Source organism: Arachis ipaensis, chromosome B5 (genome assembly GCF_059453495.1).
Source record: "Arachis ipaensis isolate K30076 ecotype BB chromosome B5, ASM5945349v1, whole genome shotgun sequence".
NCBI classification, from domain to species: Eukaryota; Viridiplantae; Streptophyta; class Magnoliopsida; order Fabales; family Fabaceae; genus Arachis; species Arachis ipaensis.
In genome coordinates, this window is record NC_142440.1 from 137537684 (window position 1) to 137608926 (window position 71243).

General features: G+C 33.9%; 6 protein-coding genes, 2 long non-coding RNA genes and 1 other non-coding gene across 9 annotated transcripts; 4 read left to right on the forward strand and 5 right to left on the reverse strand.

Moving 5' to 3' along the window:
* The first annotated feature begins 12068 nt into the window (after nucleotides 1-12068).
* Nucleotides 12069-12176, forward strand: LOC148565906 (small nucleolar RNA R71). The gene has a single exon (XR_015884127.1). It is a non-coding gene; the product is annotated as a small nucleolar RNA R71 (small nucleolar RNA).
* Nucleotides 12177-19461: 7285 nt separating this feature from the next.
* Nucleotides 19462-19939, reverse strand: LOC148565907 (uncharacterized). The gene is made up of 3 exons (XR_015883455.1): nucleotides 19830-19939; nucleotides 19673-19725; nucleotides 19462-19495 (listed from the first exon to the last, which is right to left on the reverse strand). It is a non-coding gene; the product is annotated as an uncharacterized LOC148565907 (long non-coding RNA).
* Nucleotides 19940-20257: 318 nt separating this feature from the next.
* Nucleotides 20258-21877, reverse strand: LOC107644079 (uncharacterized). Its single transcript, XM_021124486.2, has 5 exons — nucleotides 21587-21877; nucleotides 21362-21497; nucleotides 21117-21177; nucleotides 20937-21013; nucleotides 20258-20311 (listed from the first exon to the last, which is right to left on the reverse strand). Exons 1-5 carry the CDS (start codon nucleotides 21673-21675, stop codon nucleotides 20258-20260), a joined length of 417 nt encoding a protein of 138 aa, XP_020980145.1. The 5' UTR covers nucleotides 21676-21877.
* Nucleotides 21878-22460: 583 nt separating this feature from the next.
* On the reverse strand, nucleotides 22461-24920 carry LOC107642063 (methylecgonone reductase). Its single transcript, XM_016345385.3, has 4 exons — nucleotides 24474-24920; nucleotides 23356-23602; nucleotides 22897-23076; nucleotides 22461-22793 (listed from the first exon to the last, which is right to left on the reverse strand). Exons 1-4 carry the CDS (start codon nucleotides 24791-24793, stop codon nucleotides 22569-22571), a joined length of 972 nt encoding a protein of 323 aa, XP_016200871.1. The 5' UTR covers nucleotides 24794-24920; the 3' UTR covers nucleotides 22461-22568.
* Nucleotides 24921-33712: 8792 nt separating this feature from the next.
* Nucleotides 33713-34081, forward strand: LOC107642064 (uncharacterized). Its single transcript, XR_001620598.3, has 3 exons — nucleotides 33713-33788; nucleotides 33884-33948; nucleotides 34062-34081. It is a non-coding gene; the product is annotated as an uncharacterized LOC107642064 (long non-coding RNA).
* Nucleotides 34082-36208: 2127 nt separating this feature from the next.
* On the forward strand, nucleotides 36209-37118 carry LOC148565908 (uncharacterized). Its single transcript, XM_088489019.1, has 2 exons — nucleotides 36209-36920; nucleotides 37003-37118. The coding sequence occupies exons 1-2, from the start codon at nucleotides 36209-36211 to the stop codon at nucleotides 37116-37118; spliced, it is 828 nt and encodes a 275-aa protein (XP_088345145.1).
* A 3883-nt stretch (nucleotides 37119-41001) lies between these two features.
* Nucleotides 41002-41911, forward strand: LOC148565909 (uncharacterized). Its single transcript, XM_088489020.1, has 2 exons — nucleotides 41002-41713; nucleotides 41796-41911. Exons 1-2 carry the CDS (start codon nucleotides 41002-41004, stop codon nucleotides 41909-41911), a joined length of 828 nt encoding a protein of 275 aa, XP_088345146.1.
* Nucleotides 41912-54003: 12092 nt separating this feature from the next.
* Nucleotides 54004-61719, reverse strand: LOC107644080 (methylecgonone reductase-like). The gene is made up of 4 exons (XM_088489018.1): nucleotides 61344-61719; nucleotides 60199-60442; nucleotides 55590-55769; nucleotides 54004-54592 (listed from the first exon to the last, which is right to left on the reverse strand). Exons 1-4 carry the CDS (start codon nucleotides 61658-61660, stop codon nucleotides 54368-54370), a joined length of 966 nt encoding a protein of 321 aa, XP_088345144.1. The 5' UTR covers nucleotides 61661-61719; the 3' UTR covers nucleotides 54004-54367.
* A 1861-nt stretch (nucleotides 61720-63580) lies between these two features.
* Nucleotides 63581-67733, reverse strand: LOC107644081 (protein REDOX 2). The gene is made up of 4 exons (XM_016347873.3): nucleotides 67038-67733; nucleotides 66238-66484; nucleotides 64805-64984; nucleotides 63581-64088 (listed from the first exon to the last, which is right to left on the reverse strand). The coding sequence occupies exons 1-4, from the start codon at nucleotides 67352-67354 to the stop codon at nucleotides 63864-63866; spliced, it is 969 nt and encodes a 322-aa protein (XP_016203359.1). The 5' UTR covers nucleotides 67355-67733; the 3' UTR covers nucleotides 63581-63863.
* Nucleotides 67734-71243: the final 3510 nt, after the last annotated feature.

Sequence of the window (71243 nt, forward strand, 5' to 3'; positions counted from 1 at the left end):
AACCAACTAACTAGACACAGAAATAAAACTAACTAATCTATGGTAGGTAAAATGAAATAAATAACAGAAAAGCCTCCAACTAACTCAAGTTAAAGTGTTAAACACATAAGAGTGTTCTCATTAATTAATGAGGTGGAGTGGTGGACCTTCTAAGTTCTGATGAGCGTAGTGACATGCATATCTCTAAGACCAAATTAAAATTTTAAGAAATGAAAAGTCGGCATTGATGTGCAACGAACCTGGTTAATTAATTTTAATTTGTTTGATTCCTTTCGTCTCATCCTTGGAGGATTCTATCAGAGTGATGTTCGCTCTTAAATCTATTATATATTAATGACAACTAAAATGTTATATCAGATAATGTTAATTGCAATTAATTAGGATAAAATTGTTTCGTTAAAATTAGTGACTTTTCCTTTTTTTTCTTTTTCCTTAATTTATTTTAACTCTTTTATATATTATTAATTTAACTATTAAAATATTTAATATAATATTATTGTAATTAAAATAAAATATTTTTTAAAAGATTAAAGCGTTTTCTTTTTTCCTCTTTTCTTTTCTATCTGTATCCATTCTTTCACCTCTTTTATCTCTTTTTTTTATATTATCAATAAAAAAATTTAATTTGTCTTTTATATATTAATACAAAAAAAATATTTTTAAAAAGAAGGTAAAAATATTTTTTATTATTTTATCTTTCTTCTTATTTTATATATTATCAAATAAAAAGACAATCAATTTGGATTGATTTATTAGTGGTTAATTTGCTCACCAGTTCATTTAAATAAGTATTTAAAATTTAAATTTTATCTTGTGTATACAGCAATTTATTAGTCATAAAAAAATAAAAAAAATAAAAAAATAACTAATTTTTTTTCATATTTAAATACAAAAAAAAAGAATTTTAAAAAGTGATAATACTACATGATTAAGTTATTTTAGTAATTTAACTAAGTTAGTCCAATAATTTAAAGATTAGATAAATACCCATCTAATAATAAACGTGGTGGGGTAGAGTAAGAGATATTTGCTTAGTGGATACCTGCATAATATCTTTGAATGTGAAATTACTTAAATATCTCTAGCTATATATATGTTAGTTATGAAATTCTAAATTATTCAAAGGTCAGTATCTAAGTCTGACTGCCTCTTTGTCTCTCAACTCTCTGCCATTAGACCTCAAAACCTCACTCTCTACCTCTCTCAGCATTGTTAGTGTTGACGTCACTGTAAGAAAAATGTTGAATATTGTCGAATTTAATGTTATACATTAGCATCGGTTTTATTGACGGATTTATTAACAGTTTTGATGTGAAATTCGTCAGGTCAAATCATTATCAGTAGATTTTTGTTTTCAACAGTAAATTCGCCAGTAATAATTAGAGAGAAAACGGAAAAATATAGGCGTGAAATATAGCGTGGGACTTATCGGCGAATTTTTTTGCTGATAAACCCAATTAGTAGAACGCTATGTTTTGGTGACCCACAATGCATTACCATTGGATTATCCGCCGGTAAATCCGATGGTAACGAGCCCTAAAATTTGAAGCGCGAACCCTCTCCCCCTTCATTTTGAAATCCCCTGTCTCTCTAACCTCTCTTCTCCGACTCTCTCTAACCCTCTCTTCTCACTTCATTATGTTAATCTATATGAATTCATAGGAATTATGAAACTATTATAAATAATATATTATGAAGCGTTATTGCAAAATAAACCTCATAATGATTGGATGAACATGTATAACAATTATTTACTAAAATTTCTGGGCATAATTGAAATAAAAATGTTGCATTTTTAATGTATAAACAAGTTAATATATTATGTTAGAAATGTTGTGAATTTAATTGATTTTTGACTAATATTGTGAATTGAGGTTGGTTGGATTTGTGAAAATTATAAAGGTAGATATATGTCCAATTTTAGGAGAGGTTATATCAACTTTTTTTTGAAATAATATAATGTTGAAGGATTTGTGTTGTATATATGCTGATTGGTGTTAATAATATATTCTCTTTGCAGATATGACGACAGGTAGCAGAGGTAGAACTAGTGAGTCTTGTGGTTGTAGTAGAGGGAGGGTTTCTACCGGATCCTCAGGGACTGCTTAGTCATCACTCTCTATCCTGATACACTCTACCCGAACTACGTGACTCCTTCTGCTACGCCCTCCCTCAGCCCCCTACAGCTCTAGCGACAGTGCCCATGGTAGGTGATTCCTCTAATGCGTCCTAGCCAGATGCCCCTCCACCACCATCCGCCATACGGATAAGGATTTGGTCTGATGGCATGAAGGCGTGAGTACATATTATTTTAATATCTTTTATCTGCAATCTATTTTAAATTTGTTAAGTTTTATATGTTTTTATGTGTTTGCTAATCTTAAGTTTTTCATCGATAGACTTGCACCAAACAACAATGCATGTGCACAGGAGATCTCCAATGTGATTAAGTCCATGTACGACAACTCATGGCCGAGTTACACGAAAATTTCTGCTGAGATCAGAGAGCGATGGTTTCATCAGTGGGCGGTAAGAATCTAATGTTGTTGAATTAACTATATTTTATTTTGACTAACTAATATTGTTGAATTACTTTGTGCATGAGAAATTGATATGGGATTAGGAACATGATATCTTGATCAGAAAGATCTACGACCACCGGATAGCTAGGCGACTTCACCAGATGATGCAGAACATTTGTTAGGGGCACGACCACCTCACGGTTTGGCTCCGTTCAGATCTTAAGAAGGAACTAGACCTTCATTTTAGTACTAATGAGGTGTGGGGTTCAAGCGTCGGCGTCTGATGAACAGAACTAACAGGGCTTCACTGAGGTCGTCGAAGTATACCGGTGGGTCGACGACTTTTATAAATACGAAGAGCGAGCTGGTATATAGTTTATTTACTAACCTTTGTTAATTATTACTTGCATGAATTGTTACTTGATTTATTTTATTAGTTGGTTTCAATATGTGTAGTCTAAGTTAATGGATCGTGAGGCGACATTGGTGGAGACATTTAGATATACCCATACGTTAAAGGATAATAAGGAGAGATTTGCTGATGAGTGGTCTATGGATTATTATTGAGTTTCAATTAATTCTAACTTTGAAATTTATTCGGTTTAAAGTCAATTAACGGTCATCCTAATCACAACGTGTGTTACACACAAAAACTACACGTAGAGATTGGAGGCCGCAACTTAGCAATCTCAGCCGCCTAGTGGGACGACCCTGGCTCCGATGCCTTAATGATAGATCCTAATAGGGTTTGGTGCGAGACCGCCTCTAAGCCCTACAAGAATCGCGTCTTCGGGTTGGGGTTGTTCTTTGCCAGCAGCCTCCGCACCTCCACATTGGCGGCTTCATTTGCCTCTGCCTCTGGCACCAGCCCTGCCGATCCCGAGGAAGTTGTCGACTTGAGGGAGGAGGTGCAGAAGCACGTACAAGAGCTTCACTAACAAACTCAGTAGTCTGAACATAGGTACAACAGGCTTCTTGTTGTGTGGGAGACACAGTTGCCATCAGCTCAGAGCTGACAGAGAAGCTAGAGCAGCTAGCTAGAGCGTTTGTGATAGCAGATGAAGGTGCATAATGAGCAGATGCTTGCTAGAAGTAGTAGCGCTGCTGGTACCAGCGGCAACGCAGCTGGTGGGCACCGATAAGCACCTACTCTGCCGCTTCAGCAAAGGGAAGACGACGACGATTAACAGGATCCGTAGGGTTTAGGGATTTAATTTATTTTATGCCTATTTCATTGTATTCTACTTCTTTAACTTTTTATTATATTCAAACCATTGATATTTATTAAAATCATTAGTTGAGTTCTGGTAATTTTAAATTTGTGCTCTAATTTTGTAAACAAAAATTTTAATTCAACTATTAATTGTGCGTTAATTGTGCTAAAAAAAACTATCGTAGAATTTACCGACAGAATAATCCAACGGTACTTAGGCGCTACAAAACATAATATGGCACCAAATTTACCATCAGAAAAAGGGTATTCAACCGCTTATTTTCGTCATATTAATTGAAAAATTCAACGCGAAATTTGCCAGAAATTAGCATCGGAAGAAATAATCTGCTGATAAAAAATTTTCGGCACTGTTTATATCATTAAATTCAATCTGCCAGTAATTTCAACAGTACTCAATATTTTTTCTTATAGTGCGTCAGTATCTCCTCCACCCATTTAGGTCGTCTTTACCCTTCCTCTACTCCCGTCAACAGTTCGCCTTTGCCCTTTAATTTTGCCTCCTAGATCTTTTAATAGACTCAGTCCATTGCCTCAAGTGTCATCGCTGCCTCACGCCACTGTCACTAGCTTTGTCGTCACCTCTAACTTCACCAATGTCTCTCCTCTACCATCTGTCTCGTAGCCATTGAACTTCTCTTTGTCACCGTGCTTTTTTTTTCTTTCTTATGTTTTAATAATTTCATGGTTAACAAGAAGAAGATTTACATAATCTATATATAATCTATTGATTTTTATATACTTTTAAGTTTTAACACTATTTTATGCATATAATTTATATTTTTAGTTAATTTTTTTATATAATCTGTTGATTTATATATTTAACATTTTTATGTATTTTTTTAAGATTAATTTTATGGTGTTTATTATTTAATTTTTTATCTAACTTATTTTTTATAACATTATTTAAATATTTAAAAATGATTTATTATATATTTTTTAAATTAAATATTAATTTCTAATTTTTTTTATAAGTTAGGCACCACCTTTTATAAACACCATAACAATCACTTTTTTTTAACACTGTTTTGTTGATTTGTGAATATTTTTATATTTTTAACATTATTCTATATATTTTTATGTCTTTGTGCAATTAGGTTTAATTTTATTGTTATTTATTAGGATCAATTTTATGTTTTATTAGACTATTCAATACGATGGGGCTATGTTTTAGGGTTGAGAAAATGTTAAGCAATGGAACATATTTTTAAAAAACATAATTTTTAGTCTATTTCTGTTTTAAAATTAGCTTTTAATTTAGTGATGGATTTACTTGACCTACTTCTATCACACGAATATTGATCTTAAGTTAATAACCAACTGATAGCATGTGGATCAATCACCATCCTATCTCGAATGTCAATGGATTATCCTATGATCGACGCTGACTATCTGACAGACCGATTAACCACTAATTAACCTCTTACTTGTTTAACTGCCAATTAACTTCAACTAATACAATTAAATCGGATGATAAATTCGATGATAAAAGAGTATCTTTCTTGTAGTGTGATCGGCTATTTTATTATACCGATGGAACGATCCCAACCTATTGCTAGAGTGCATGACAAAACAGGTAGCCCACCCTACCTTATCAAGGTCTAACTAAAAATAAAATGGGACGGTCTAACCTGTCAACTTAAACCAGACTTAAAATACTAATCAATCCCAATTTATGATGGATTGGCAGGACTAAGCCTAGTTTGTGTTACTTTTATTTTTTTACATTAGTAAAATTAATTATAATTAGTCTAATAAAAAATAATAAAATAAAAATTAGCCAAATTAGAACATAATTTTTTCACAATCTTCTTTTAAATTCTCAACGTTAATAGAATTGTGCATTTCATAATATTTGTTCTCGAATTACTGCAATGAATAATAATAAAAAAGTTTTAGCTTAGTTTTCAAATAACAATCAATTTTAAAACAATAACAATATTTATAATAAAACAAAATAACTATTCTTATTTTAAGAAACATGTTAAGTCGCATAACTTGGAGCATATATATAAAATTGTAAAATAAATAAATAAATAAAATAAAATAAATAAAAAGAATCGAAAGAAGTGTGTTTTGAAAATTATAATTTTTAATTTTTTGGTTTCGTATAATTTTTAATTTATGTATATTCTTATAGTACTTAATGCTCTTTTGTAAAAGAAAGAAAAAACATTCGGCCCTACAAGCTGGCCCGTTCTGCTCTACCGAAACCTACAGGATTTGGTGGAATTTTTTGGTTTGGCGGCCTTTTTCTTGTGAAAGTCATTGTCTTCTAGTACACGTTTCATTTGAGCTTGAGATTTTCTTGTTCAGCACCTATATAACTACTCTTATTATTACCTCAGGTAAAGAAGGAAAAACACGAGTATTAGATAGCGTTTGTTTGCGAAATAGAGACAGAAAAATTAAGAGTGAAAGACAGATACTGAAAGATAGAAATAAAAATAAATATCAGTATTGTGTTTGGTGTAGAGGTGCACATGACTGAATTATGTTTCAATATCCTGTTTGGTTAGAGACAAAAAAAGTTAAAATAACAAAAATACACTTAATTTTAAAATACAATCCTAACCCTCATATTCAATTTGATTTTTTTTAGAATGCAACTCTAACCCCCTTTCTCCTCTCCTCTATCCTTTCTCCTCTCCTTTTCTGTGAAGGAATCCTCTGGTCTTATCCGTCGTCGGTAGTACCTCCAAGCATCCCAAACGACGACGGCGCGTCTCCAATTCTCCATCAGAGAAAGCGGAGAAGGCATGGAAGTATTGGCATCCCTCTGGTCAAAGAAAACCTCCACAGTTCCCGCAAATTTCACTTCTTGTTCTTGTTGTTCTCCCTGATTAGGAGCGTTTTTTCTGTAGAATCCAAGGAGTGTGGCCATGTGAGGCATGAGGGTTCTCCTCTCCATAAGGTACTGGTGCACGAAATTGTGATCCCTGGTAATGGCTCCAAAAAATTTGGTGCTCTAATCTTAATTCATAAATTGTCACAACTTCGATACAACTAACCAGCAAGTGCACTGAGTCGTCCAAGTAATAAAACCTTACGTGAGTAAGGGTCGATCTCACGGAGATTGTTGGTATGAAGCAAGCTATGGTCATCTTGCAAATCTCAGTCAGGCGGATATCAAATGGTTATAGAGTTTTCGAATAATAATAATAATAAACAGAAAATAAAGATAGAAATACTTATGTAAATCATTGGTGAGAATTTCAGATAAGCGTATAGAGATGCGTTCGTTCTTCTGAACTTCTGCTTTCCTGCTATCTTCATCCAATCAATCCTACTCCTTTCCATGGCTAGCCTTATGTAAGGGCATCACCGTTGTCAATGGCTACATCCCATCCTCTCTGTGAAAATGGTCCAATGCGCTGTCACTGCATGGCTAATCATCTGGAGGTTCCTGATCATACTGGAATAGGATTTACTATCCTTTTGCGTCTGTCACTACGCCCAGCACTCGCGAGTTTGAAGCTCGTCACAGTCATTCAATTCCTGAATCCTACTCGGAATACCACAGACAAGGTTTAGACTTTCCGGACTCTCATGAATGCCGCCATCAATCTAGCTTATACCACGAAGATTCTGATTAAGAGATCCAAGAGATACTCATTCAATCTAAGGTGGAACGGAAGTGGTTGTCAGGCACGCGTTCGTGGGGGAATGATGATGATTGTCACGTTCATCACATTCATATTGAAGTACGAATGAATATCTTAGAAGCGGAATAAGTTGAATTGAATAGAAAAATAGTAGTACTTTGCATTAATTCATGAGGAACAGCAGAGTTCCACACCTTAATCTATGGTGTGTCGAAACTCTACCGTTGAAAATACATAAGTGATAATGGAGTTCATTGGTCTCGGCCCCAGAGGGAAACCGGAGTAACCAAGACTGCGAATACAATGATAAAAAGTTCTATATATACTAGACTAGCTACTAGGGTTTACAGAAGTAAGTAATTGATGCATAAATTCACTTCCGGGGCCCACTTGGTGTGTGCTTGGGCTGAGCTTGAAGTTTACACGTGCAGAGACTTCTTCTGGAGTTGAACGCCAAGTTGTAACGTGTTTTTGGCGTTCAACTCTGGTTCGTGACGTGTTTCTGGCGTTTAACTCCAGACTGCAGCGTAGAACTGGCGTTCAATGCCCTTTTGCGTCGTCTAAAATCGAAAAAAGTATGAACTATTATATATTTCTGGAAAGCCCTGGATGTCTACTTTCCAACGCAATTAGAAGCGCGCCAATTTGAGTTCTGTAGCTCCAGAAAATCCACTTTGAGTGCAGAGAGGTCAGAATCCAACAACATCAGCAGTCCTTCTTCAACCTCTGAATCTGATTTTTGCTCAAGTCCCTCAATTTCAGCCAGAAAATACCTGAAATCACAGAAAAATACACAAACTTATAGTAAAGTCCAGAAATGTGAATTTAACATAAAAACTAATAAAAACATCCCTAAAAGTAACTAGATCCTACTAAAAACATACTAAAAACAATGCCAAAAAGCGTATAAATTATCCGCTCATCACAACACCAAACTTAAATTATTGCTTGTCCCCAAGCAACTGAAAATCAAATAGGATAAAAAGAAGAGAATATACTATAAATTCCAAACTATCAATGAAACATAGCTCTAATCAGATGAGCGGGACTTGTAGCTTTTTGCCTCTTGAATAGTTTTGGCATCTCACTTTATCCATTGAAGTTCAGAATGATTGGCATCTATAGGAACTCAGAGTTCAGATAGTGTTATTGATTCTCCTAGTTCAGTATGTTGATTCTTGAACACAGCTACTTTATGAGTCTTGGCCGTGGCCCTAAGAACTTTGTTTTCCAGTATTACCACTGGATACATAAATGCCACAGATACATAATTGGGTGAACCTTTTCAGATTGTGACTTAGCTTTGCTAAAGTCCCCAATTAAAGGTGTCCAGGGTTCTTAAGCACACTCTTCTTTTTTGCTTTGGACCTTGACTTTAACCGCTCAGTCTCAAGTTTTCACTTGACACCTTCACGCCACAAGCACATGGTTAGGGACAGCTTGGTTTAGCCGCTTAGGCCAGGATTTTATTCCTTTAGGCCCTCTTATCCACTGATGCTCAAAGCCTTGGGGTCCTTTTTATTTACCCTTGCCTTTTGGTTTTAAGGGTTATTGGATTTTTGCTCTTGCCTTTTGGTTTTAAGAGCTTTTGGCTTTTTCTGCTTGCTTTTTCTTTTTTTTCTTTTATTTTTGCCTATATTTTTTTTTCTGCAAGCTTTTGTATTCACTGCTTTTTCTTGCTTCAAGAATCAATTTTATGATTTTTCAGATTATCAAATAACATGTCTCCTTGTCATCATTCTTTCAAGAGCCAACATATTTAACATTCATGAACAACAACTTCAAAAGACATATGCACTGTTCAAGCATTCATTCAGAAAACAAAAAGTATTGTCACCACATCAATATAATTAAACTAAGTTCAAGGATAAATTCGAAACTCGTGTACTTCTTGTTCTTTTGAATTAAAACATGTTTCATTTAAGAGAGGTGATGGATTCATAGGACATTCATGACTTTAAGGCATAGTTACTAAATACTAATGATCATGTAATAAGACACAAACATAGATAAGCACTTAACATAAAGAAAACGAAAAACAGAGAAAGTGAGAACAAGGAATGAATCCACCTTAGTGATGGTGGCATTTCCTTCTTGAGGAACCAATGATGTCCTTGAGCTCTTCTATGTCTCTTCCTTGTTTTGGTTGCTCCTCCTTCATTGATTTTTGATCTTCTCTAATTTCATGGAGGATGATGGAGTGCTCTTGGTGCTCCTATCCTTAGTTGCTCCCAATAATTATGTGGAGGAAATTGTATCCCCTGAGGTATCTCAGGGATCTCTTGATCTGCAGTCAAATGTTCTACCATTGAGCTATAGACCCTTGATGGAAGCTTTTGTCTTCCCTTTCCTCTTTCTAGAGGTTTCTCTGGCCTTAGGTGCCATCAATGGTTATGGAAAAACAAAAAAAGAACTATGCTTTTACCACACCAAACTTAGAATGTTGCTCGCCCTCGAGCAAAAGAAGAAAGAATAGAAGAAGAAGAAGAAATGGATGTGAGTGGTGAAGGGGTGATGGGGAAGAGAGATATAGGATTATGAGGAGGAAAGGTGAGTGGAGGTATGTGGGGATCCTGTGGGGTCTACAGATCCTGAGGTGTCAAGGATTTACATCCCTGCACCAATTAGGCATGTAAAATGCCTTTGCATGCAACTCTGGCGTTTAAACGCCAGATTGATGCTTGTTCTGGGCGTTCAGCGCCCAGATGCAGCATGTTTCTGGCGTTGAACGCCAGTTTTATACTTGTTTCTGGCGTTCAGCGCCAGCTTTCCTCAGTGTGCATTTCTGGCGTCTAAACGCCAGGATGCTGCTTGTTTCTGGCGTTCAACGCCAGATCCATGCTCTGTTCTGGCGTTGAACGCCAGCCAGATGCTCCTTACTGGCGTTTAAACGCCAGTAAGTCCTTCCTCCAGGGTGTGATTTTTCTTCTGCTGTTTTTGATTCTGTTTTTAATTTTTATATTTATTTTGTGACTCCACATGATCATGAACCTAAGAAAACATGAAAAAAAACAATAAGAATGAAAATAAATTAGATAAATAAAAATTGGGTTGCCTCCCAATAAGCGCTTCTTTAATGTTAATAGCTTGACAGTGGGCTCTCATGGAGCCTCACATATGTTCAGAGCATTGTTGAGACTCCCCAACACCAAACTTAGAGTTTGACTGTGGGGGCTCTGGTTGACTCTGCTGTGAGAGAAGCTTACTGTGCCTCTTTTCCATGTTTACAGAAGGATGACCTTGAGTTTTAAACACAAGGGAGTCCTCATTCAATTGAAGGACTAGTTCACCTCTGTCAACATCAATCACAACTCTTGCTGTGGCTAGGAAGGGTCTTCCAAGGATGATGGATTCATCCTCATCCTTCCCAGTATCTAGGATTATGAAATCAGCAGGGATGTAAAGGCCTTCAACCTTTACTAACACGTCCTCTACTTGTCCATAAGCCTGTTTTCTTGAATTGTCTGCCATCTCTAATGAGATTTTAGCAGCTTGTACCTCAAAGATTCCCAGTTTCTCCATTACAGAGAATGGCATGAGGTTTATTCCTAACCCAAGGTCACATAGAGCCTTTTCAAAGGTTATGGTGCCTATGGTACAAGGTATTAGGAACTTTCCAAGATTCTGTTTCTTCTGAGGCAATCTCAGTTGATCCAATGCATTTAGTTCATTGGTGAACAGGGGAGGTTCATCTCCCCAAGTTTTATTACCAAAAAAATTGGCATTCAGCTTCATGATTGCACCAAGGAACTTGGCAACTTGCTCTTCAGTAACATCTTCATTCTCTTCAGAAGAAGAATACTCTTCAGAGCTCATGAATGGCATAAGGAGGTTCAATGGAATCTCTATGGTCTCTAGATGAGTCTCAGATTCCTTTGGTTCCTCAAAGGGAAACTCCTTATTGATCACTGGACGTCCCAGGAGGTCTTCCTCCTTGGATTCGGCCATGATGGTTATATAAATGGCCTTGCACTCTCTCTTTGGATTCTCTTCTGTATTGCTTGGGAGAGTACTAGGAGGAGTTTCAGTGATCTTCTTACTCAGCTGGCCCACTTGTGCCTCTAGATTTCTAATGGAGGACCTTGTTTCATTCATGAAACTCAGAGTGGCCTTAGATAGATCAGAGACTAAATTTGCTAAGCTAGATGGATTCTGCTCAGAATTTTCTGTCTTTTGCTGAGTGGATGATGGAAAAGGTTTGCTATTGCCAAATCTGTTTCTTTCACCATTATTAAAGCCTTGTTGAGGCTTTTGTTGATCCTTCCATGAGATATTTGGGTGATTTCTCCATGAGGGATTATAGGTATTTCCATAGAGTTCACCCATGTAATTCACCTCTGCTATTGCAGGGTTCTCAGGATCATAAGCTTCTTCCTCAGAAGATGCCTCTTGAGTACTGTTGGATGCAGCTTGCATTTCATTCAGACTCTGAGAAATCATATTGACTTGCTGAGTCAATATTTTATTCTGAGCCAATATGGCATTCAGAGTATCAATTTCAAGAACTCCCTTCCTTTGAGGCGTCCCATTACTTACAGGATTCCTCTCAGAAGTGTACATAAACTGGTTGTTAGCAACCATGTCAATGAGTTCTTGAGCTTCTGCAGGCATTTTCTTTAGGTGAATGGATCCACCTGCAGAAGTATCCAATGACATCTTAGTTAATTCAGACAGACCATCATAGAATATATCCAGGATGGTCCATTCTGAAAGCATGTCAGAAGGACACTTTTTGGTCAGTTGCTTGTATCTCTCCCAAGCTTCATAGAGGAATTCACCTTCCTTCTGTCTGAAGGTTTGAACATCCACTCTAAGCTTACTAAGCTTTTGAGGAGGAAAGAACTTGGCTAAGAAAGTCGTGACCAGCTTATCCCAAGAGTTCAGGCTATCTTTGGGTTGAGAGTCCAACCATACTCTAGCTCTGTCTCTTACAGCAAAAGGGAAAAGCATGAGCCTGTAGACTTCAGGATCTACTCCATTAGTCTTAACAGTATCACATATCTGCAAGAATTCAGTTAAGAACTGAAAAAGATCTTCAGATGGAAGTCCATGAAACTTGCAGTTCTGCTGCATCAGAGAAACTAATTGAGGTTTCAGCTCAAAGTTGTTTGCTCCAATGGTAGGGATGGAGATGCTTCTTCCATGTAAATTGGAATTAGGTACAGTAAAGTCACCAAGCATCCTCCTTGCATTATTATTTTCGGCTGCCATCTCCTCTTCTTGTTCGAAAATTCCTGTAAGGTTGTCTCTGGATTGTTGTATTTTAACTTCTCTTAGTTTCCTTTTCAGAGTCCTTTCAGGTTCAGGATCTGCTTCAACAAGAATGTTCTTGTCCTTGCTCCTGCTCATATGATAGAGAAGGGAACAGAAAAATAATAATAGGGATCCTTTTTACCACAGTATAGAGGTTCCCTTGTTGTGAGTAGAAGAAAAGAAGAGTAGAAGAGAAAAGAAAGGAGAATCCAAACAGAAGGGTGAGGTGTGCAGAGATATGAGATGAAGAGAAGTGTTAGTAGATGAATAAATAAATAGAAGAAGATGAGAGAGAGAAGTTTTCGAAAATAATTTTTGAAAAAGAGTTAGTGATTTTCGAAAATAGTTTTTGAAAAAGGTTAGTAATTTTCGAAAATTAGGAATGAAATAAAATTAAAATCAAAAATTAAAATAATTAGTTAATTAAAAAGAAATTTTGAAAAAGGGGGAAGGAATTTTCGAAAATTAAAGGTAAAAAATTAGTTGGGCAGTTTTACTAAAGATAAGAATCAAATAAAAAGTTGAGTGGTTAGTTGAAAAATATTTGAAATTCAATTTTTAAAAGATAAGGAGATAAGAAGTTAGAAAAGATATTTGAAAAAGATAAGATAAAAAGATATTTTTGAAAAGATATGATTGAAATTAGTTTTGAAAAAGATTTGATTTTTAAAATCACAATTAATGACTTGATTCACAAGAAATCACAAGATATGATTCTAGAACTTAAAGTTTGAATCTTTCTTAACAAGTAAGTAACAAACTTGAAATTTTTGAATCAAAACATTAATTGTTGATGATATTTTCGAAAATATGATGTAAAATTAAGAAAAATATTTTAAAAAAATATATTTTTTTTAAATTTTCGAAAATAAATAAGAAAAATGAAAAAGATTTTATTTTTGAAAAAGATTTTGAAAAAGATAAGATTTTTAAATTGAAAATTTGATTTGACTCATAAAAACAACTAGATTTAAAAATTTTTGAAAAAGTCAATCCAAATTTTTGAAATTTATGAGTGAAAAAGAGAAAGATATTTTTTGAATTTTGAATTTTTAATGATGAAAGAGAAAAACATGAAAATGATGCAATGCATGAAGATTTTGGATCTAAACATGTGATGCATGCAAGAACACCATGAATGTCAAGATGAACACCAAGAACACTTTGAATGTCAAGATGAACATCAAGAACTTATTTTTGAAAAATTTTCAAGAAAAGAAAATATGCAAGACACCAAACTTAGAAATTTTTCATGTATAGACACTATGAATGCAAGAATGCATATGAAAAACAAGAAAAGACACAAAACAAGAAAATATGAAGATCAAACAAGAAGACTGGCCAAGAACAACTTGAAGATCATGAAGAACACTATGAATGCATGAATTTTCGAAAAATGCATAAAAATTTTTAGAAAAAATACAATTGACACCAAACTTAAAAATTGACTCAAGACTCAAACAAGAAACACAAAATATTTTTTATTTTTATGATTTTATAAATTTTTTTTGGATTTTTTGAAAATTAATGTGAAAAAGAAAAATAAGGATTCCAAAATTTTTAATATGAATTCCAGGAATCTTGTGCTCTTTAGTCTAAATCTCCAATCTGAGGGTTAGACATGGCTTAATAGCCAGCCAAGCTTTAGTATGCTATTACATGCATTGAAGTGATTAGTTGAATCCTCAGTCCAAAGGAATTTAGACATGGCTTTACAGCCAGATAGGATTCAACATGTTACCATGAAACTCTAGAATTCATTCTTGAAAGTTTTGAAGCCATAGAATAATTAAAAAAAAAAATTTTTTTCGAAAATAAATTTTTTTGAAAAACGATAATAAAGAAAAATTTTTGAAAGAATTTTGAAAACTTTTTTTGAAAATAAAATAAGAAGAAAATTACCCAATCTGAGCAACACGATGAACCGTCAGTTGTCCAAACTCGAACAATCCCCGGCAACGGCGCCAAAAACTTGGTGCACGAAATTGTGATCCCTGGTAATGGCTCCAAAAAACTTGGTGCTCTAATCTTAATTCATAAATTGTCACAACTTCGATACAACTAACCAGCAAGTGCACTGGGTCGTCCAAGTAATAAAACCTTACATGAGTAAGGGTCGATCCCACGGAGATTGTTGGTATGAAGCAAGCTATGGTCATCTTGCAAATCTCAGTCAGTCGGATATCAAATGGTTATAGAGTTTTCGAATAATAATAATAAACAGAAAATAAAGATAGAAATACTTATGTAAATCATTGGTGAGAATTTCAGATAAGCGTATAGAGATGCGTTCGTTCCTCTGAACTTCTGCTTTCCTTCTATCTTCATCCAATCAATCCTACTCCTTTCCCATGGCTAGCCTTATATAAGGGCATCACCGTTGTCAATGGCTACATCCCATCCTCTCTGTGAAAATGGTCCAATGCGCTGTCACTGCATGGCTAATCATCTGGAGGTTCCCGATCATACTGGAATAGGATTTACTATCCTTTTGTGTCTGTCACTATGCCCAGCACTCGCGAGTTTGAAGCTCGTCACAGTCATTCAATCCCTGAATCCTACTCGGAATACCACAGACAAGGTTTAGACTTTTCGGACTCTCATGAATGCCGCCATCAATCTAGCTTATACCACGAAGATTCTGATTAAGAGATCCAAGAGATACTCATTCAATCTAAGGTGGAACGGAAGTGGTTGTCAGGCACGCGTTCGTGGGGGAATGATGATGATTGTCACGTTCATCACATTCATATTGAAGTACGAATGAATATCTTAGAAGCGGAATAAGTTGAATTGAATAGAAAAACAGTAGTACTTTGCATTAATTCATGAGGAACAGCAGAGCTCCACACCTTAATCTATGGTGTGTAGAAACTCTACCGTTGAAAATAAATAAGTGATAATGGAGTTCATTGGTCTCGGCCCCAGAGGGGAACCAGAGTAACCAAGACTGCGAATACAATGATAAAAAGTTCTATATATACTAGACTAGCTACTAGGGTTTACAGAAGTAAGTAATTGATGCATAAATCCACTTCCGGGGCCCACTTGGTGTGTGCTTGGGTTGAGCTTGAAGTTTACACATGCAGAGGCTTCTTCTGGAGTTGAACGCCAAGTTGTAATGTGTTTTTGGCGTTCAACTCTGGTTCGTGACGTGTTTCTGGCGTTTAACTCCAGACTGCAGCGTAGAACTGGCGTTCAACGCCCTTTTGCATCATCTAAACTCGAACAAAGTATGGACTATTATATATTTCTGGAAAGTCCTGAATGTCTACTTTCCAACGCAATTGAAAGCGTGCCATTTTGAGTTCTGTAGCTCCAGAAAATCTACTTTGAGTGCAGGGAGGTCAGAATCCAACAGCATCAGCAGTCCTTCTTCAACCTCTGAATATGATTTTTGCTCAAGTCCCTCAATTTCAGCCAGAAAATACCTGAAATCATAGAAAAATATACAAACTCATAGTAAAGTCCAGAAATGTGAATTTAACATAAAAACTAATAAAAACATCCCTAAAAGTAACTAGATCCTACTAAAAACATACTAAAAACAATGCCAAAAAGCGTATAAATTATCCGCTCATCAGGTACTTCTTGATGAAGAACCTGAGCAGCCCAGCGTACCCCCGCGGCAGCATCATTAACTCGGCAAAGGATTCGGCGAGGAGAGCGACGGTGGTGTCAGTCTCGTCGGGGCGCATCACACGGACCCACATGGAGCCAGATTTGAGGTCCTCCGAGTAGACGAAGGATTCCATGAAGTGGAGGCAGTTGAGCTCGTCGTTGGTGAGGAAACGACCTGTGCGGAAGGGGTCGTCTAGGTACAGAGAGGAGATTGGCGGCGGTGGTGGTGGTGGTGATGTTGTTGAGGAGTGAGAATGGAAGGTGGCTAGACCAGCGGCGATGAGGTGGCTGTTCTTGAAGGTGGTGCTTCAGAGGCTGCAGTGATGACCTTAAAGAAGAATGAGAAGATGGAGTCACGAGGGATAACAATGAAGCCTAGTGATTTACATTAGGGTTAATGTTGGAATTATTGAATTAGAATGGGAATAATTTAGGTACAAATTATAATTAAAATTTCTGTCCCCGTCTTTAAAATTTTCTATCTTCAGTGTCCCTACTATTTGGAGGTACTGAAATACTGAAATTTTGAAGACGGAGACAAAAATTTAAGTACTAGTCTCTAGCTCAACAAACATAATACTGAGTCTCTGTCTCCCCGTCTCAGTTCCAATCTTTGCAAACAAACGCTACCTTAATGAACGCACACTAGTGGATTAACGGGTTTTTTATTTATATAAATTAAATAATTTTATTTACTGAAATAAGTAATTTTAAAAGTTATTACGAAAACTATTATCTCGTTTACATTATAAATGAGATAATTTTTAATGTATCTCGTTTACACTGTAAACGAGATATGTGAATTTTTTCAATTTTCATATATCTTGTTTACAGTATAAACGAGATACATTAAAAATCATTTTGTTTACCGTATAAACAAGATACATGTATTTGTAAATATAAAATTAATAATTTAAATTGGACGAAACTTTTAAAAATGATACATTTCAAATAATAGGAAAGATAGACAGTTTTATATAACAGTAAAGATGGACGATTTTAAAAATAGAATACTATTAACACATTTACTTTTTCTGAGTGAAAGTACATATGTAGCATCATTAAACTGCCCACTATTAATACGGTTTTTTTTAACTGGCTACTATTAACACTATTGCTTCTTCCACTACTTCTATCTAGGACTGGCAATGGATAGGGTAGGGTAGGGTTTGGACTCTACCCTAACCCTACCCGCAAGTTGAAAACTTTTTTAAAATTCTACCCTACCTTACCTGCGGGTTGAGAATTTCTCAACCCTAACCCTACCCGCACCCTAAAGTTCTAAATCCTACCTAACCGCAGAAAAATAAAAAAAAAATTCAAGCAAATATAAAATTCAACCATTCTAAATTTTATACATATGAATAAAATAGAAAATAAAAAACTAAGTTCAAATTAAAAATAAAAATAATATAATCTTAAAGAAATCTAACATAAAATTACAAATAATATGATCATCAATTAGTTTAGTGGTTATTTCAAATTTTTATAAGAGAAAGATTATGGGTTCAACACTCACTTTATTCACTGTATACATAACTTTTACATATATATTATATAATATATTAGGGGTGCAGATAGGGTAGGGTTAGGTATACCTAAACCCGTACCCTATCCTACCCGTAGGTGAACTCGTACCGCACCTTACCCTACTCGCTGCCGGTAGGGTATAGATTGCCAACCCTACTTCTATCTACTAACGATTTTTTATTAGAATTTACACTATCAAATAATACTTTAACTTTTTAACTGAGATATAATTTATTTATTAAATTTTTAATTGAAAGATATAATTTTAACGGACAAAATTTTTAAATTTTTTATGTAATTTCTTGAATATTAATTTTTAAATTTAAATTATATATTTTAAATTTTGTTTGTTGCATGAGAGTATAATATATATATATATATATATATATATATATATATATATATATATATTTTTTTTTTAAATTATATATATTAATACTCAAGAAAGTACATAAAAAATTTAAAAATTTTGTCTGTTAAAAATTATATATCAATTAAAAATTTAATAAATAAATTATATCTCAATTAAAAATTTAAAATATTATTTAAATTGATTTAGTGTAAATTCTAATAAAAAATCATCCGTTGATTTGAAGTAGTGGAAGAAGCATAAGTGTTAGAAAAAAGGTAACCATATAAATAATGGACAATCTAACCACTAACCAAAAAAAGGGTTAAAATGGCAGTTATTTTTGAAAATTACGGCGGTTAGAACCGCCATTATTACTAAAAATGGCGCCTCCAAGAAACGCCGTTATTCTGGACGCCATTCTAATTATTACGGCGGTTTTTAGAAAATCGCCACAATTACCTTGGTTAAAACGGCAATTTTTTGATAGAAACCGCCATTATTTTCAAATAAAATTTGATATTATGCTGTTCAAACCATGTCATGCGGGAATCACGCTACTACTATGCTGTTAAATAAAAATTTGATATTATTTAACTTAATTATTATTAATTATGATGAAGCTACAAAAATAACTTGGTATAACTAGTGAAGAAAGAAAAGAAGTGCAATTGTGGACAAATAGTGAAGAAAGAAAATAACTTGGTATAACTTGATATTATTTAACTTAATTATTATTTGGCTAGCTTTTAAACATGATGAAGTTTTTTTTTTTTTCTTTTGTTCTTCTATGTTTGTGTAAAAGAAAAGGGGAGGGTGGGAGTAATATTTGGTTACACCAAATTGGTAAAATCCCAGAAATCCTTTTGATCACTACTAATGGAGATAAAAAGAATAAAGCCTTGTTAAGTAAAAAAGTTCCTAATACAAATTTCATAATTCTTATGTTCAGATTGTATTGAAAAGGTATTTCGTATAAAGAAAATAATAATTGAATACTTCTGATAAATCATGAACCTACTAGATAGATGACAAAATTAAATGTCTACTTATATAAATATACTAATAGTTCTTGTCTAACTAAGGTCTTACACAAAATCACAATTTACCATCATTTGGCTCTAAGACTAGTGCATTTTTAAAGTTTTTAGTTGTAGCATCTATTTCATAGAGTGCCATATGTGCCTAGTAAATCCAAAACCACACAGTTATCATAAAGGAAAGTGAGATAGATTTAATAAAATATAGCAAAAAAAACCTCCTCAATTCAGATATCAACCTGTCCTTGCCGGAATAATGCTTTGACATTGTTGTCCTCTCCACACAGTGCAAACTTAGAATCAAATAATGCTCCTTTAAGATCTCCTAATTTTAATTTACAGGCCTACAAAATTATATAGCAGAAAAATAACATTAAAGAAAAGCACAAACACAACAGAGGAAAAAGGGGGATGGCAGGGGAAGAGAATCAGTTATATTATTCAGATTAAAAACAGGACTCGATGAAAAATGCATTAAAATGAATGCATTTTGAAGTATAGAAATAGTAACTTAAACTTACAGAACTGTTTGTAAAAAATTGAGACTTAGTTTTTCTCAAGGCTATGCTTTTCTCTGCAAAATCGTAAGGATGTTACGATAAGTGGATGAAGTGGTGAGCATTTGCAGAATAATCACTATACAATCCAGTTATTCATTTGTAGGAAAAACTAGCATACCTCCATCAATCCCTTCTTTCTCCCAACAAACATCTAAGTAGCTCCAATATAGTATAACTACTTATAATTTTGTCAACATGGATCTCTAAAGAGGGATATTTCAGTTTGACTATCTCTCGTAGATCTTCATTATCTGGTGGCCTAATTATCACTCTTCTCCAAAGCACACTAAGGTGACCTTCAAGTACAAAAATTGAAGTTTCAAGCTCATACTTCCAGAAAGAAGAGAAAACAATTTCATCAAACAACATAACCTAGCTTTCTACCAAAAGGAATTAAAATTTTACTTTCTCAACCAAAAGAAATTAAACTTTTACTTTCTCAACCAAAAGGCAATTTATGTTAACAAAAATAAAGAGGCAAACTCATAATTAAACTTTTACCTCTTCAGCCCCAAAGAAGAGGAAACTGTGATCAGCTAAGTTTTCTCAGACCAATTTCAGGGTTGCGACAAGTCCGGCAAGGACCACCGACGCTGTTCCCTACAACAAACCAGGAAATTATAAGAGATGATCATTGGTTAATAAAATAGGAGAGTTGGTCAGAGAAATTTAAAATAAGTTGTACTAGTACTAAACCATTCTTTTGCGTCCAAATTTTGAAAATATAAAGAAAAATATACTTTATTTTTTATTTCACCCAAAATGACTATGAAATTTTGTTAATATTAAGTAGAGTGACAGTGATAGAGAAAGCAAGTATACCTCTAATCCGCCCAAAAATTATAATAATCAAAATATCAATGCAAAAAGTAAAAGCAAAAAGAGAGCATTTAACGATAATAAGTTTCTAAGTTCTAAGTCTATATATTATTCATTAAAATGAGAGAAAGTTCTTATAACAGATTGGATTGATCCATGGAACAGATGAATTGTATTTACCAAATGACCCCCACCAACTCAATCAATCAATGAATCAATACGAATTGGTTCCCTCATGGACTATATATTGAATACCAGAAAGTATAACATATAACAAGACAAATATCACACCCTATGCGTAGTTTTTATTTTGGTAATAATCGACTCATCTTTCTAAACAAGATAAACAAAAAGAAAAGAAAAATGAAGATGATATCAACAAAAAGTATGGAACAATAATACAAACTTGAAGTATTTCACTCAAAGCCTCTCCAGGTGCCATTCTAAGACCCCCTTTTCCTAAACCAAGCTGCTGAGATAGCACTGCTCAGCTTCAAACAACAAGTAACTCATGAATACACATCAAAGTAAGACAAAACCAAAGAAAGTGAACCATTTTCTCTCAAATTTACAAAGTCATATATACCTTTAAGATCTATCTTGGTATCAGCTAAAGCAAAAACGATATAAAATCTGTTTTTCTTGTCCTGTTTGATAAGTATACTAGTTAGGAGAGGGAAATCAAATTGTAAATAAATTAATTATTTGCTCATGTAGGTGCAAAAAAATCACAAATAAATTAATTCATATTATGCAATAAATATGCATAATAACAAGTTATCCATGTTTGTTTCAACCATTTTTGCCTCTTTAGGCCATTAACAAAATTACCACAACTCCATTCTCCGCAGCATCGAGTGCTTCATCATCATCATTATGAAATGTTTCAACGATCCCTTCCTCAGAAACCCTAGCTCCTGCAATTTTAGTAGTTGTAGTTGCCATTTCGCAAAATCTATCATGTATTCTAAAATTTTGGATCAATAATTAAGAGATCGAAGGAATTAGAGTAAAATATTTTCAAGAGAACAAAGGAAAAGAGGGAGAAGAACCTACCTAGCGAGCTTGTGGGAGAAGAATCTCACAACACAGTAGCTTGATGGACGAGATTGCCGGCGTAGGAGAATGCCACCGGAGGAGATCATCTCAATAGGAGATGTTGCCGGAGGAGACCGTCGCAGGAGGAGATTGTCGTTGGAAAAGAGGTCACTAGGAAAGGTCGCCGCTGAGGAAGACGTCACTGAATGAGGTCGCCGTTGGAGGAGGTCGTCGCCGAAGGAAATTGGTCAAAGGAGGTCGTCGGAGGAGGAGCTCGGTCAGAGAAGATCGTCACAGAGAAGATCTCTGTAGCAGTGAGCCTTTGCATTTCAACAAAAGTAGAATTGGATTAGGGTTAGAATTTTTTGGATAGCAGTGATAACGGCGTTTTAAAACCGCCAGAATCAACAAAAATCGCCATTAAATAGAACTCAATTATGGCAACAAAAAAACGTCATAATACCCGGATATTACGGTAGCTTTACAAAACCGCCGTAATATTAATACCATTTTATGTGCTTTTTTTTTGTAGTGAACGATGCCCGATGATTTCATTTATTTCAACGGTTGGGAGAAATAAACGGTTAACAATGTTTCATTTTTAAAACAGTCAATTAGTTTGGTTTAATTTATATTATTAATATTTTTCATTATTTTCAAAAAATATATTTTTATATTTATAAATACATATATTTCGTTTACATTGTAAATGAAATTATTTTTAATGTATCTACATATATGAAAATTAAAAAATTTATATATCTCGTTTATCGTGTAAATAAAATTTATTAAAAAATTTTTTATTTACCGTATAAACAATATAATAGTAAATGACGTATTTTTGTAATAACTTTTAAAATTATTTGTTTCAGTAAATGTTATTTAATTTATATAAATAAAAAATCCGTGGATTAACGGAGTTGAATACGAGTGAAATTATTACATTATTTATTTGAATGAGAGATTATGGTGTTGCGAATTAAGAACTATTAATACTTTTTCACGGATCATCATCCCAGAGTTCTTCCAGAGACTTGTATGGCCCATTTTCTGATACAAAGGCTTCTCCCTTAAACATCCTACACTGTGGAATCTGGCTGATTTTTTCTGATTCTTCTTTGCTTAATTCCCAGTCAAATATTTCAAGGTTTTGTCTCATCCTCTCCTTGTTGAAGCTTCTCACAATGGGGATTACCCCTTGCTCATGTATCCATCTTAGTGCTATCTGCATGAAAATGATTCTGCTTTTAATTCACACTATAAAGTAAATTTATAAATTTAAATTTATAACCTTAATGGAAAAATAAAGAAATAAATATATTAAGCACCTGAGGCACACTCTTGTGCCTTGAATTGGCTATGTCCTTAAGGATTGGATTGTCCATAACGGAATTTATACCATAGAATTCTCTGTAAGCTCCTAATGGTGACCATGCACTCACATGGATTCCTTTCTGCCTGCAAAATTCTCTAAGCTTCCCCTGCTGCCATGTTGGGCTCATTTCCACCTAAAACCATTTGAAAGGAAGAATCACTAAAAATATGTACAATGTATATTTCAAAAATTATATAGAAAGTTAAAAATACGTGATGATAAATATTTTACCATCTACCTAAATCAATTGTGTTTAGTCACAAAAAAAAATATCAATTCATTGTGTTTCGGGTTTAATATGTATTATAATATTATTAGAAGAAAATTTGTAGTAGTTCAATGTAGAAGACATAATTATCAAGTAAAAAAAAAATAAATAAAAAAAATAATCTCAACAAACTTTAATGTATACCTGGTTGACAGCTGGAGGAATAGTTGCATTTTCTAAGAGGTGTGTGAGTTTTTTAATGCCAAAGTTGCTTACACCAATGGATTTGGCTAAGCCTAATCTTTGACACTCTTCCATGGCTTCCCATGTTCCTTCTATTTCAAAGGGAAGCAAATCATCCTTTCTTACTTCAAGAGCTCCATCAACTTCAGGCTTGAATCTCAGTGGCCAATGAATCAAATAGAGATCTACATACTCCAGCCCCAAGTTCCTAAACAGTGTCAAGGAAACATAGTAATTAAACAAACAACATATATGTATGAAAATAAAGATGATGAATATGAATGTATAGATAACATAAATAAGGGGATAGAAAAATGAAGAATGTGAATTTTAGATAACATAAATGAAAGGGAAAAAGATGTACGTTTTTTGTCTTTTAAATATGGGGTGCAACAAATTTGTCCCTTATTGAAAAGTATATCAATTTCTGCCCTACACTTACAAATTAAATTAATCTTTATGGTGACTTAGAAATAATATAAATGAAGAAGAGATGGATGAATGAATTAGTTGTTGTAACAACCTATAACTAACTCTAAAATCAACCAATTAATTAGATCATTTCACAATTCTCTAACCAACTCTAACTCTATCATTTCCTTCTTCCTCTTTGACCAATGTATTAAATTGAGAAAGTAAAATTTCACTCTATTCTTTATGATTTATAAATTCAATGGTCAAATTGTTTCTTATATTTTTTAAGAGTAATTAGAAGATATTATAGATATAAATCATACAATCATTTATGTATCTTTTTTATTAGTTTAAGTTTTTGAAATAATTAATTTCATGACATAATCAAAGTTTATAATAAAAAAATTAGAATTTGATCCTTGTTATTCCTAAAAAAAAAAATAGTACAGAGAGAAATAAAAGTCTACACAAAAATTTAAACAAATTCAAAAAAAAAAAATTGGAAGAAAGAGAATATTATAAGTATTTATATATTTTTTCTATCTGCTTAAATTTTTGGAAAAAAAAAATAGTTTTATGAGAGAAGAACATACATACACAATTAAGGAGAAAATTATAGTTGTCGAAAAATTCCATAAGGAGAAAAGTAATATCAATATACTAACTTAAGTGTGGTCTTCAGAGCTGGAAGAACAAGGTCATGGTGAGCATTGTTGCACCATAGCTTGGAAGTGATGAACACTTCGTCGCGGTGGTTTACGATTCCTAGCTCTAAAGCCTTGGCCAAAGCCTGGCCTAGAGGGACCTCAGTTCCATACAAAGCAGCAGTGTCGAAGTGTGTGTATCCAGCTTCAAAGGCATCAACATATGTTGGGGGAAGAGACTCTGTTGCTGGAAGAGGAATCACTGCAGTTCCATACCCTATCACTGGCATCTTCTCCCCTGAGTTTAGAATCACTTCTGGGATCTTCTTCTTTGCTTCCATGTTCTCTACCTGCTTGTGTTTTGAATTGTGAATTTGTATGACTAGAATTAATGAAGGAATGAATGAAAGAAAAGGATCAGGTAATTCAAAAATAAATCTATAATATATAATTTTAAAAAGATGAATACTACCGTGCCTAAGACATGGTGTCTAATTTCTTAAAAAAGGTAAAAAAAATAATATTTAATAAACTTTAAATATTTTATTTTTATTTTATACATTTTATTTTTTACTTATAAAAAAAAATTAAACAATTTAGGCACCATAATAAAAGACACCATAGAATTTACCTTTTAAAAATAAGCAACAATTTTCAACTAATAAAATATACCATTCAACTATGATTTTTTGAAAATAAAAAATGGACCATCAGATCAGTCCGATTCAAATAAAAAACTGATTGGCAATAAATCAGTTAAAAAAATTAAAAAATTTAATTAGAAAACTAAATAATTAGTCGAACTGATATGATTTTTTAACTGTTAATTAATTTAAAATAATAATTCTTTTTTAAAAAATATTTTATATAAATATATTATTTGATTATTATATTATAAACAACTGGTTTGATTTTCAAAACCAAACATTCAAGTTCAACACATTTATATACATAGTCTATTCACATGAATACAATAATCATAAATTCTAACATAGTTTACAACCACATATATTATGTTATGAATGTAACAAAATTCTAGCGGGACACGTTGAAAAAGACTACTTAAACATTTAAAACAAGAGTCGCTGTTTAAGGGTCCCCATCCCAGAACTCTTCCAAGGACATGTAAACACCGTTATCAGATACATAAAATTCTGCCTTATAGAGCCGGCTCTATGGAATCTTGCTGATCTTGTCTGATTCCTCTTGGCTCAGTTCCCATTCAAATATGTCAAGCTAAGGTTCTCTCTCATTCTCTTCTTCTTGAAGCTTTTCACAATGGCACTTGCTTCTGCTTCATATATATATATATCCATCTCAGTGTTATCTACATCATCTCCATGTGTTATACATCCATGGATTCTTTTTGTAACGGTGTCATTAATTACAACACTGGACCACTCATGATTTTAATGTATTTTTGTTAGTTTTAGAAAATAGTTTGAAGGTGGTTTAATATATGGATTAAGAATTGAGGATGATAATTTGATGAATGGTTAAAGAAATAAAACATATTTATTACACTACAAGAAAAAGCGTATTTATCGACGAAAAAAATCGACGGCTATCTCTCCCGGTCGATATTTTTCGACGGCTTGCCGTCGATATTTAAAAAAAAATAATAATTAAAAATAAAATAATAAAATCAACAATCTAATCGTCGATTTTTTGATGATGCATTAAATCTCTTTTAATTATCGTCATATTGTAGACGAAGCGGGGGATGAAAATACTTTTATATTAAAATCGACAGACATAGCGTCTATTTTATATTTAAAATATCGACAACATTTCTGTCGATAAATTTAAACGTCATTGTTTCTCAAAATACGAAGCGAGAGATGAAAATACTTTTATATTAAAATCGACAGACATAGCGTCTATTTTTATATTTAAAATATCGACAACATTTTCGTCGATAAATTTAAACGTTCCAGATTTTTTTTTATTTTTTTCAAAATAAAATCGACATACATACCATCGATTTTTTTCTTCTCTTTTCTTTTCTGCATTCAGAAACACAATTTCAGACCACTTCACGGTTGCGCCACCATCACTCAGTTTGCTCGCACCGCCACTGTCGCTCCTCTTGCTCGCGCCACCACTGTCGCTCCTCTTGCTGGCGCTGCCTGTCGCTCCGTTGCTGCCGTGCCACACAGTCGCTCCTTCTCTCTGTTGCCGTCGTAGCTCCTCCTATTTTGGTCCTTCTCCGCTCTCTCTCAATCGAACTCACAAAAAACAGGTATCATTTTCTGACTGTTACTGAACTCTTTTCAAAGCCAACTTCAGTTTCATTTGGAAATTCCCTATTTCAGGTGTAAACTATGACCTAATTGTAATATCCTGTTTTCTAAATCTAGAAATTCTGGTCATGTTTATTCTGGTCATAATTTGCTGCTTCATGAATTCTTAATATATTATTTCTCTGCTAATATTCTTTCTCTGCTTAATTGAAATGATTGTGGTACTTATTTCATACTCTCCTTCTGTACTGATTTTTGGTTAGGAATTTTACTTTTGTTCTGATTTGGATTTTGCTTTTGTTCTGATTTGGCTTGCTGTTTGTCTTAAATAAATAATTTAAGAAAAACTTCTTTTTATCATAAGTGCATTATGAATTTTTTTTAAAAAGAAAAAAAAATCTTTTGAAGAGCATTGTTTTGTTACTTGTGATCTGTTTCTATGCATCAATTCTCATCCACTGTAGTTAGTTAACGAATGAAGTGCTGGCTCTGTTATTTCTTGATTGAGTAAGAAGAAGGAGTGAGTAAGAAAAACCCCGTCTGAGCATGAGACTGAACCATTTTCTAAGTACTCCTTGAATCCTGGTACAACTTTGTTGTTGGACCATTTTGCTTCTTGCAGAAACGATTTGCACAAATCACACCACTGATATCATAAGTATAGACATATCAATCAATTTATGAATCTTCATAATAATTGTGTAGATAATAGTGAAAACATTAATTTAGGAATCTAATTAAGAGTTAATAAGACTTGATTAAACTTAGGAAAAGTATAGTACATACAGCTTTTTTGAGATAGGGAAGCCACTTGACTGTATGATCTTTGAAGATATCAAAAGCCATTTCATTGATAGTGGTATAAAGCGCTAGGAAGCACAATATCATGTAGTCTGGAAGATTGTTAATGGTATTTACATCCCATTTGATATAAAAGCATGCATATAATAATAATTAAATTTTGCCGCATTAAGTTATTGTTATAAATATATACTAAATAATATTGTTAGAGAATCAATTAGAATCATTAGAATCAATTTAGATCAATTAGCATCGTCTATATTTATATAGCATATCTGTACATTAATTGTAGGATTCTATGTCTTTATTACTTTGATTTATTTAGCACCTATAAATACCCCTTGTATATTGTACCTGAGATACAACTCAATAATACACTTTTCAGATTATTCTCTCAGTCTCTTGTTTCTAACATGGTATCAAGAGCTTAGGTTTTTTTTTCCAATGAATTTTGGTTTATAGTCCCATTGTTTTTCCCTTCCGGTAGTGTTCTTTGGCCTCCTTTTTCGTTCCCTTTTTGACGCTTTGGTTCGTCACTACCATAACCATCTTGTTCGTCTTGTCGCCGTGCTTTCAACGCAACCAGAATCGCCGCCATACGCCTCCGGACGCGCCCCCACGCGCCGCCGAAAGACGCTGCCACGACCAGGTTGCTCTCCTCTCCAAATTCCACCCGTGCCTCTTTGCCCTCATTTTTCTCTGTGTTTCCGATGCTTTGGTTCGTCACCTCCGGCATCATTGTAATCTCCTCTTCATTAGCTTTCCAACGCCGCCAACCGTGCCACCGGAAGCCACCGGACGCGCCGCCACGCGCCGCCGGAAGTGAGCTGGCCACCACCACTGTTTTGTCTTCCAGAAGTTTCAGGAGCCGTTGATCTCCGCACGATCCAACGCCGCAGGTGCTGCCACGTGTCGCGACGAAGCTTCCTCCGCCGACCCGCGTGTCCGACCCGACCCGACCCGCGCCCGACCCGCGCATCCAGCACGCTGCCAGCGTGTCTCTCTCCCTCCAATCAGGTGCTGCCACGTGTCGTCCCTCGCTGACGTGGCGCTGACGCATTGCTGACGTGACGCTGACACATTGCTGACGTGGCGCTGACGTGGCTGCCAAGTGGACCCTCCCTAAGGTTTTTTGGTGAGCTCTTTCCGATTCCGCGCTCTGTTTTCTCGTTTTCTGCCCCGAATTTGCAGTTTTCTTCTTCCTTTGCTATTTCTTCTATTACTATGGAAAAACCGGATGTCTTTCAGCCTATCCCTGTTATTCTTAATGGCTCCAACTATGCACATTGGGTTGAAGCCATGCGAGGATTTCTTAAAGGGAGAAAATTATGGCGATATGTGACTGGTGATATTGCTTGTCCTGTTAAGCCAACTTTATCCAAAGATGGTGCCTCCAAATCCAAGGAGGATGCTGAGAAGGAGAAGGACTATGCAGAGAAATTGGAAGATTGGGATAGTAAAAATCATCAGATTATCACTTGGTTCCGCAACACTTCTACTCCTGGCATTCACTTACAATTTGGGCGTTTTGAAACTGCTAAAGAGGTATGGGATCATTTGGCGAAACGTTACACTATCTCTGATCTCTCTCATCAGTACCAACTGCTTAAGGAACTTCATAGCCTTAAGCAAGAACGTGGCCAAGCAGTTTTTGATTTTCTTGCTCAGATGGAGATTATTTGGGATCAGTTGACCTCCTGTGAGCCTGTTCTTAAAGATCCCACTGATGCTAAGGCATATGAGGATTATCGGAACCGGACACGTCTCATCCAATTTCTGATGGCACTTACTGATGACTATGAGCCGGTCAGGGCTTCTCTTCTTCATCAGAATCCCTTGCCTAGTCTTGAAGATGCTCTTCCTCGTCTTAAGTCTGAAGAAACGCGCTTGGGATTGCTTCGTTCTAAAAGTGAAACTGTCTTTGCTGCCACCGACAGAAAGGGAAAAATCTGTCGCAATTGTAACCGGCCTGGGCATTCCTTCTCCGACTGTCCTTCTATTGAATGTCGTAAGTGCAAACAAAAAGGCCACATTGGCTCCAATTGCCCGAAACTGTTCTGCCATTATTGTAAGCTCTCAGGTCACTTGATTGCTACCTGTCCTACTCGACCACCACGCTCAGATCAGAACAAGTATCAACCTCGTCCCAACCACTCTTCGCATGTGCCTGCCTCTGCTGCTGCTGCTAATGAGTCCACCTCTTCCACATCTCTCAACACACCTTCTGTCTCTCCATCAGATATTGAAACCCTTCTTCGGCAACTTCTCTCTTTTTCTGGTAATACCCCCGCTACTCTTTCCACCCCTCCAGGTAATTCTAAATGGTATTTTGATTCTGGTTGTTTCAATCATATGTCTCCTTTGCGTCATCTTTTTTCGTCGTTGTCTCCCACTACAAATGCACCTTCTGTTAACACTGCTAATGGTTCCCTCTTGTTCTCAGTCTCTTGTTTCTAACAAATATAATAAAGCAACCTCTCAATAGCATCCGTGAAGAGAACATCAATTCTCTTTTAAAGTGGCTTGATTCTCTTTTTCATTTTTCTGCATTTGTTATTTTTCATTGGATTTTGGCTAATAATCTTAATGAGTGGCCACCGTTTTCATTTTACAACTTGGAGTGCTGAATTTAATCAATCATTTTGAATAGCAATTAGAGTGAAACTATGGTTGTGACTTCTGTCTTGTCAATTATAGTGAAAACTATAAGACATTACTATTGAGTAGATGTGCGTGCTTACTTAAAGAAATCTTTTAATGGTTCTTGTTTCTATAAATGTAATGTATTTCCCCTCATCAATTTGATAGAGAGGGAAAAAAAAGAATGGAAGAAGCTCTTCTTGGAAGCTAGATTTAGTCACTATAAAATAACACCCATATTTGGTATGAGGTCACTCATTGAAGTTTATCCTTGAATAATAAAAGGCAGAGATATTGATCTATACATTGCTTTATTTTGTTAGGAGTTAAATCTTAGTCATATTTCTGTTAATGATCTAGGCCTCTGCTTTATAACAAGCATATACAATAGCAGTTTATATTGGGAGCCTGTTGTAATAGTTTCTCTCTCGGTGCTTTATAAATAACATTAAACAAACCTATAATAAGCTTCAAAGTTCAAATAGCCTGTGTTTTTGTGCAACAACCTTGTGCTGTTGTACATATATATTTCCTTCTTTTGTGCAACAACATTGCAGATTGTTGGTATTTAACACCGGCGCTAAGATTCTTGGTATTTAACACTTGCTGCTTGATTGAAGGTTGCTTGGTGGCTTTACATTGGAAGATTGTTGGTAGGGTGTGGGATGGTCCTTCTATCTTTTGTGGTAATGTTAAGATTCATAAACTTTCTTATAATTTCAATTCAAACTTCAAATTGCATTCAGCTGATAAAGTCAAAAGAAACACAAATAATTTTTTCCCTTTTATATAACATAACAGGTTCCAGTTTATGTGTAACACCCTACCACCCAAAACTTTACGCTTAAGTCGTAAAATAGAGGTAGCGAGGTATTACGACTTCTAGAAATTAAAATAAATTCTTATAATAGTAGAAAGAATATAATAGACTAGGAGCCTTGAAAAAATGGGTAAAACAAAATCGCAAAAATGAAAAACGCCACGCTCCGGAAACGGAACAACTTGCGAGTGAGGCAAATTATAACTATAAAACGTAAGACAATAAAAGTAGGAATCGAAAGCCATAGGTACCAAATAACAAGCTTCTAACTCAGTCTGCGAAGTCAAGGCTGGCCGGAGAATATTTACATATATATATACATATCCAAAACCCAAGATGTACACAAACAAAATCCTGCCTCTCCATAAACCTCTAAGAGGATCAAAAAAAATAAGTTATGTGGAGAGAAAACTAAGTACGTGTATATACATCACTGCACAACAAAATAACACAGTAACCACTTCGCTTCAGGTGACCAGACGCCTAATGAGATACCTTTCGACCTGCATCTGAAAAATAACAACATAGTATGGAATGAGAACCGGAGGTTCTTAGTATGGTAAAGGTGCCTGCATAGTTAATGTAAAAGGTCTCGGGAGAGCCAGAGGCATTCCTAGAATTCCGACACTCAGAATCATTCTTAAGGAAAATAAACTAAACCAAAAGTTAGGTAAGTTATCTGAGGTATTCTAGTTCTGAATCTAACTTTAACTTAATACTTCACTTTCTGACTCCTCCAGTTCTCCGAATCTCTGGTGGAACAACCCTCGTCATCCCTCCGCCAGACAAGGGGCCTCTTAGTTGCATAGACCAACATTACAGGCAAGAAAAACACAAATAGAGAAGCATTCACAACAAGTAGAACAAGTAGCAAATAAGCGTAATTTAATAGTTAAGCAAGCTAAGACAATGCACACTCAAACAAAGCAAACAAATGCATATGATGTATGCCTGTCCTAGGGCTGATGAGTCTCATCTGTCGGTTATACAGCCAACCCGACATGTCCTGGTAGTTAACCATTGGACAGTCCCTCTGTGCGCGCGTCCCCAAGCTCAATAATTTCCATGGAGTTAAACTCCAAGCTCAAATATAATATTCAATATTTATATATATATATATATATATATATATATATATATATATATATATATATATATATATATATATATATATATATATATATATATATATATATGCATGCTCATGGGGAAATTCGGAGAGTTAAAGTGTCCGGTCACATCTTGCGACAGAGGGTCAACAAATAGTCTCAGATACACAAGCCACATAATAATCTCTTTCCTTTTTAGAATAACACCTCAAATTAAAACTCTAATTCTTATACAAACTTTGGCAGTATCTCCTTTAAAACTCGAATTTCTGCCACCCTTCAAGGGTCCCAACTATCAAATCAAACACCTCTCAGTCCTTCAAATCATTTCCAGTAATAAAATATTTCAAAATCAAACAAATACTAATATTAAATCTTTTCTCAAAACCAACCAACTTCAACAGTAAATTATTAACAACAGCTAAACCACACATTTTATACCATATACACAATCCATCAATTATTCATTCATTTCATTCCTATCTTAAGGTCTTCTAGTCTAAGTTTTCACGTGACATTAAACATTAACTACGAGAAACCAAAACCATACCTTCGTACGGAATCAAAATATTCAAAGCTCTGGAGAAGCTTTCTGACCGAGCTATCGAAGAAGAAAACGTCCAGAATCGTCTGTGCCTCCTAAATCCTTCGTTGGCCAAACTCAAAGAGTATAGGAGTTACGTCACCGTCAACTTCTACCGATCAAAAGTGGTGCCAACGTATAGAGGAAGAGGATACGAATACTTTTATCGGATTAGATTTTTTATTGGAGTTACGGATTATAAGAAATCGAAGCCAGAAGTTTAGTGGGGTTTAAGTTCTTTTTTTTTTCTCTCGGCTACGCTCTTCTTTTTTTTTTCTTTTCCATCGTTCTCTTATGATATTCACACAATATATATATATATATATATATATATATATATATATATATATATATATATATATATATATGTGTGTGTGTGTGTGTGTATGGCTTAAGGAAGCCTATAAGCCACCACCTTGGCTTTCTTTATTATTATATAAGCCTTATGATATATATATATATATATGCACACAGTCTAACATATAATGATAATAATAATATATATGTAATTTAATACAAAATATAAACTGCCTTTTACTTTTATGCTTTATGATTAATAATAATAATAATAATAATATTAGTGATAGTAATGATAATCATGTAATAATAATAATAAACGTAATAATAGTAATAATAATAGTAACGTAATAAATATAATAACAACAGTAAATTTATAATACTAGAGAGTAAAATTATATAAACTTATAATACATATAATATTCATAAAAATTATAACCAATGTTTATAATAATAATAATAATATAGATTTGATTAAATTCAAATTATTATAAAATTAGTTCAATTACTAATAATAAAAATAATTTTCTAAAAATAAGGAATTCTAATTTTATAAAATAAATTATAACTTATTTATATTTATATTTTTAAAATTGTGGGTCGCTACATTATGTAGCAGAAGTAACACTGAAGAATCTCCGAGGAGGATTCACCACGGTTCATCAGGTAAAGTGATAAAATATTCTCTCAAATGTCCTTTTACTTGCATCATGTTTTACATATTTCATGCATTGCATTATTCCAAATCCTTATTATTATGTTGACAACTTATGATTTGTTGTGGGGTATCATTAACTTATCTTATTGGAGCATTCTTGAATTGGAGGATTTTGGCTCTGATAGGTAAATGACCTTCTTTCTGGTGTTGTTTTAATAAAACATGAAATCAAACAACTGGGTTGATGGAACTGCTCACATCTTTTTCATTTTTGTCTCAGGAATCATTCCTTGTAGTGCACAGGTTCTGAGTCTACCCTTCATTCCTGAGTCTCCTAGGTGGCTGGTTAGTTGTTCCTAGTTGTTTACTATCATTCAAACAAGCAACTAATCATTCTTCACTTTTTATTAAAATGATTGGAGTTGCGAAATGTCACCGATACTTACAATCTTCTGCAGGCAAAGGTTGGTCACTTGGCAGGGAGCGAAAATTCTTTATAGCGCCTTAGGGGAGAGAATGCCAATGTTTCTCAAGAGGCCACTGAAATTAGAGTATATAACAAGCGTTTGTTCATTCGAGTGCTAAACTCGTGTGTTACAATCTATCTAGAAAGCAGAAGAAGCAAGGAAAAAGATACCACAAAGTCTAACACACTAACATGCACTGTTTTGGTAGGATTATACAAAAGCACTTCAGCAGCATTCAGAAGCTAGCATTATTATATTAGCACTCAGCACTCATTATATATTAGCACTCCACTTATTATTATGTTCCTCTTCCTCTAACATTTCTTCATCTGCTTCCTTGAATCTGAGGCTTGCACTCAGCACTCATGAAGAATGTGGTGGAAGCCTGTTTGTGAAGGTGTACATGGAAGGCATTCCAATAGGGAGGAAACTCGACACCACTATTCTCTGGGGTACAGAGATGGATGAAGTTGTAGTTCAACCTGGTGAGAGATGCCATGTCCTCACTTATGAAGATGAAGAAGGAGATCTTGTTATGGTTGGGGATGTTCCTTGGGAGTAAGTCATCATCATCATCTAAATTCTCTTCTTTCTTTCTTTCTTTAATGAAACTAATTGATATTATATGTTGATGTTGGTGTAGGATGTTTGTTTCCACTGTAAAGAGGTTGAAGATCACAAGGGTAGACACATTCACTACCTTTTGATAATGCAAATCTCTATATGTTTTGGATTAATTAGGTAGCTTCAGAGACACTACTGAGATTTTCAATTTTGTTCTTAGTACTACTACTACTAGTGTAGTCTTAATTACAAGTGTTGAATCATCAAACTATGCACAAAGTTAAGTCCTCAGTTATATATACTACATGCATAGCTTGCTCACTAGTCACTACTTTCTTCTTTCCTTCAACATGTATAATTAATTAATTAATTAATTCCTGTTGTACATTCATTCCTAATTAGTGTATGTCACAGCTTCTTTTTATTAATTAGCTTTTCATAAAGGCAAAAGATATATTGACATATACACATAACAAGTATGAACTAGAAACAAGTAAAGGTTATATTGGCAAAATAATATAGTATAAATTTTATTTTTATATTTAAAAGTTTATTTGTCTTGTTATCTAATATTCTATATAAATTTTATTTATATATTTAAAGTTTATTTGTATTAATTGTTTACTATTTTTCAAAAAAAAAATAATTAAAACATATAACTATTAAAATCGACGAAAAAGTTGTCGTTTTTTAAATTTAAAATAGACAAAAAAAACAAAATATAGACAAATTCTTGGTCGGTATCTAAATTAATAAATCGACGGCAACTGTGTCGATTTTATTGAATCAAATATCGACGGCAGTGTTGTTGATTTTATTAAGCATATTATAGAAACAAGAGGTATGCAAGTAACAAAAGTTTAGAAAAGTCAAAGGTAAAATTCAATTTGAATTCAAAGTGGTTACAAAGTTCATGGTTCATCACCAAGATTCTACAAACTTCTTGTGCTATCTATCAACTTGCATGGAATAGAATTTTCATGAAGCATGGTTAAAGAATTGAAGAAGCAAAGTTTGAGTTGAATACAATAATCATCAATTGGCTAGATATTGCTAGAAGCTAATATTGGAAGCTTGAAGATTTTCTAAGAACATTCAAGAGAATAGCACAACTACAACATTCTACAACATTGAAGAAATTCAAAATCAAATTGAATTGAAATTAGAAGATTATGGAAACTACATGAATGCAAGTTGAAAGAAGATTCATGAAGCCAACTCATAAAATGGTGGTCATTACAAAATTGATTTGTGATTCATAAATTATTATTTTAGTAGGAAGCATTGCCTATATAAAGGCACATATGTCTTGTGTATTTTGTGTGTTTCATAATGAAATGTGTATGTTTTGAAATGTGAAAATTCTCTCCTTTGTTTTATGAGTGTTAGTGAGTTTGAGAGATGAAAAATATGATAGTGTCATTTATATGAGTGAGTGATCCTAGGGCCAATTAGTTGTGGGTATTATACTTACATTTGGTATCAGAGCTGGTTAATCCAGCGCCTGGTGTTTGAGATTAGAGTTTGTGAGGTGTGGGAGAGTTCTCACATAGTTGTTTACTCATAGAGTCGGTATGGCAAACACTTTCAATATTGTGTGGTCCGGTCCCAAGTTAGATGGAAAACTTGATTATAGTTATTGGGAGACTTTGATGTCTACCCATTTGAAGGCCCAAAACCTGTGGAATTTCATTGAACCGGGTTTGCAAGAAGGAGCAGATGCTGCCCAACAAAGGAGAGATCAATTGGCGCTATCTCAAATTCATCAAAGAGTAGATTATACGGTGTTTAGCAAAATAGCAAATGCCAAAAGTGCAAAAGAAGCATGGAACACGTTGAAGCTATCATACAAAGGCGTAGATAAAGCTCAGAAAGCAAAGCTACAGTCTTTAAGAAGAGAATATGAAAGGTACGAGATGTCTAGCTCAGAAACCGTTGAGCAATATTTTACTCGTGTTACAGACCTTGTCAATAAGATGAGAGTCTATGGAGAAGATATGCCCGATAGCAAAGTGGTGGAGAAAATTCTTCGCACCATGCTGATGAAGTATGACCATGTGGTGACTACGATACTAGAGTCCCACGATATGGATACTATGACGATTGCAGAATTGCAAGGAACCATGGAAAGCCACATCAGTAGAATATTGGAGAAGTCAGAAAAATCAACCGAGGAAGCCCTGAAAAGCCGAGTGAATTTCAACAACGTTGCAGAATCAAGCCGTACACAAGAAGGACGAGGTCGTGGTTTTAATTTTCAAAGTAGAGGTAGAGGAAGTTTCAGAGGTAGAGGTCGTGGCAATTACAACCAAGGAAGTTACAATAATTTTACACCACCTAATCAAGGAAGAGGTGGAACGAATTTCAGGCCTGTCAACCGAGGAAGAGGTCGAGGCAATTTTTATCAAGAAAGAACCAATTTCAACTGCTTTCATTGTGGAAAGTATGGACACAAAGCAGCAGATTACAGATTCAAAATGGTGAATAACAATCAAGCACACGTTGCAGAAAATCAGCATCAAAATGCTAATGATAATCCGGGTACTCAGACTTTATTTTTTACAAGTAATTCATGTGCTGAAGATGAAAATATATGGTACTTGGATAATGCTTGCAGTAATCATATGTCTGGTAGAAAAGTTATTTTCTTCTCTAGATGATTCAGTTAAACTATTATTGAAGTTTGGTAATAGTACAAAGATCCCTATTGAAGGAAAAGGGCACATACCAATTAGATTGAAGGATGGTTCTCTGAGTTATATTTCTGATGTTTTCTATGCTCTTGAACTTGATTATAATTTACTGAGTATGGAGCAATTATCTGAGAAGGGATATAAGATGATAACTTATCTTGGATATTGCACTGTGTTTGACAACAACGGAAGGTTCATAGATAAAGCAAAGATGACTTCAAACAGAATGTTTCCATTAAAAATTCAACATGTTAATCCCTCTTGCATGAGTTCTGTGATACTTGATGATAATTGGTTGTGGCATATGCGGTTTGGGCATTTCCATTTTTCTGGCCTAAACTACCTGTCAAGAAAAGGACTTGTTTCTGGTCTACCACAGATTCATATTCCCAATTGTGTTTGTGAGATTTGTCAACTGGGAAAGAAGCACAGAGATCCATTCCCTACAGGAAAGTCTTGGAGAGCTAGAAGATTACTTGAAATTGTGCATTCAGATCTCTGTTCTGTAGAAGTTCCAAGTAATGGTGGTAGCAGGTACTTTATCACTTTTATTGATGATTTTAGTAGATATACATGGGTATATTTTCTGAAGTAGAAATCAGAAGCATGTGATGTCTTTAAGACATTCAAAGCGTTTGTCAAAAAAAAAAGTGGCTGTAAAATCAAAATTCTCATAACAGACATAGGAACAGAATATCTTGCGTGTTCAGAATACTTTAAGCAACACGGAATTCAACACCAACTAACAACTAGATATACTCCTCAACAAAATAGAGTTGCTGAAAGAAAGAATAGAACCATCATGGATATGGTCAGATGCATGCTCAAGTCAAAACAAATGCCTAAAGAGTTTTGGGCAGAAGCAGTTGCAACAGCAGTTCATATTTTGAACAGGTGTCCAACAAAGAGTGTTCGTGATAAAACTCCAGAGGAAGCTTGGAGTGGAAAGCAGCCTTCCATTCATCATTTCAGAGTCTTTGGGTGTATTGCTTATGCCCACGTACCAGATCAATTAAGGAAGAAGTTAGATGACAAAGGCGAAAAGTGTATCTTTATCGGCTATAGCACAGACTCAAAAGCATACAAGCTATACAATCCAGAAACAAAGAAAGTGATCATCAGCAGAGACGTGACGTTTGACGAGAAAGACATATGGGACTGGAACACAAAGACAGAAAAGCAGCTGACTATAATTCCAAATACATGTGATGAAGTAGAAGAAAGACAACCTGACATAACTAAACAACCAGAATCATCTAGAAGACCGCAAAGAGAACGGAGACTACCTGCTAGATTAGTAGATTATGAAGTTGGCAATGACAACGATCCGTCCGATGAAGAGATCATAAATTTTGCTCTATTTTCAGATTGTGAGCCGTTGAACTTTGAAGAAGCCTTTAAAGACAAAAATTGGAAGAAAGCAATGAATGAAGAGATTCATGCCATTGAAAAGAATGACACATGGGAGCTGACAGATTTACCAACAGATAAGAAGCCGATTGGAGTAAAGTGGGTTTACAAGACTAAGTACAAACCCAATGGTGAAGTTGATCGTTTCAAAGCAAGATTAGTTGCAAAGGGATACAAAAAAAAATCAGGTATCGACTACTTTGAAGTATTTGCTCCTGTTGCTAGATTAGACACTATTCGTATGATTATTTCACTCTCGACTCAAAATAAGTGGAAGATACATCAAATGGATGTTAAGTCTGCATTTCTAAATGGCACTTTAGAAGAAGAAGTGTATGTTGAGTAACCTGCAGGATATGAAGTTCTTGGAAAAGAAGATAAAGTTTATAAATTGAAGAAAGCTTTGTACGGGTTAAAGCAAGCACCAAGAGCATGGTACAAGAAGATTGATTCTTATTTCACTGAGAATGGTTTTAGAAGATGTCCGTTTGAGCATACTCTTTATATCAAGTTTGTTGAACCTGGAGATATCTTGATCGTGTGTCTTTATGTTGATGATTTGATCTTCACTGGGAACAATTTGAAGATAATTACAGAATTCAGGGAGGCTATGATAAAGCACTTTGAAATGACAGATATGGGCTTGATGTCTTACTTTCTTGGCATTGAAGTGGTTCAAAGAGATGATGGAATTTTCATTTCTCAGAAGAAATATGCAAATGATATTTTGAAGAAATTTTAGATGGAGCATTCAAAGCCAGTTTCTACTCCAGTCGAAGTGAAGTTCAAGTTGCTGAGAGAAGATAAAGGAAGAATAGTGAATCCTACATATTACAAAAGCTTGATTGGAAGTCTGAGGTACTTAACTGCGACTAGACTAGATATTGTGTTTGGAGTTGGTTTGCTTAGCAGATTTATGGAGGAACCTTGTACCAACCACTTGCAAGCGGCAAAACGGGTTCTTCGATATATCAAAGGTACTTTAAATGATGGAATTTATTATGAGAATACTAATGAAGTAAACCTTGTTGGCTACACTGATAGTGATTGGGCTGGAGATATAGAAACAAGAAAAAGTACTTCAGGGTTTGTATTTCATCTTGGTTCTGGTGCAATTTCATGGTCGTCAAAGAAACAACCAGTAGTAGCACTATCTACAGCAGAAGCAGAATATATAGCAGCAGCAAGTTGTGCAACACAAGCAGTTTGGCTAAGAAGAATTCTTGAGGAATTGAACGAGAAACAAAATACTCCAACAACAATATTTTGTGATAACATGTCAGCCATTGCACTTTGCAAAAATTCAGTATTTCATGGAAGATCGAAGCATATATTCGGGTTCACAAAATCAGAGAGTTGGTGAATGAAAAAGAAGTTGTGATCGATTACTGTCCAACTGAAGAACAAGTTGCAGATATATTTACAAAGTCATTGAAGACTGAGTTATTTTACAAGTTGAAAAGGATGCTTGGAATGATTAATTCTACAAGCTTGATTTAAGGGAGGCAATGTTAGAAAATTAAATCAAGAGGTATGCAAGTAACAAAAGTTTAGAAAAGTCAAAGGTAAAATTCAATTTGAATTCAAAGTGGTTACAAAGTTCATGGTTCATCACCAAGATTCTACAAACTTCTTGTGCTATCTATCAACTTGCATGGAATAGAATTTTCATGAAGCATGGTTAAAGAATTGAAGAAGCAAAGTTTGAGTTGAATACAATAATCATCAATTGGCTAGATATTGCTAGAAGCTAATATTGGAAGCTTGAAGATTTTCTAAGAACATTCAAGAGAATAGCACAACTACAACATTCTACAACATTGAAGAAATTCAAAATCAAATTGAATTGAAATTAGAAGATTATGGAAACTACATGAATGCAAGTTGAAAGAAGATTCATGAAGCCAACTCATAAAATGGTGGTCATTACAAAATTGATTTGTGATTCATAAATTATTATTTTAGTAGGAAGCATTGCCTATATAAAGGCACATATGTCTTGTGTATTTTGTGTGTTTCATAATGAAATGTGTATGTTTTGAAATGTGAAAATTCTCTCCTTTGTTTTATGAGTGTTAGTGAGTTTGAGAGATGAAAAATATGATAGTGTCATTTATATGAGTGAGTGATCCTAGGGCCAATTAGTTGTGGGTATTATACTTACATTTGGTATCAGAGCTGGTTAATCCAGCGCCTGGTGTTTGAGATTAGAGTTTGTGAGGTGTGGGAGAGTTCTCACATAGTTGTTTACTCATAGAGTCGGTATGGCAAACACTTTCAATATTGTGTGGTCCGGTCCCAAGTTAGATGGAAAACTTGATTATAGTTATTGGGAGACTTTGATGTCTACCCATTTGAAGGCCCAAAACCTGTGGAATTTCATTGAACCGGGTTTGCAAGAAGGAGCAGATGCTGCCCAACAAAGGAGAGATCAATTGGCGCTATCTCAAATTCATCAAAGAGTAGATTATACGGTGTTTAGCAAAATAGCAAATGCCAAAAGTGCAAAAGAAGCATGGAACACGTTGAAGCTATCATACAAAGGCGTAGATAAAGCTCAGAAAGCAAAGCTACAGTCTTTAAGAAGAGAATATGAAAGGTACGAGATGTCTAGCTCAGAAACCGTTGAGCAATATTTTACTCGTGTTACAGACCTTGTCAATAAGATGAGAGTCTATGGAGAAGATATGCCCGATAGCAAAGTGGTGGAGAAAATTCTTCGCACCATGCTGATGAAGTATGACCATGTGGTGACTACGATACTAGAGTCCCACGATATGGATACTATGACGATTGCAGAATTGCAAGGAACCATGGAAAGCCACATCAGTAGAATATTGGAGAAGTCAGAAAAATCAACCGAGGAAGCCCTGAAAAGCCGAGTGAATTTCAACAACGTTGCAGAATCAAGCCGTACACAAGAAGGACGAGGTCGTGGTTTTAATTTTCAAAGTAGAGGTAGAGGAAGTTTCAGAGGTAGAGGTCGTGGCAATTACAACCAAGGAAGTTACAATAATTTTACACCACCTAATCAAGGAAGAGGTGGAACGAATTTCAGGCCTGTCAACCGAGGAAGAGGTCGAGGCAATTTTTATCAAGAAAGAACCAATTTCAACTGCTTTCATTGTGGAAAGTATGGACACAAAGCAGCAGATTACAGATTCAAAATGGTGAATAACAATCAAGCACACGTTGCAGAAAATCAGCATCAAAATGCTAATGATAATCCGGGTACTCAGACTTTATTTTTTACAAGTAATTCATGTGCTGAAGATGAAAATATATGGTACTTGGATAATGCTTGCAGTAATCATATGTCTGGTAGAAAAGTTATTTTCTTCTCTAGATGATTCAGTTAAACTATTATTGAAGTTTGGTAATAGTACAAAGATCCCTATTGAAGGAAAAGGGCACATACCAATTAGATTGAAGGATGGTTCTCTGAGTTATATTTCTGATGTTTTCTATGCTCTTGAACTTGATTATAATTTACTGAGTATGGAGCAATTATCTGAGAAGGGATATAAGATGATAACTTATCTTGGATATTGCACTGTGTTTGACAACAACGGAAGGTTCATAGATAAAGCAAAGATGACTTTAAACAGAATGTTTCCATTAAAAATTCAACATGTTAATCCCTCTTGCATGAGTTCTGTGATACTTGATGATAATTGGTTGTGGCATATGCGGTTTGGGCATTTCCATTTTTCTGGCCTAAACTACCTGTCAAGAAAAGGACTTGTTTCTGGTCTACCACAGATTCATATTCCCAATTGTGTTTGTGAGATTTGTCAACTGGGAAAGAAGCACAGAGATCCATTCCCTACAGGAAAGTCTTGGAGAGCTAGAAGATTACTTGAAATTGTGCATTCAGATCTCTGTTCTGTAGAAGTTCCAAGTAATGGTGGTAGCAGGTACTTTATCACTTTTATTGATGATTTTAGTAGATATACATGGGTATATTTTCTGAAGTAGAAATCAGAAGCATGTGATGTCTTTAAGACATTCAAAGCGTTTGTCAAAAAAAAAAGTGGCTGTAAAATCAAAATTCTCATAACAGACATAGGAACAGAATATCTTGCGTGTTCAGAATACTTTAAGCAACACGGAATTCAACACCAACTAACAACTAGATATACTCCTCAACAAAATAGAGTTGCTGAAAGAAAGAATAGAACCATCATGGATATGGTCAGATGCATGCTCAAGTCAAAACAAATGCCTAAAGAGTTTTGGGCAGAAGCAGTTGCAACAGCAGTTCATATTTTGAACAGGTGTCCAACAAAGAGTGTTCGTGATAAAACTCCAGAGGAAGCTTGGAGTGGAAAGCAGCCTTCCATTCATCATTTCAGAGTCTTTGGGTGTATTGCTTATGCCCACATACCAGATCAATTAAGGAAGAAGTTAGATGACAAAGGCGAAAAGTGTATCTTTATCGGCTATAGCACAGACTCAAAAGCATACAAGCTATACAATCCAGAAACAAAGAAAGTGATCATCAGCAGAGACGTGACGTTTGACGAGAAAGACATATGGGACTGGAACACAAAGACAGAAAAGCAGCTGACTATAATTCCAAATACATGTGATGAAGTAGAAGAAAGACAACCTGACATAACTAAACAACCAGAATCATCTAGAAGATCGCAAAGAGAACAGAGACTACCTGCTAGATTAGTAGATTATGAAGTTGGCAATGACAACGATCCGTCCGATGAAGAGATCATAAATTTTGCTCTATTTTCAGATTGTGAGCCGTTGAACTTTGAAGAAGCCTTTAAAGACAAAAATTGGAAGAAAGCAATGAATGAAGAGATTCATGCCATTGAAAAGAATGACACATGGGAGCTGACAGATTTACCAACAGATAAGAAGCCGATTGGAGTAAAGTGGGTTTACAAGACTAAGTACAAACCCAATGGTGAAGTTGATCGTTTCAAAGCAAGATTAGTTGCAAAGGGATACAAAAAAAAATCAGGTATCGACTACTTTGAAGTATTTGCTCCTGTTGCTAGATTAGACACTATTCGTATGATTATTTCACTCTCGACTCAAAATAAGTGGAAGATACATCAAATGGATGTTAAGTCTGCATTTCTAAATGGCACTTTAGAAGAAGAAGTGTATGTTGAGTAACCTGCAGGATATGAAGTTCTTGGAAAAGAAGATAAAGTTTATAAATTGAAGAAAGCTTTGTACGGGTTAAAGCAAGCACCAAGAGCATGGTACAAGAAGATTGATTCTTATTTCACTGAGAATGGTTTTAGAAGATGTCCGTTTGAACATACTCTTTATATCAAGTTTGTTGAACCTGGAGATATCTTGATCGTGTGTCTTTATGTTGATGATTTGATCTTCACTGGGAACAATTTGAAGATAATTACAGAATTCAGGGAGGCTATGATAAAGCACTTTGAAATGACAGATATGGGCTTGATGTCTTACTTTCTTGGCATTGAAGTGGTTCAAAGAGATGATGGAATTTTCATTTCTCAGAAGAAATATGCAAATGATATTTTGAAGAAATTTTAGATGGAGCATTCAAAGCCAGTTTCTACTCCAGTCGAAGTGAAGTTCAAGTTGCTGAGAGAAGATAAAGGAAGAATAGTGAATCCTACATATTACAAAAGCTTGATTGGAAGTCTGAGGTACTTAACTGCGACTAGACTAGATATTGTGTTTGGAGTTGGTTTGCTTAGCAGATTTATGGAAACTACATGAATGCAAGTTGAAAGAAGATTCATGAAGCCAACTCATAAAATGGTGGTCATTACAAAATTGATTTGTGATTCATAAATTATTATTTTAGTAGGAAGCATTGCCTATATAAAGGCACATATGTCTTGTGTATTTTGTGTATTCCATAATGAAATGTGTATGTTTTGAAATGTGAAAATTCTCTCCTTTGTTTTATGAGTGTTAGTGAGTTTGAGAGATGAAAAATATGATAGTGTCATTTATATGAGTGAGTGATCCTAAGGCCAATTAGTTGTGGGTATTATACTTACATAAATGTAATCGAAATAATTTTTAAATGGAGTAAATTAAAGTATTTCTTTATCCATTATTCAAGATTTTAATATTTTAAAATTATTGCAATGTTATCTTATTGTCAACTCTATTAATAATTTTGCAACGAAAATGCTTACGCAGACGTTATAATTTACTTTGACAAACTGATATTATATTACTGTTAGTAAAAAAAATAGAAAATTAAATAAATTTAAAAGAAAAATAATACTAGTAATACAAAATTCTATATATTAGAAGAAAAATATTGAGTACCATCAAATTTACCGATAAATTTAGCAAGGGAGGTTACTAGAAGATTTAGCAGCGAAATTTCCAATGGTTACGAGTAAAAATCCTTCCCCAAATAAATTTACCGTCAGATTTCATAATCTGATACTAATTTCGACAGTAAAAAGGGGCTCAAAAATTTGTTATATATGTGCCAGTTTTATCGTTGGATTTACCATAAAAAATTTTCGACGGTAATATGATTAGAGAAAGGCAGTAGTTTTGGACAATGACTAGCACCTTACCATTGGATTTATCTGCCGATAATTTCGACAGTAAAGTTGAATGAAATTCGAATTCAAAAACCCTTCCCCCGCACTTCACCCTCTCCTCTCTTCGCCTCTCTCACCTTGGTTCTCCCTCTCCTCTCCCTTATAATGCCGCTATCACCGTCAGGGGTTCCATCACCATCGCTGCCTCAAGTTCTTGAACCAACGCTGTTGCTGCCTCGGGTTCTTGAACCATCGCTGTCGCTGCTGCCTCGTTCCATCGCCGTCACTACTGTGTCTTTCTCATGTTTCTGTATTTTTCATTGCAGGTTCTTGAACCAACTTTTGTTTTAGTTCCATTACTTTTAGTTAAATTTAGTTTAGATTTTATTAGAATTTCAATTTTAAATTTTGAATCAGTTTTATGGTTAGTTTAATTTAGTTTTCTGATTTTTGTGATTTAGGTTGTTAAGATATGTTAGATTTAGGGTATTAAGTTTTAAATTGTTGAAAAGTATTTGGAATTGTGAATTGGTGTTGATTGATTAAAACTGTTTGCTTGGATATGTTGTTGGAAATGTTGCGAACTGCTGCTACTAATGTACTGTACTTGTTAATTGATGTCGAGAAAATGCTAGGTTGTCTTATTTGATTTTTTCATGATTTTACATGCCAAATGTTTATAAAAATGTCTCAAAGAGCTCTTAATAAAATTTTGGTTCAATTCTTACTTCCACATTATTCTTGTTAGGCATATTGAATAATTGTGAAGGTGGATTGCTTGAAATTTAATAACTTAATTTTTTTATTAATTTGTACTGTCACATATTTTGTCAACAAAAAGTTATATTTGTGTTATAGTTATATGACCTGAGTTTACTTTGTGATTTGTTCGAGATTTTTTAGTCATATTTGAGCCTTATTTATTTAAAAGCATGACTTAGTCTAAAATTTGTTAACTAGTCTCTTTCTGAGGTATTTTTTTATTTAAGTTGTAGGTTGTGACATATTTTTGTTATTACATTATTGTTGTGACATATGTGTGTTGCTGGTATGTTCTTTGCAAACATGACAATAGGAAGTGGTGTCACGAATTAGCCTCGTGGTCATGGTAGAGGGAGGGTGTCTACTGTTACTCCTGGAGTTTCTCAGTCGTCGCCCTCTACTCCGATTATCCCTGAGACGTCACAGGCAATGAGTGCACAGGATCAGTTGTTCATCATAGTCTTTAACCCCAACTACGTGGCTCTTTCTACTATGCCACTCCGCCACCAGGAAGTCATCCAACTGCTTCACCAGAGTGGACTCCTGCACCACACTTCAAGAAAAACGATAAATACTATTGGATTTATCGTTAGATTTAGCGTCATAGAGTAGCGACGGCATTACCGGCAGATTTATCACAGATTCGATAATAAATTTGTCGGATACAAATTTTTTGATTATCTTTTTCGACAATAATAAATGGAGGAAAAAGGTAAAAAACTAGCGCCACGTTTACCATTGAATTTACAGGAGAACAAATCCGATGGTAACCAGGATTAGTGAAACATTGCATTTTGTGATTAAAATCTACATATTACTGATTTTTGTAAAAATGGCTCAAAGAGCTCTTAATAAAATTTTGGTTTAATTATTAAAATTAATACTTGCTTTCGAAATAGTATGTTTGAATTCTATATTTGAATTTTATGTTTGAATTCTATGTTGGAATTCTTAAAAGTTGATGTATTTAAACCTTAGTATTAGTTTATATCTTCTATTTTGTTTAATTATGTATTTAATTTTGATTAACTCGTGCTAAATGTTCTTTCTGCAGGAGAAAATTTATATGGGACAAGACTTCCGATCTCATGATCAGGAAGATCTTCGACCATCGGATGGCTAGGCAGCTTCAGCAGATGTTGGAGAACGTATGTGAGCACTGTGACCACCTCACCATTTGGCTCCACCTGCACATTAAGAAGGAAATGTACGTCCAATAGGAGACTGATGAGATGTTCAAGCGTTGCCGTCCACCAACAGAGCTAATAAGACATTGGCCAGGTCGTTGAAGTATACTGGTGAGTCAACGACTTTCATGAAGACTAAGGCTAGGCTGGTAAGTAACGTATTTTATTTTGTTATTAAGTTCATTTAGTCTTAATATAATGTGATTATTACTTAATTGGATCGTGAGGTGATGATGGCGGAGACTTTCAAGTATACTCATACGTTGAAGGAGAACAAGGAGAGATTTGCCGATAAGCGGGCCGTGGATCATTACGTAAGTAAACATCATGTGATATACCATTTTTAAATTAACTGCAATCCTAATCATAAAATGTGTTATACAGGAGTCCTATACGCAAAGATTGGAGGCTGCAATCTAACAATCTTAGTGTACTGGAGATGACGGCAACAACTCCACTACATCAGTATACGATCCTGGTCAAGTTTGGCACAAAGCCACATCTGAGCCGTACAAGAATAACATGTACGGGCTGGGATCATTCTTCGTCAATAACCTCCACACGTCCACATTGAGACATTCATCCGCCTCTGCTCCCAATCGGCCCGTTGATCCTGAGGACGACGTGGATTTGAGGGAGCAGGTGTTGCTCCTCACCCGGAGACTTCACCAATAGGCTTAGCAGCTGCGGGAGTTTAAGGAAAGGTATCAGGTTATTCTCTCATGCATGAAAAATACATATGAACTCAGGTTAGAGTGGAGGCGCGAGCTGGAGCAACTTCAGCGGATGGAGCAACACATGGCACCGTACGAAGATCAGATGTGCGCTGGTGGTAGCAGCACAGATGGTGGCAGCGGCGCTGATGGAGGGGCATAGACATCACCGCCTAGGCCGCTACCCATCAGCAGGACCAGTGAGACGACGACAACAACATTCAGTGACTAGGATTTTTTTATACACTATTTGATTGTATCATATCCTCTGTTATTTGACTTTTTCATTTTATTTGTGCACTTGATAATTTAACATATTTGGCTTCTATTATTTAGAATTTGAATATTAATTATACAAAAAATAAATTTAAATAAATAAGTTTAGAATTTGACCACTAATTTCATCAAAAAATCTAAAAAAAACAAAAATTTGAACATATAGTTGGATTTCTCGAGAGAAAAATCTGATGGTAATAATGTGGGAACAAAACAGTTTGGCGCCAAAGTTATTGTTGAAAAAAATTCCGCCGGTAACTGACACCAGATATTCATAGCTTAAAAACTAATTATGCAGCTAAATCCGTCGCAAATTACCGGCGGACTATAAAATCTGACAGTAAACATTTACCGACGAGGTTTATACCGTTGGATTGTAACTAACGGTAAATTTATTACTGGTTGATTATTTTTATTTTCTACCGATAAATTCGACAATAAACCTAAGTTTACTTTGTGATTTGTTAGAAATTTTTTTGTCATCTTTGAGCATCATTTATTTAAAAGCATGACTTAGTCTAAAATTTGTTAACTAGTCTCTTTCTGAGGTGTTTTTCATTTGAGTTGTAGGTTATGATATGTTTTTGCTATTATATTGTTGTTGTGACATATGTGTTTGCTGGTATGCTCTTTGCAGACATGACGACAAGAAGAGGTGTCATGAATCGGCCTCATGGTCGTGGTAGAGGAAGGGTGTCTACTGGTACTCTTGGATTTTTCAATTATCGTCCTCTACTCCGACTACTCCTGGGACGTTACAGGCAATGGGTGCAAAGGATCAGCCTCTCATCATGGTCCTTAATCCCAACTAGGTGGTGACTCCTTCTATTGCGCTACCCCTACCACCAGGAAGTCGTCCGACTGCTTCACTAGAGTGGACTCCTCCACCACCTTCATCCGCTCAGCAACTCACTATTTCGACGACGACGCCTCCTCCAGCGATAGACACCGCAACGTCGGAATCCTCTTACGGATCCCAACCAAATGTCCCTCTACCACCTCCCATCGTACGGATAACGATTTGGCCTGATGGTTTGACGGCGTGAGTACTATTTTAAGTCTTTTATATGCAAACTATTTTCACATTCTTATTCAACATATGTGGTTTCTAATCTTAAGTTTTCCATTTTAGTTAGTTATTTTAATTTAGTTACATTCAATTTTTTACTTTTTAATGGATTTAGATTGTTAAGCTAGGTTCGATTTAGGTCAATAGGTTTGAAGTGTTGAAAGTATTTGAGAATTTCTTATTGTTGACGGATGTTGCTACTTAAGTCATATAATGCCATATTAATTTGTTTGTGAATTGTTTAAGTGAACAGTGGATGGATAGAGTTTTTGGCGCCTTCTAGTTATAGATGAAAATTTGCCAAAATTTCTAAAAATTTTAAATATAATTGAAGTTTATCAAATAATTTTTAAGTAAACTACTACTAATCTTAGAATGGCGTAACATATAACGCAATGCACCATTCGATCGATTGGGTAACACAACCAATCGATTGATTGTGAAAATCCATATTACTTTGAAGACTTCAATCGATTGGTAACACGAACAATCAATTAAATAAGAAAAAACTCACATTCTAAGTGGAGTACAATCGATTGTGTAATAATTTCAATTGATTTAATTTTGAGAACCCATATTGCTGTGCAAAATTCAATTGATTGTGTAACACTTTCAATCGATTGAATTCTGAAAAAACTTACACTGTCGTCCAACATTCAATTGATTGTGTTGTACGTCCAATCGATTGAATTACCAAAAAACACGATTTCACTAGCATTTATAGATGTAACGGAATAAGGATAAAAAACCAATTGATTTGAATTGCTAATATATTTATGACGATTATTAGAAGATCTATTTTATTATTGTTTTTGTTTTTAATTTTTAATAAACATGATAAATGAATAATAAAATAATAATTTATAAAATAGAGAATAAATTTTATAATTAAATAAGGACTATTTAACCATTATTTAAAAACTTAAAAAATATGTTTTGTGATGAGACCATTAAATAGTTCAAATATTCTGGGGCATGGAATCCTGTGTCACCAAACATGGCATCTAAAAGTACAGCTTAGCAAACAGTTTATATATATATAAAGAATTAAAGATGATATGATTAATTGTAGTATACTTACTGAAGTGTTGTTTTCAGAGCTGGGAGAACAAGATCATGATGAGCATGAGTGTTCCATAGCTTTGAAGTAATGAAAACATCATGACGCGCTCTTATTAGACCTACCTCTAATGCCTTTGACACAGCTTTCCCTACAGCCTCTTCTGTGCCATATATTGCTGCAGTGTCAAAATGCCTGTAACCAACTCCAATGGCTTCAACCAAAATTGAAGTGAGTTCTTCATTGGGTGGAAGAGGACTGTTGCAGTTCCAAGGCCTATAATTGGCATCTTCTTCCCTGAATTTAACATCATTTCAGGTACTTTCTTGAATTCCATGTTTTTGTTATGTGATTATGTTATGTTTGGTTTAACGCAATGAATAATATTCTCAATCAATTTAATAATTGTTTTTATTGTATAGTGATTTGATTTTTGAGTTGTAGTGGCTATATTGTGTCCACACACTAAATGGAAGCTGGAAACTCATGCAAGGTGTTTTTTATTGCCTTATTGAATATTTGCCATTTTGCCCCCATAATCCATGCATGCTAGTAGATGTTCCTAAATATATCATTTTGTTACGCAGAGAGAATTTTAAATAAAATTGTTTGAATTGGAAAATGCAAGTATAGAGGTGCTTCTAGCTAAGAAACATTATCTTAAATTGTAGTTTATACTCATATTAATAAAATTGTGAAAGAATAGGAAAATAAAAGAATTGTGAAAGAAAAGGATGAAGAAATTTTATTGATTGTTGATTGAATGAATTGTAAACTATGAAGGTAAAACTAAGTATATATAGAGTATTGGCCTATGAAAGATAAAATTAGATAAAGATAAGATATAGATAAAGATAAAGATAACTATAAGATAAGATAAAGACTAAATTATAATTTAATTTGTGTATTCTGTTGGGCTGAATTTGTGGGCCGTGAGACGTCTTTATTGTTGTCATGGGTTAAGGTGGAAGAGTGGTTTAATACGCCCCCGCAAGCTGGAGGATGAAAGATGTCAAGAACACTAAGCTTATTCAGATTAAGATGGAAGGGTTGAGGAGACAAAGGCTTGGTGAAGATGTCAGCTAGTTGCCCAGAAGAGGGAATTGGGAGAAGTTTCATCACTCCAGCTTGAGCTTTTTGTCGAACCAAGTGACAATCAACCTCTAAATGTTTGGTCCGTTCATGAAAAACCGGGTTAGCAGCAATATGAAGAGCACTCTGATTATCACAATATAAAACTGGTGGGCGAATAGGAGAGATGCGTAAAAATTGTAACACATTTAGTATCCATTGAAGTTCACAAGTTGTGTTGGCAAGTGCACGATATTCTGCTTCCGTGGAAGAGCGGGCAACGGTGGTTTGTTTCTTGGTCTTCCAAGAGACTAAAGAACTGCCTAAGAAGAAACAATAACCTGTTAAAGATCGCCGAGTGTCAGGACATCCGGCCCAATCAGAGTCACTGAAGCCGAGAAGCCGAATTTCTGATTCCCTTGGAAAGAAAAGTCCTTTGCCAGGACTAGTTTTCAGATATCGTAACACATGCTTGGCAGCTTGAAGATGAGATTCAGTAGGAGATGCCATGAATTGACTTAATTGTTGAGTGGCATACATGATGTCCGGTCGAGTAGTGGTGAGATAGATAAGACGGCCAACCAAACGACGATATACAAAAGGGTCGGATAGCAAGGGACTTTGGTCTTGATATAGTCTTGTGGTACTATCCATTGGAACAGAGGCAGGTTTAGCACCTAATAAACCAGAATCCTCCAAAAGATCAAGGCAATATTTTCTCTGAGATAAGCAAATTCCCTTCTTTGATTGGGCCGGTCGGAATGACGAGGATGGGGTTGCTCAGGTGGTGAAGAAGGTGACGGTGGATGAGAAGGTGATGGTGGGCTGGTGTCTAGTGTTGAAAGGGATTCGGTGGTCATGGGTTCAACTTGGTTAGGAAACGATAGTGAGGAAGAAGGAGAGGTTGTTGGAGAAAATAAAGAACTAGGTGGAGTTGGGTCAATGGGTATAGGTGAGGGTTCAACTGGAAGACTAACTGAATCTTGTTTTTGAGAAGGTGTGTTTGGCAATGTTGGGTTAAGTGTCTGAAATTGGACATTTTTTGTGACTAAGGGCAAGATCTTTTCATAAAAAATTACGTTTCTAGAAATCTCAATTCTTTTATCTTCTAAAACATAAACAATATACCCTTTAAAACCAGATTGAAAGCCAATAAATACAGCCTTTTTGGCTCTTGGATCAAATTTTGATCTATTTGCCATTTGGGTAGAAACAACACATAAGCATCCAAAAACTTTAATGTCATGATAATTTGGTGGAAGATTGAATAAAATCTCAAATGGTGTTTTAAAATTAATTGCGGATGATGGAACTCTATTAAGTAAATAAACAGCATGTCTAACAGCATAAGACCAAAAAGATGATGGTAAATTAGATTGAAACATAAGAGCACGAGCTATATTCAAAATATGTTGATGCTTGCGTTCTACCCTTCCATTTTGTTGAGGAGTTTCAACACAACTACGTTGATGAATAATGCCCTTTGAAGCATAAAAATCAGGTAAAATAAATTCTGATCCATTATCAGAACGAATAGTTTTGACTTTGGAGTTGAATTGTGTTTCAATTAAAGTAATAAAATTTTTTATTTGATTCTGTACTTCTCCTTTTGATTTTAATAAAGTAACCCATGTAAAGCGGCTAAAATCATCAACAATAGTAAAAAAATATTTATGATTATGAATAGAATTTTGTCGAAACGGACCCCAAATATCAAAGTGTAATAAATCAAAACTTGCATTGGCTTTGTTAAAACTTTGAGAAAAAGAAAGTTTCTTTTGTTTAGAAAGATGACAAATGTCACAAGCCTCGTCATGATGCATAGAGATAAAAGGAAATTGTTTATGTAAATGATTAAGTCTTTGCCCAGAAAGGTGTCCTAAACGAAAATGCCATATATTGGAAGGTGTAATGGGTGGAGATTGGATGGAATTTATGGAGTGTGTAGTGGATGAATTTTTACCGAAATTGGGTTCAAAGACATATAATCCCTCTCTCATTCTGGCCAAATCAATTGTTCCCAAATTGTTGCTCTGTAGAGTGCAAGAAGAAGATGAAAAAGTGAGTTCACATATGAGTGCTGAAGTAATTTTTGAAACAGAGATAATATTAAAGTTGAAATGAGGTAAATAAAGAACATCATGAAGAACCAAGGATGGTGAAAATTGAACGATGTCTTTATAAGAAACAGTAGTTTGAGAACCATTTGGTAAATGAACAATAATAGGAGAAATTTGTATGTAAGAAATAAACCAAGACAAATTTGATGCAATGTGATCTGTGGCACCAGAATCAATGATCCAAGTATTCAAGAATGAATCTCGATTTGAAGAATTGTTAACAGTAGAAAAGGTATTGAAAGAACAAAGATAATGAGTAGTTGGACTTGACAGAAGTTCAAGTTGGTTTGAAGGACGAGCTTCTTCATTGAAAGGAAGTGCCATGTAAGAAAAGTGTTGGGCTGACGAAAGGTCCAAAAGAGACTCCGAATGAAGTTGCTGGTGTGCCTTTTCTCCTTGATCCATGGATGTCAACAGAGCTCAAGAGGAGCTCTGATACCATAATAAAATTGTGAAAGAATAGGAAAATAAAAGAATTGTGAAAGAAAATGATGAAGAAATTTTATTGATTGTTGATTGAATGAATTGTAAACTATGAAGGTAAAACTAAGTATATATAGAGTATTGGCCTATGAAAGATAAAATTAGATAAAGATAAGATATAGATAAAGATAAAGATAACTATAAGATAAGATAAAGACTAAATTATAATTTAATTTGTGTATTCTGTTGGGCTGAATTTGTGGGCCATGAGACGTCTTTATTGTTGTCATGGGGTTAAGGTGGAAGAGTGGTTTAATACATATATATGTGAACAACTTTGGATGGACACCAAAAGAAAAAGAAAAAAAAAAATTAAGAAATCCACTCCCTAGTAAAAGTCTGTCAATCATAACCTCATTGCAAAGAGTTCTTGTTTAAGGGTCCCCATCCCAAAGCTCTTCCAAGGACTTGTAAACACCGTTCTGAGATACAAAAAATTCTGCCTTATAGAGCCGGCTCTGTGGAATCTTGCCGATCTTGTCTGATTCCTCTTGGCTCAGTTCCCATTCAAATATGTCAAGGTTCTCTCTCATCCTCTCCTTGTTGAAACTCTTCACAATGGCACTTGCTCCTTCTTCACATATCCATCTCAGTGCTATCTGCATCATCTCCATGTGTTACACATGCATGCATGGATTCTTATTGCAACAGTGTCATTAGTTAACTCATGTGACTTGAGGTCTTAAAAATTTTAATGTCCTCGGTCCTTAGCGATATGATGGATTGCAATGTGGAAAACTCAAATTTACTCTTAGAGGGGGCTATTTAGAATAAAAGATTTTTGAAATTGATTTAATTTGAAATGAATTGAATTGGAAATAAATTAGTATGATTAGAATTAGTGATGGAAAATAAGAACTGATTTTACTTAAAAATTAATATAATGACCTAATTTTACATTTTGATCTTTATGTATATTATTTATTTTTTTATCACTATTAATAACTGCATTCAGGCATCCAACACAATCATATTGGAAGGTCAATTCAATTCGTCTAAACGACCTGTTCGAGTGGTTGAGGGCTTGAGGCGTCCTGTCCAGACGATTAGAGATATATTTATACTTAAAGGATAAGAATAATTTTTTATATTTTAAAACATCAAATTATTCAATTCTAAAAAAATTCTTTCAACAATGGAGACATTTGAGTTTAGTTAGAATATAAATATATAAAATTTATAAATCAATTCAATTCTTTTTTGGTTATCTCTTTCAAACAAGATTTGATTTTCAAATCAAATCAATTCCAATTTCAAGAGATCAGATTTTAAATACGACCTTAGTAAATATGCTTCAGTGAAAAATTTGTTGACATAAGATAAGCTAGTTAATAGGAATGGGTCGTTGATGGAATCAAGAATAAGTCGTTTTTGAGGTACAAGAAATGGTGTAGTGTTGATCTATTTGATTGTTGATGGCAATGTCACAGATGACAATGAATTATACCCTATAGTACTATATTTTTATCTTGTTTTCATTATTTTTTTTCTACATGTTTCACTTTAGTGTGTTGAGTTCTCTTTTTTTAAAAAAAAAAAGCTAGTTCATAGGATGTAACTGAAATTATTTTCAAATGTTAATAAGCTTGCAGTTACCTGTGCCACACTCTTGTTTCTAGCTTCAGCAATTTCCAGAAGAATTGGGTTCTCCATGACTGCAGGTGAACCCCAAAACACTTTGTATGCTCCAAGTGGTGACCATGCACTCACATGGATCCCATTTTGTTTGCAGAATTCTCTTAGCTTCCCTTGTTGCCATGATGGGTTCATTTCAACCTAAAAAATCATGCATTTATATATGAAATCTCAATGCAACACTCTGTTATGCTTTATTATTAGATATAAAATGAGGTCATCATTATTTTGACATCTGAATAGTTGTTACAATACCAATCTAACTGTTGATCAGTTAGATAATTTTGAGTTGATAATATGATGACAAACATTGTTATTGGGTTAAAAGTTTTAAAGTGAGCTAATGGATTTATGAGTATTGCAGACCCAATATAATCATCTCAAGTCACATTATGAAAGTAGCAAATACTCCACAATGCTCAAATCAAAGCTTCAGCCCAATAGTGATGGTGAGTACAAAAAATCAGAATCATCATACCAAGAAAGATGGTTCAGCATTGCATGATTTGACTAAAGAAGAAAGATCAAAAAGGACAGTTGGCAACAACATGAAAAACAAAAGACAACAAGGACACAGACAACAACACTAAAGACAGTAAAGAATAAAACGGCAGAGGATAAAAAAAATCAAAGATTGATAGAGCAAAAACAAAATATATGAACAATAGAAATTAGTGGAACAGCTACAAGGACGGTAAAATGAAAAAACAATACATATTAAGAAAGACAGCTACAACTCTACAAGGATAACAGAAGTGATAAAGCAAAATGAAAAAAAGCAATGCATCTCAAGGAAGACAGCTATATCGGGCATAATCAACAAAGAAAATGAAGAAGCAATGAACCAATTTGATGAAGCAAGTTTCTCACTGTATAGCTAGCTCTTAACAACATTTGAAGATAAAGAAAATAGAGTGAAAAATTCAGAGCATCATTTCATACATGTAAAATTATTTTCTTTCATTTTTTATCTTCATTTTAAATTTCATTATTATGATTATCTGATGCTTATCTTTCTATAATTGAATGTTAGAAAGGGGACAGGGAGAAAGAATTTGTATGTCTATTCAAGTTGTCTAAAATAATACAATATAAAAGGGTATTTATAGGTACTAAGAGAATCGTAATAATAAAGACATAATCTCCTATAATAAATATTCAGATATACTAATTGATTCTAATTGATCCTAATTATATTCTAACATCCCCCTCAAACTCAAGTGACAACTTGAGTTTGAAAAAAAAAAAAACGGCATAAACTAATAAAATGGGTGCAGACGGAACTGTCGGAAGGAAGCGCAGACGGAACTGCCGCTTGTTTGAAGGAAGCGTAAACGGAACTGCCATTAGTCTGAAGGGAGCGCAGACGGAACTGCCGCTTGTCTGAAGGAAACGCAGACGGAACTGCCGCTTATCTGAAGGAAGAGCAGACGGAACTGCTGCTTGTCTGAAGGAAGCGCAGACGGAACTGCCGCTTGTCTGAAGGAAGCGCAGACGGAACTGCCGCTTGTCTGAAGGAAACACAGACGGAACTGCTACGAGAGAACACAAACGGAACTGCCACGAGGGAACGCAGACGAAACTGCTGAAAGAGAGCAAAAACTATATGATTTCTTCATGAGAATAGAAAAACAACGGATGACATTGGTGTTTGATCATTCGACTCGAAAAGACACAAGACGGAGAGAATAGGCTAGTCGGTGAGATGAAAAAGCATCAAAGGAGTGACAAAAGGTAAAGAAAAATGGCATAGAAAAAAAATACAAAAACTACGATGATTTCATCGCAAGGAAAACAATATATTCTCTTCAAGGAGGATACCATGGCTCTGATACCATGTTAGAAATAAGAAACTAAACTGGAGGAAGGATTTGTGGAGGCTTCTCTGAATGACTTAGGTTCATGTTGATGAAGAATAGTAGAAAAGCAATGATAATCAAGAAGATGAGGAGGTGGATTCCTTACCCTAGAAGAACGAGTGGGAGAAGGAGGCATGACGCTAGGAGCGGGATTGCCGTCCGGACTGGAATCATCGGGAGATGGAGAAGGCGGAGGATCAGGAGCCTCGAGGGGTGGACTTGGGGTAGACCCTGTAGTATCATCACTAGGAAATAGATCAACATTTGGGTTAGTAAAAAACGGTGACGGAGTAGAAGGAATGGACTCAAAAGAGGAAAAACTAGAGAACATGTGATGCTCCCAAAAGACAACATGACGAGATATACGAATACGGCGAGAGATGGGATCCCAACAACGATAACCCTTATGTTCAGAAGCATAACCAAGAAAACAACACATGCGAGCCCGAGGTTCAAGCTTATTATGTTCATGAGGCTGAAGAAGGACAAAACAGACACAACCAAAAACACGGAGAGAACTGTATCGGGAGAAGTACGATAAAGACGCTCAAAGGGAGTAGTGTTACCAAGAACAGAAGAAGGGAGTCTATTGATAGCATGAACAGCAGTGAGGACAGCTTCACCCCAAGCACGCTCAGGACAGGAAGAGGAAATAAGCATCGCACGGACAGAGTCAAGAATATGACGGTGTTTACGCTCAGCTCTGCCATTTTGTTGAGAGGTACCAGGACAAGAAAACTCGGACAAAGTACCCTGTTCAGCGAGAAAATTTAAAAGTTTGGAGTCACGATATTCCATAGCATTATCACGTCTGAAAATTTTAATGACCTTTGAAAACTGAGTTCGAACCATAGTGGCAAAGTTAATATAAATCTGAGGCAACTCACAACGATTAGTCATCAAATAGACCCAAGTAAAACGCGAATAATCATCAATAAAGACGACAAAATATCGAGCCCCTCCCATAGAAGCGGTGGGAGCGGGGCCCCAAACATCAGAATGAATAAGATCAAAAGGAGAGCATGCAATAGAGGAATTATTATTAAAGGATAAGGCAGGTTGTTTTGCAGAGTGACAAGAAATGCAATCTAAAGACTCATTTTGAACTTGACCTAAAACATCCGTAGATATAAGAGGACGTAGTTTGCCTAAGGAGCTATGGGCAAGACGATGGTGCCACAAGTGAAGAGGTATGGGCATTCATTTACAGTTTGGGCGTTTTAAAACTGCTAAAGAGGTATGGGATCATTTGGCGAAACGTTACACTATCTCTGATCTCTCTCATCAGTACCAACTGCTTAAGGAATTTCATAGCCTTAAGCAAGAACGTGGCCAAGCAGTTTTTGATTTTCTTGCTCAGATGAAGATTATTTGGGATCAGTTGACCTCTTGTGAGCCTGTTCTTAAAGATCCTAATTATATTCTAACATTGAAAAAAAGACAAATTATAATGAGGTGAAAAAAATTGAAAAAGTCACGAGAGAAAAGAGGTAAAAGAGATATATTGAAAAAGTCAAAAGAAATTTTATATGTACTTGGTCATTGTTGAACTAGAATTAGTTCTTTTTACCAAATTGGAATAACACTATATAGTCAATGAATTAGTTGGGTTTCCCTTGTCAGGTTGGGACAGCAGTTGGTGGCTGTTGAACCAGTTAGCGTTTCATTTTGTCAAGTTGGGACAGCACTTGATGATAAATAAACTTGCTTAAAAGCTTAGTGGCTGATACTAGATGAATTAGGTTGTAAATTTGTAATTCATTAGTATTGATGTTGTAATCAGTTTGATTATAATGAAAATTCTACCATGGTTGTGGTGGAGACTGAATATAGGTTTTATTGCACAAGTGTAAACTGAACTAAGATACATACTTGCCTGATTTTCTTCTTTTCTATTCTATTGTGTTTTGGTTTTAGAGACAAAAGCAAAAAAATATCTTGCTTAATTTGCTCTCACAAAAATAGAGCAAAAAAACTTCAATTTTAAAATTAACTTGATTCAACCCGTTTTCAAATTCTAGCATTACCATCATTAACATTTAACTATCTACATTAATCTTACGTTAACAGATGTGGAAAAAAAAGTTAGAACAATAACTAAAAAAAATTATATTTTTAAAATTGAAAATTTTATTATTTTAAAAGTCAGAGATCAAATTAATTTACTCAACTAATTTTCAGAAATCAATATTCTTCAACATAATTTTATATATTTGGTTCAATATGTTTGATTGAATTATCTAAAAGTTCATAATACTATTTTTACATAAAAATATTTTCGTAAAAATAACCATCAATTATTAATGTATACTTTTTTATTGACTTAAAATTTTGAGATTGTTTATTATATGGTATTAGAATTTTTTTTATGATTAAAATTTCTAAAATTTATTTCTTGTTATTCCTTGCTTGCTCTTTCTAAATAAGATTGAATTTTAGTATAAAATAAAATAAAATGAAACTATATATTATTCTTCATGTTTTAGGCCGCCTAAAAGGTATTCTTATATGGTGCGGTAGTAGAGCATATCAGATATAATATAACATCATTTATGTGTTTTCTAGTCAACTGTATATGAGTTTGGAATATATAATTAACATTAAGTACACAATTAGTTAAGGTGATCAACCATGAAACATTTGTGCATACTAAACTATATGATTCAAGATTTTGGAAGAATTTCTCATCAGCTAATGATAAAATTTGATACCTGATTAACAGCTGGAGGAATAGTGGCATTTTCCAAGAGTTGTGTGAGCTTTTTTATGCCAAAGTTGCTAACACCAATAGACTTGGCTAATCCCAATCTATAACATTCTTCCATGGCTTCCCATGTTCCTTTTATGTCAAATGGTATCACATCTTCACCAGTAAAGTTGAAGCCTTCAACATCTCGTCTTAACCTCACTGGCCAATGAATCAAATACATATCCACATACTCCAACCTCAGCTTTCTAATCAATTCCAACCCAAATAACTTAATCACTCACACTATCATCATATATCCATTATAATGATGATCCTCATATGCATGTATATTAGAAAACACCCCACTTAAATATGATTTAAAAAAATATACCTCAAAATCTTTTCTTTTCAATTTAAGTTTTTAGCCTTGTTTATAGGTTTTATATATAAATAAAATAAATATTTATTTTACATATATACATAATTATGCGACAATCTACGCATTTAAACATGTAAGCACTCTTCGAATAAATAAATACGTAACATAAATGCACAAATCTCAGAAGTTATACATTCGAGATGAATATTTATACTGATCTCACGTAGTCACGTGCATTGAGATGTGCAATATTCACAAAAAAATATGTATTTCAAATATATACATGGTAAATGCTATGGTGCCTAAAATGTGGTGCTTATTTATTAAAAAGAGTTAAAAATTAATATTTAATTTAAAAGATATAAAAATAAATAATTTTTAAAAATTTAAAACTTATTATAAAAAGAAAATAAGGCAAAATTTAGACACCAAATCATAGACACCATAGAATTGGCCTACATATTTACACATTTTAGGAAGTAAGTATCGGAGACATGATAACCCAACGTCTTAAAATTTATCCCAAGACAAACAAATTTTTTGTTTAAATAAACCGAACATACCATTTAAAATCTTGTTTGATAAAGATAGAAATATAAAGACATTAAAAAAAAATACAAATTTGTTCAGAATGAAATACGAATACTATAACAAACAGTCAACATAACCTTATCTGAATAGAAAAAAGTATCTAATTTTCTATTACACAAAAACTAAGAACAGAGATCAAGACAATTTTATACATACATACATATATATAAAAAGAGGATTAATTATAGAATACTTACTGGAGTGTTGTTTTGAGGGCTGGGAGAACAAGATCATGATGAGCATGAGTGTTCCATAGCTTTGAAGTAATGAAAACATCATGACGCGCTCTTATTAGACCTACTTCTAATGCCTTTGACACAGCTTTCCCTACAGCCTCTTCTGTGCCATATATTGCTGCAGTGTCAAAATGCCTGTAACCAACTCCAATGGCTTCAACCAAAATTGAAGCGAGTTCTTCATTGGGTGGAAGAGGACTTGTTGCAGTTCCAAGCCCCATAATTGGCATCTTCTTCCCTGAATTTAACATCACTTCAGGTACTTTCTTGAATTCCATGTTTTTGTTATGTGATTATGTTATGTTCTGTTTGGTTCAATGCAATGAATATTTTTCTATCAATTTAATTATTGTTTATATAATACAATATTTTGATTTTGAGTTGCTGTGGCTATATTACGTCCACTCATGCAAGCTGTTTACTTTATTTTACGTTTAATTATTTTGTGGTCTCTATAGAGTTTCACTAAATTTGGAATTAAACTTTTATATTTTTTAATTAAATGTCTGCACTATTTTTTAATTTTGTAAATAAGTCATTTTCATATAAAAAATATTAATTTAATAAAATATTTTTTTAAGAAATATGTGGTCAAAGATCTAATCAAATTTTTAATTATGGATATATTTACTTTGTGAAAAAATATTCAATTAATGCTAATATTTTTAACACTAAAAAAGACTTAATTACAAAATTAAAAGTAATATAAAAAATTCAATTAAAAGAATAAAAGATTCAAAAATCTAATTATAAATTTTATAAAATTATAGAGACAAACAAATTAATTAAACTTTTATTTTATTGTATACTTGAATATTTGCCATTTTGTGGTATGGATGCTAGTAGATGTTTTTAATTAGGGAGTTACTTAAATAAAGACGTTTAAGATATTTTTAAAATTTTTTTTTAATAATTAAAATTCAATATATATAATTAATTAAATTGTGTTATTTTTATTAAAATTAGATCAGATAAATTGATTTGGCCAAAAAATCAATAAACTACACCTTAAATCGATCTAAATTAATATTTTTTTATAAAATTAATTACAATATCTCTATTATAAAAAAATAACTAAAATACTCTTATTCTTATTATTATTATTATTATTATTATTATTATTATTATTATAATTATATATGTATATATAAATTTTAAGAATCCTAAATCCTAATCTTTCTCTTCTCTCTTTGCTATCATAGAGTTATGATTTATGGTTCTCACAAATATATATATAATAGAAATATTTTAGTTATTTTTTATAATAGGGTTATTATAGTTATTTTCTATAAAAATATTAATTTAGACTGATTCAAAATTTGGTTTATCGATTTTTGAGTTAAATCAGTTTATCTGATCTAATTTTGACAAAAATAACACGATTTAATCAATTATATATATCGAATTTTAATTATTAAAAAATATCTTTAAAAAAGACATTTTAAGGGTATTTATGTGAGTGATTTCCTTCTAATTATGGGATTTAATTTGTCATTTAATTAGTTAGGGAGAGAGAAAGTATATAAGGGTGGATCTAACTGGGGAAACATTATCACCCAATTGTAGGTCACAGTCATATGTGAACAACTTTTGATGGACACCATAAGAAAAAGGAAAAGATATATGTAGAGTTTTAGTTTCATTTACTATCATAAAATATTTTTCTAATTACAATACATAGTGTATTTGTTTTGATTTGTAATTACTTTTACATTGCTTTACTCAATCCAGATTTTTCTTCAAGCTTGCCAAGATTCTTAAACAATGTACTTATATGGATAATGCAAAAGAAAAAATGTATTTGTACCATTTTTTACATTCATACACTTTGTTGGTATTTTTTTATAAGAGAAAAAAACAAACTCTTACATTAAAATGTGTATAATTAAAATTTAGCATTTTCCCTAAAAAAGTTATGAAAAAAAAAATTGTATATATAATTAAAAAAAAAAAACTGCTAACAAGTAATATTGATATTGATTTTTGGGGCTGAAAATCTTTTTAGCAAGTTAGTTATTTATTATTATCTTTGATGAATTATTTATAAATTGTTGGTTATTTATAGACTCCTAAATCTTAATCATTCTCCAGAAAAAATACACTAGAGAATATTCTGTTTCACAAGGATTGATTTTTGTACTTATTTATTTATCTTTTAGTGAAATAGTGTTTCAGAAAATAAAAAAAACTATAGAGCATTAGCACAACCTTTGAATGGTGGCTCATAACAATAGGGCCACGTGGCCATGATTACATATATGAATGAATATGACAGAGGAAATTAAACCTCACACAAATGTCACATTCTTATTCACCACTCAAGTTCTCAACCAAAATACATAACTAAATGCTTAGATTAGTTATCTCGAGTTCTCCACATACTATATAATATGAAGATAAAACCAAGCATGGCAGATGTGAAATCCAAATAAAAGTTTATTAGTAATTAATTAAGATCTTAGAATATATGTTTGATTTTGTTCAAACATCACCATCCCAAAGTTCTTCCAATGTGTTGTAAGAACCATGTTGAGAGAGCCACATATCCCCAGTGTATTGCCTTCGCTGTGGAACATGCTTGATCTTCTCTAAATCTTCCTCACTCAGCTCAAAATCAAATATGTCAATGTTCTGTTTCATCCTCTCTTTGTTGAAGCTCTTTACCATTGCACTTGAACCTTGTTGGTATGTCCACCTAAGTGCTACCTGAAATTAACAATTTTAGGAAGCAATTAAATTGATCTTCACTCACAATAGATAATATTACATATTTTACCTCTTAATTTCTCTTAATTTATCATTTTTAAATAATTTTTTTTGTCTTTATAAAATATTTATTTATTTATTTGTTTTGGTTTTCATAGTTGATTTTTGCATAGGAAGTTAAATATTGACATGACGACTTACATTTAACGGAATAAATTAATAATATAAATTAAATAGTTTTACTAATATATATGTGTTTTAAAAGCAAATTTTAAGAGTACTATAAAAAATATTTTATTAAAAGTTATTGATTTTTTTTAAAACATTGAACATATCAAAAGTTGAAAAAAGTTATCACATTTTTAAAATATGTCCTTAAAATACGAGTTAGTAAAATTTTAAATTAAAATAGATAACTTTTAAATTTTAGTTTATAAAAACGAAAAAAACACAACAAAAAAGTTATAAAAGCCAAAACTAAAAGTGAACTTTATTTTAGACGTAATGAATGTCACCTAAACTATAGAAAAAGACCATAATTCATCTTTTGCAAACTATAGAAGTATCACGTTAAGCTCAATGTTGCTTAATTTTACAAGAGATTAGTGTTGTTACGTTTTACGAATCATGAGATTCGTGTGTAATTCGATGAATAAGTAGTGGATCTGTATAGAACTATAGATGAATGACCATGTTCATATATAACTTTGAATTACCTGAGCTACATTCTTCCCTTTGGCAGCTGCTATGTCTTTAAGGATTGGATTCTCCATGACTGCTCCTGAACCCCAAAATATGTTATAAGCTCCAAGTGCTGACCAAGCACTAACATGAATTCCTTTCTCCTTGCAAAACTCCCTCAGTTTCCATTGCTGCCAAGATGGGTTCATTTCCACCTAAGAAAACCCATAATTTACTATCATGATTTTCGACACCATTATAATTAGAGTAAAGTGACAAATAAATCTCTCAGAATTTATATTTTGCATATATTAATACCTAAAGTCTTTTAGTATAATAAACCTGGATACATTAGTTTAAATTAAGACATTTTACTCTAATGATAGGGACTAATTTAAAAGTAGTAGTGTATCTACATCGGCTATCTTAAAAGATTTTATTGATATTTTTTTAAGGAATTAATCTTTTTAAAATTTAAATTTTCAAGAATTTACTTATCATTTAATTCTTATAATTAATACATGAAAAAGTATAGATAAATAATTCTTAACCAACCAATTTTAAGCAATACAATTAATAATAATTAATTTTGTATTTTTTAAAATTAAAATTTAAATAATTATTAATTAATAACAATTAATTAGTATGGAGTGTAGTTCAAAAATACTTGTTAACTTGTTGGCTAGGTCCTTATTGGACAAAATTGTTAACACAAAAGATAAACTCCTAATATATTTAAGGACAAAGTCGTCATTAAATATTTTAAAATTACAAAATCAGTCCCAAAAAAGAAAACAACAATCTAGTACAAATCATACTACGTTGATCAAAAGTATAATGTGAACAACCAAACCTAATATATAATAAGCCACTCTTTCATTATGTGTTAGAGACACCTAAGGCTGAGTTTGATATTGTCAATATTTTTCCAGTTATTATCTTTTTTAGACTTAATATTATTTCCAAAAGTAATAGTAATTATATTTAGTAAAATAAAATAAAAATTATTTTTATAAATATAAGTTACAATATTAATATTTGATAAAAATATATTTCTAAAAACTAAAATGACCATAATAAATATGAAAGTAAAGAGTAATATATAAGTTTTTTTCACTTTTAATATATAAAATTATATTAAATTTTTATTAATTCTAAAAATTACAAATTAGTATTGAGAAGTATCTCTATAAATGTTTCTAAAAATATCTCTAACTTTTAAAAACAAACAAACAAAAGTCTATAAATTTTTTTGTTTGTTATATACAAAAGATTAGTTTATACTTTATACTTTTAAAAAGAACAAATATTTCTCTAATAAATATTAATAAATTCACCTTAATATATGTACATGTATATATCATTATATCTATACGGGACAAATGAGTATTGTGCATTAGGTTTGTCCTAGTAATAGTTTGGTAGCAAAATGGCAAAAACAAATAGATTGATTAGTGAAGCACAAAACCTGATGAACTGCAGGGGGGATTGTAGCTATTTCAAGCAATTTGGTGAGTTTCTTGATACCATAATTGCATATCCCAATGGACTTTGCTAAGCCCAATTTGTAACACTCTTCCATTGCTTTCCACGTCCCTTCTATGTCAAATGGGAGAATATCTTCTTTGGAAAACACTACTGGGTTTTCAAGGTCATGTCTAAGCCTCACTGGCCAATGAATCAAATAAAGATCCACATACTCTGTTCCCAGCTTTCTATAACAACAATATGTTCAAAGTAAAATTAGCATAGTGAGAGACTAGGAGTGGAACATAAAGTTATTACTTAGTTTAATTTCTTTTAACCCTTTTTCTAAAAGAAATTAAGAAAAGAAAAAAGTTAGTTAACAAATGTTTTTTCATCATTTATACAATCATATTTTATGTTAAAACATCTTATTATCTTATATATTCAATTAAAATATAATTTATTAAAAATATGAACATAAGTTACCTTAAGTACCTCATAAATGCTCAATCGTTTCATTTAATCATAAATTTTTACATATTTTTTCTAGTTTTCCATAATATCTTTTAAATCGGCAGGTCAAATACTATCTGTCATGAACACAAGTTGAGGAATTCGAAAACTAGTGAACTAATTACTTGACTAATATGACTATCAAATTTAATTTTACCAGCACCTTTACTGAAAAATCTCACAGGTTATTTTCAATAGAATTGACTCTAGAATGAAATTCTTACCTGTCTAAGACAGAAAAATAAAATAAGATAAAATAAAATTTGGAGTAAGGAGATTATTGCTTACTTTAGTGAGGCCTTGAGAGCAGGAACAATAAGATCATGGTGAGCATGAGTGTTCCATGGCTTTGAAGTGATGAAAATGTCATCTCTGCTCTTGATGAGTCCTTTGTCGATGGCTTTCTTGACAGCCAAGCCAATGGCTTCCTCTGTTCCATACACGGCGGCGCTGTCGAAATGGCGGTACCCGGCTTCAATGGCATCAACAAAGATTGATGCAAGTGTTTCATTTGAAGGACGATTCTCCACTGAAGTTCCCATGCCCAGAACTGGCATTTTGTGACCTGTGTTCAGCAACACATCCGGGACTTTCTTTTCACCCATGCTTCTCTCTTCTCTCTTCTTTCTTCTTTCTTCTTTTGACACACAAAAATGTGAATGACAATAATTGTGTCAAACAATCTCCTTTTGTTTTCTTTTTAAAGTGGTTGTTGTAGTGTTATCATGGCAGAAGATGATTGCTTGTCCTAATGTTAGATTTTTTTTTTTTAATAAAGGGAATCTTTGCTCGTCGTAAGATTAGCTTTGGTTTCCTGATTTGGGCGAATATTAAGGTGCAGAAATATTTTTCATGGAGTAAATTTTGTGTTCTTTAGAGTATTTTATTCATTTAATTTTCTAACGAAATCAAATAAAGTCAGAAAGATAAAAGAATAGACAGAAAACAATAAATGGTATATAATAGATATGGTGGAGAAAGAAACTGATTTACAACATGAAGTAAACAATTTTTTTGGGGATGTGTTTGATAATTGAGGTATTATAAGATCAAAAATGGTACTAAATCAATCGCAGCGTATTTATATATATTTATACATGTTTTATACATTATATCAAAAGGTAATTTACTTATCAAAAAATAAAACCTTTTCTAACATAATAATCAAAATTATAATAAATATCAAAAAGACATCAATTAATTAGTACTTATATTTTTGTATGTTTCTTTTATTTCTACTTCTATTTTCCCTCAAATTTTTAACTACTAAGCATAATAATTTCGGAGTAAATAATATTAAAATAAAGAATAAAGTACACACCAATGTTTCTTGATCACAAGACAAGAAAATTAATAATTTCTTCCTAATCGTAATTTTATCAATGAATCGAATTCTCTTAACACCTTAATCCGTATAAGATGCATGTGTGTATAATTGCATTATCGTATATTTGTTGCTTTAAAATTGTACTAGTAATAACATGAATATCTTTTGGCTAATTCAATGAAGAGTGATAATAATGGAAGAGGGAGACAATAGAGTGTCCACTCGTTGGGATATTTGTTTGAGATTCTGGGCCCACATTTTAGGCTTTGTTACGTTCACCATGATACTAAGACACAGACACATGTGAAATTATTGTGCATAACTGCATATGCATACAATAAAGTTTGGAGACGATGCATAAACTGGCTGCCACGTAGAGAGATGGTTGAAAACGATGGCTACTACTACATTATTGGCTTAGAGTTGGCTTCACTATGCCAGAGAAATAAAGTAAGGATTTTTTTTTTTACTTACATAAAAAAATATTATTTACCATTTTATTTAAGAATACCAAGATTTATATTTTTCTGTATTATTTCACCATTTTTGTAGTCTGTTTAATTTTGTAGATTGTACCAACAAAATTAAAGAAGAGTTCAATTTTTGCGCATACAGACACCAAAATTGGTAACAACATCTTTGTATCATTATTTCCCAGCAGTAAAAGCGAAGGAATAAGTATGATTTTGGTCCTCAACGTAGAGGTTGAAAATTTATTTTGTCTCCGGCCTTTTTTTCGCTATAAAATGGTCCCAAAATTTCAGTTTGTTTTAAAATCGTCATTTTTACCAATTTTATTTTTTATTACCAAATTACTCTTCATTAAAAAAATAATAAAATAAAATAAATATAAAATAAATAAATAAAAAAAGAAAGAAAGGGACAGACAGAATCGGGGGAGGAAAGAAAGGGGGGTGGGGCACGAGAAGGGGGGGAGGGGGAGGGGGGAGGGAAGGGAAGAAGGGGGAAGGGAAGCCGCCGTCCCGCCGCCGCCGCCGTCCTGCCGCTGCTCCTCTCCCCTTCGTGCTAACCCCAGAGCAACCACGACCCTCTCCCTTCCTTCTCTCTTTTCCTGTCTCGGACGATCTCCTCGAACCAGAGCTCACCGCCGACGAGCCTCTTCTGCTTCACCATGGCACAGCAACGTGGAGCCTCCCCTGCTTCACCACCACGCAGCAACGTGGAGCCTCCTCTGCTTCACCACCACCATCGCCAGCGAGCTTCCCTGCTTCCCCTCTCTCAGTCCCTGTCGCAGAAGGAATCAGAGCTACCACTGTCCGTTACTCTCCCTCCAGCCCCTTCCCGTCATGCCCAGACCGCCGGCGCTCCATCACTGCCTCCCTTATCCCCTCTTTTCTGTTTTCTATTTTCATAATCCAGGTTATCATTTTGATTTCAATTTCTGTTTTTGGTTAGTGTTAGTTCCTTGATTTGATTCTGGGTTAGTTTAGCTGGATTTTAATTTTCTGTTAGTTGATTTTAAGTTATTGAATTGCTGAAAATTGCTGCTGAATTGTTGTTGTTGTTGTTGTTGAATTGTTGTTGTTGTTGCTGAATTGTTTCTGAATTGCTGCTTAATTGTATACAAGATCCATGGTTGTTGTTGTTCTTCTGCATCTGGTTGTTGTTTCATTATTTTTTGCTTCTGCTGTTCTTCCGCTTCTGGTTGAGCTTATTGTTATCCATTGTTGTGCTTTTGTTTCCGCGTTTGTGCATCTGCTGCTGGTTAATGTTGAGAAAGAAGATGGGTGTTGAGGAAGAAGAGGGGAGGGATGGGTATTTTCGTCCGAAGGACGATTTTAAAACAAACTGAAACTTTGGGGACCATTTTGTAGCAAAAAGAGACTGGGGACGAAATCGATTTTTTGCCTCTACATTGGGGACCAAAATCATACTTATCCCAAAAGCGAAATAAGACTTATATTCAGTTTTATGTCAATTTCGCATTTTAAGTGAGTGAAATTGAAAAAAAAAATCTCAATTTTTCTATTAGAATCGAAGAAATAACACTGAACAAGCTTTTAAAAATAGCACAAGCACACAGTTTACTTTTTATTTTACACTTGAAGAGAATGAAGAGAATGTGAAAAGAAGGGAAGGAAAGAAAAATAAAAAACAAAAAGAGGAACAAGCAAATTCTGTCGAGATATGCACATTGTGGGTCATTTGATTGAGCAGATTAGTGTTTTAGGTGTGTATCGTCATCATAAATGTCTCATGAGTTTTGGAAAAGTTGTGATCACACCAAAATGTGGTGTTTTCATAAATCAAAATTTTCTTTTAAGGATAAGTCTTTAGAGTTTCATCAGCTAGCTAATCTTGTACCACTGCAACATGCTTCCTCCCAAGTTCCTTCTATACCTAGAGTACCTAAACCTGCTGTCTCAACTATGCCTCCCGCTCTATCTGTGTCTAAATCCCTCTCTTCAAATTCCACAACCCAACCGCTTGCCTTTTCTCCTTTTTTATACCAATACTAATCTCAGATATTGAAATTGTCCTTCATGATCTGCTACAACTTCCTCTCTCTGCTTCTCAAGTTCCATCTCCGAATGCTCACCCCATGATCACAAGGGGTAAAGCGGGCAGGGGCAGAGCCACACAGTGAGGAAGGGGGCAATGGTCTCTCTAATTTTAATTTTTTATATGTAAATTTTAGTTTAGCCTCTCTTAAAATTTTATTTTAATCTTATTTTATTGTATAAATATTATTTGTCCCTTTCTAATATTTCATCTAATTCCGCCCTTGAAAGCGGGTATACGGAAGCCAAGAGATCTTTTAACTAAATTAGAGCCCCAGATAGTGAGAGCACTACAACAAATTCGGCAGTTGCTGGGGCTGTTTAGCGACGGTTTTGAACCGTCACAAAACATTTCACGGCAGTTTAATGAAACACTGGAATATGGGGCGCGGCTAAACGGATAGCGGCGGTTTTTTCCAACCGCTGGAATAACCGCGGCGAAATGAAACTTGGGTTTTGCAGCGGTTATTACCCGCCGTAGTATGTGGATGAAAAATTTTATTTCCCAATTTGCGGCGGTTTGTAACCGCCGCTAAATGCCAGTGATTTGAAAACGACACCGTTTTGTGGTGGATGATGCTAAATATGACAAAAATAGACAATATTAATGTTTTGCGGCGGTTAAAAACCGCCGCCAAATTTAAA

Excerpts from the sequence above, each read along its gene's own strand:
- LOC107644081 (XM_016347873.3), bottom strand. The coding sequence starts at position 67,354 with ATGGGTGAAAAGAAAGTCCCGGATGTGTTGCTGAACACAGGTCACAAA. Across the intron at positions 64,985-66,237 it reads TCCCCCCTGCAGTTCATCAG|GTGGAAATGAACCCATCTTG; the intron begins GTTTTGTGCTTC and ends GGGTTTTCTTAG. Across the intron at positions 64,089-64,804 it reads AAGGGAAGAATGTAGCTCAG|GTAGCACTTAGGTGGACATA; the intron begins GTAATTCAAAGT and ends TGTTAATTTCAG.
- LOC148565909 (XM_088489020.1), top strand. The coding sequence starts at position 41,002 with ATGGCAAACACTTTCAATATTGTGTGGTCCGGTCCCAAGTTAGATGGA. Across the intron at positions 41,714-41,795 it reads AGGTAGAGGAAGTTTCAGAG|GCCTGTCAACCGAGGAAGAG; the intron begins GTAGAGGTCGTG and ends AACGAATTTCAG.
- LOC107642063 (XM_016345385.3), bottom strand. The coding sequence starts at position 24,793 with ATGGAAGCAAAGAAGAAGATCCCAGAAGTGATTCTAAACTCAGGGGAG. Across the intron at positions 23,603-24,473 it reads GCTCTGAAGACCACACTTAA|GAACTTGGGGCTGGAGTATG; the intron begins GTTAGTATATTG and ends GACACTGTTTAG. Across the intron at positions 22,794-22,896 it reads GGCACAAGAGTGTGCCTCAG|ATAGCACTAAGATGGATACA; the intron begins GTGCTTAATATA and ends ATTTTCATGCAG.
- LOC107644079 (XM_021124486.2), bottom strand. The coding sequence starts at position 21,675 with ATGATCTCCTCCGGTGGCATTCTCCTACGCCGGCAATCTCGTCCATCA. Across the intron at positions 21,498-21,586 it reads TTCTCCCACAAGCTCGCTAG|AATACATGATAGATTTTGCG; the intron begins GTAGGTTCTTCT and ends CCAAAATTTTAG. Across the intron at positions 21,178-21,361 it reads CTGCGGAGAATGGAGTTGTG|GACAAGAAAAACAGATTTTA; the intron begins GTAATTTTGTTA and ends CTTATCAAACAG.
- LOC148565908 (XM_088489019.1), top strand. The coding sequence starts at position 36,209 with ATGGCAAACACTTTCAATATTGTGTGGTCCGGTCCCAAGTTAGATGGA. Across the intron at positions 36,921-37,002 it reads AGGTAGAGGAAGTTTCAGAG|GCCTGTCAACCGAGGAAGAG; the intron begins GTAGAGGTCGTG and ends AACGAATTTCAG.
- LOC107644080 (XM_088489018.1), bottom strand. The coding sequence starts at position 61,660 with ATGGAATTCAAGAAAGTACCTGAAGTGATGTTAAATTCAGGGAAGAAG. Across the intron at positions 55,770-60,198 it reads TTCCTCCAGCTGTTAATCAG|GTTGAAATGAACCCATCATG; the intron begins GTATCAAATTTT and ends ATGATTTTTTAG. Across the intron at positions 54,593-55,589 it reads GAAACAAGAGTGTGGCACAG|ATAGCACTGAGATGGATATG; the intron begins GTAACTGCAAGC and ends GAGATGATGCAG.